Here is a 72,089-nt window from a genome sequence, read left to right on the forward strand (position 1 = left end):
GCAGACATCCTGCTGTGTGAACAGACTCAAGACTGCTGACGCTGCCTCCTTCAACTGAACATCTTTTCAAACTGGTTTGAGGGTGTCTCATGCACCAAATTTGGTTACCAATATGCTGTAGAAGAGTCAATGTTGGTGTGCCACCTTTAGTAAAAATTTCCCCCAATACACGTAAACAAGTAAGCATGTAAACAATGTCGCTAGACTGTTTGCAGGCTTTCGATTTTAAGATATCTTACTTAAATCTGACTGGCCAGAGTCTGGAGTTTGTGTCTGTGGTCTTTCTTCAACCCAGGTGTTTTAGTCACCTAACCCTGACCATATCCTAACTGTTGTTTGCTTGCCAATGCCACTGAATGCCAAGGAACACACACACTTGCAAGCTTCTTGATCTGGCTTGGATGCTATTAAACAAACACGCCTGAAGTTACAGCATACAAGTATTTTCTGGCAGCACAGTATCTGAAACAAAGCTTGCAGAAAAGAAAGTCAGCTTGTACCTCTATCTCAACTGAACATCCTATTATTTTGGCGGACTAGTTATTTGCTCTGAACTGCCCTTATCAGACAAGATCAGACCAGCCCTGTTATTTGACTCAACTCAGCAGTCAAAACAATTGAGCAATAACTCCCATGTGGTTTTGCAGCCAGTTATAGTGTCTATTTAACGAAGAGTTCTTCATTTGTTTTCTTCCAGTAACACAGCAGTCCTGAAATTCCTCAGATGCTTCGAATTTAATTCATTTGAGGGCACAATGCACCAAAGATGTAATCAACCCATTCTGAGGCCTCTCAGGAACTCTGCAGCATGTAAACATGTAAACCAAATGTTTTTTTAAATATGCAAAACAAATGCCGTAAAGGAAAATGTTTCGAAACCTGTAATAGGAAACAATTGAAAAACGACATTTTGCTGGAACAATACAAATACTTTTCAAAATAATATTCATTTCAGAACCTTCTAGTAGATTTATCACACCCACATATTAGCTTTGAATTACAAAATAACGGTGAAGTTAACAGAGAAAGAAAAAGAAGCTTTTGAGGGACTCAAGCAATCAGCTCTTGTGAGAAAGGTAAAATTATTCTTCAACAGCTGTAGTCAAAACAGTAGTAATGGTGTTTTCCCCTGTATTGATTTAATAATGATATCAGGATGTTATGCATGCATCTCTTCTGGGATGAGAAGTTCTCTCCATGTGAGAGACATCTATTTGTCAGTTTCCAACACAGTGTGACTGCACACACTGAGCATAATTTCAAGCCTCCCGTATGTAGCTCTCTATAAGACTGAGCTGTGGTGCCTTAAACAATAAATACAGTAGTTTGTCACACTGTGAAGTTTTGTATTAAGGCTCAAAGGCTAAGATGACTGTGGTGAGTAAAGTAATTACCTGGCAGAGATGAGTATGCGTAGCCTGACAGAGTAATTGTAACTCCTGGTGCTTGTGTGTGTGTGTGTGTGTGTGTGTGTGTGTGTGTGTGTGTGTGTGTGTGTGCATTGTGCTTTGTTATCTCTGTGTGCTTTCATGCATGCATTTCTACTTTATTGCGCATGCCTGTGTTTTTTCCCCCTCCTCACCAGCGATGCGGTTAGCACACACAGTGGATGCTGCAGAAAGTAAGCAAACACCAGTGTGTCAGTGAACAGCTGTGCAGAAGCAAACATCAGTACTGATTTGTAGACACTGAAAAATACTGAAAGTCGGCAATGACAAAGCTGTCAGTATCTTTTTTATTCTATGCAAGCCAGTGGTGCTGCAGCATGGATACTGTCAGTGTCTGATCTTAACCAGATGATAGCGATGATGACTGGGGTGGACAACACTTGGCATTGTAATGCAGCATCCCTCCTACACACGCGATACGATCCTCTGTACACTCATTTTATCTGTCTTTAAGAACAGTTAATGCACTCATTGATTTCCCCAGGGAATCTCCTCTAATGGTGAATCAAAAAAAGTTGTCTGACAGCATCTGCTAGCTACTAATGTGACTGGTGTGTTGTGGTTAAATGTAGAGATACTGAAGTAAACACTGAGCCACAGTGAGTGAGGCCACACTGCAGTCACTGGCTTTTAGACACATTTTGCAACACAAGCTGTTTGGCGTCATTTTTGGTATTTTTAGCCACATCTTTTGCTGACATGATACTGTAGTTCATAGCAGAGAGAGCAGCTATTCTTCCTGTCCACTGCTGTTGTTCTACCTAAAGATTTGAGCTGATGACAGTAATCAGTATTATGTTCAAGACGAAGCGGTTACTGGCTCATAAGTAATTAGATTATCCAACAGTGGCAGGTGGTGTGCTGTCGACTCGTCAGGTGGATCTGCCAAAAGCCGAGTTGTTGAAGCAGGGAAAGCACAGGTGTAACTCATATTAATGATGGCTCAGCGATACCTAGGGGTTTAACCAAACCCACGCCACTGGAACAACATAGGGCCCTAAAGTGAATGCAGCAGTTACTAACATTATTAGTAATAACTGTGTTTTGCTGTGCGATACGTATATTGAGACCAGCGTTTGTCGATTCTAAGAGGCTTTCCAGAATCTTTCCCTTTGTCTTGAGAGGCTTGGTGCACAACCTAGTGAGCCGTTGACATAAAACCTGGGGATATTGGGGGAGTTTCTCCTCTGATCTCTTAATCTCAAATAGGAGAGCCTAATTGGAGCTAAACCAGACAAAGCTCTCATATTGCCTACCCTCTGAGCTAAACAAGGATAATCTGCTGGAGGTATTTCAAGGTAGTTTTATTTTTGTTCTGCTTCCACAGAATTGTCCTTACTTACCATAATTTAAATGGGGCCAAATTCATGTCATTGTTTTATATCATTAAAATGTAAAGGGCCCAGTCGCATAGACGTGGTTAACATTTTGTAAGTTAAGATATTAATTATGTAAGATATTAAAACAGCATATAAAACAAATACAACAAAAAACAAACTGACATTCAAAAATGCAGGTGAAAACTATTCAAACAAGAAACAAAACATTATTTAATTCAGCCACTTATACATTTGTACATGCTCTGAGCAACTCTGGGGCGTAATCAACAGCTCATTTGCATTTCCTCCCCATTTTCCTCTTCACTTTCTGTAACTGGAGGCATTTTCTGAGCTGTGCTGGTCACAAGAGTACCTTATACTGTGTAAACTGTTGTGGCCATTGTGTTTTTTTACAAAGACATGAAATGAAGATGAAAATAAAATTAAACCACCCTGCTCTCTTTTACAAAAACCTCGGTGTAATCCAGATTTCCTGGGTGTGAAACCACCTGGACTTAAACATAAACATACTTATTTCCTTGGGATTTTTTCCCATAAAGAAGTGTTTTTGTTATTCAGTAGATATACCGTTTTGGACTCCTCCTTTCTTGAAACTCCATCATAAGAATCCATCAAATCTTGGCTGAGTAGACCGTCAAATATATAGTGTATAGTGTACTGTGAGCCAAGCCATAATTGTCTGCTGAAGGGTTGCATATTTAACTTGCTTACTGGCCCTCCATCATTTGCTGCCAGCATTTAAATGTGGTATTGGGCCTTGCTGGAGGACTGATAGATGTTTAAACATCCTAAACTAAATAGCCAAATGTTCTTTTTTTTATATACATAATGCATAGGAGGACTTTGTACATTTGGTGCTTCAAGAAAATAGGATTGTAGGATTCACATTAGTAAAGGCAATACAATCTACTGTCTAAATAATGTAAGTATGACAGAACAGAAACTCAACAGAAAAAGAATGCAATAATGGAGGACTGAATGAATAAACATCAACTTAATTTTAAAATTGAACTTAAATTTGGATTCCTCTCACTTTTTAATGATACTGTGTCTTTTGTGCATATTATTGTGATGTTAAGGGACTCGTTGCTAGGAGATGCACCGTAAACTGGTGTGCTACTGACTGGATATAGCCCTGTGTCATAGCCATCTATCCCTTTACAACATCCAACATTTGGGAGGATCCATGATGCTGTTAAGTTTGTCATTCTCTGACAGTGGAAGCTAGTTAGTTTAGCTTGCTAATGTTAGCCCTGATTCCTACTCAATGTTACTTTTTGTTCATAATACGAGTCGGCAGTTCCCGCACACTCTGCATTACGCAAAGGAGGGGGGCTAGCTAGTGAAAGCTCTGAAAATGTCAACATCCAAACAGAGGCAGGGCATAAGTAGAGTGTCATCAGCATAACTTTGGTCATAAATGAGTGTATATTACCCGTCAAGATGAACTTGTAAGTTTGTAGTGTATAATCAATGAAATGCCATGCCAGTAGATCTTTATATTGCATTTGACCGTGATTCTTTTAGTCACCGCCCAACATGCCCTGTCTCCCCGATGTGCTGACCTGCATTTCAGCCTCGTCCCTGGAGGAGGAGGAAAGAGAAAAGACCTTTGAAGTGAAGTGGATCCCCCGTCAGCCCCTGTGCTTTAACAAAGTAGCAGCTCAAAGCTCTGAGATGGAAAGAGACAGCAGGTAAAGAATGACCACTTTTTATCGCACTAAAGGCTGATGGGCGGTGTGTGTGGGTATGTGTGTGTTGACCTTGAGACATGAAAACTAAGCTGAGTTGAACGTGTATCAGAGAGACGTATGCGTGAGTGTGTGTGTGTGTGCCTTTTGGATTTGGGGTGACGGTCCTTTGCTTCACTGCACACAGACGCACATACATCCACATGCACATGGGAATGGTGATGTGGAGATCCTTCATTGAGCACGTCTCAAGCTCAGCCAAGCATTCAGTTCTCCCAGTGACCTAGAAATGAATGACAAGGCAAACAAAAGCTACAATAGCCCACTCCTTTCCCTAAGGTTCATGAATTCTGTCATCGAGCAAAGAGTGTGCATTTGTAAGAAACAGGTCTTTGCGAAATATATTGAGCAATATATTCACACTGACACTTTTTGGAATATTTAAAAAGGCTCTGAGCAACGTGGAACCCATTGAATAACAGTGCAGCTATCTGTGTTTTCAGCCAGTTCAATTCAACCCTGCACACAGTCTTGCTGTGTGCTGGCTTGTTTCATATTAATTTATTTTATTTATTCAGTGTTTTGGTCTAAACTACCTTCATTGGGTATACACTGGTGGTCATCAAGTATGCTGTATACCTGAAATAAATGTGGAATAAACAAACAGTAAACAAGGCAGTATGCAGGAGTTTTTTTTAAGTTCTGCAGCACTCTGACATCGGACACCTGTCACACATTCAGGTGTGCCTGGAATAGGTAGGGGACTGACAACCTCTTACTGAATTTCAGCATGGATGCTGGGAGGGAGCAGCAGAGGAACTACACACATCACCAAGAATCTGGCATGGTCTACACACACAGGCATCTTGGCAAGGAAGGTGAGGGAATGGCTTTACTACCTCAGACAGTTTAAGAAAGAGTCTCTCTGGGGGTCCTAAAGACCTTTTACTCTGGTGCTGTGGATGACATCCTAAGAGGGGCCATCACCAACTACTATACTGCTCTGGACCGTAGAGCCCCACAGAGAGTGGTTTACTTCTGTACGCTCACAGGGAGACTAAGAAAAAGTACGTTTTAGCATACATTGCATTTTACTACACATATCACTTGTGTATGTGACAAATAGATCTTTGGATCCTTGAAAAATGTAGATTAAATGGACTTTTGTTGCCTGTCTTCTGTACTTACATCAAACATAGAGGAGGAAATAGTCAAACCTGTGCAGCTATTTGTTTGATTTTATACCTGTGCCTCATGAGAGCCACTGAAAGCACCATGCTCTGGCACTGTAGACACTGAATAGCGATGTAGCCGGCTTTGAGTCAAGGTAACTGGAATATATTCTTAATTGTCGTGAGATGTGGTGGTTATAGTGTTGAATGGTATCCATAGCAACAAGAGTAATCGGGTGCCCCAGTAAAGTAGGTGGCTGTTCATACACAAGGGTATGGTGATTATGGCCCATCTATAATATTTTATATTGATGACTGTAGCGCAGACTTCTGTCATACATTTTCTCTTTAGGCTTTTCAGCTGATGCTCTTCTGACATGACACACAGAGTCTATTCATTGCCAAAGCAGCTGGTAGACAAAGTGCATTAATGGAACGAGGTTAAAGCCGCCCTCCACTCAAATGTTTCTTCTTGTTCCTACAGTTGAATGTTTGAGCTTCACTTTTTCACATTCATCTGCTGAAAGTAGAAAGTTTCTCTGCGCTCATTCAAAATCAGATTTTAAGGCAGGCCTACAAGCTTGATTTGTGATATCATAAATAGTTTGGAAGCAAATCCTGGTCCAATTTGCAACTTATAGGTAGAAAACTTGAAGTCGCCAGTGCACATACACTGAGAACGGACTTTACAGTGAAGTAGGAGACACTTTAGAAATGAACACAATTAGCATATTCATAGATTCTGGGATTTTTAATGAAGGAAGGAGGAAGAAGGATTAGATGCCTTTATAAGGATTTTAATGTGAAAATTATACTTTTCTTTGCTGAAAAAATATATCAGACACATCATTGTTCCAAGCACACTATTTGTGTTTTAATACATGTCTGGAGGGGATCTTTAAAATTCAAATTTTCATAGAAATGAATTATGACCATCCTCTCTAAAAAACATCCGTCCGAAAAATGCAGTGATAAAAAAAGTTTCATGACCTCACAAGGACATTACAACCTCAGTAAGTTTAACAAATGACTAATACAACAAAAGTAAAGCTGAGGGTCTAGTATTGCTCTTTGAAGTGCATTTTTTCAGTTCAGGACCAGATTGAAGGGACAGGAAGATTGTCTTTAGCTGAACAATAGAGACAATCAGAAGACACTTTGCACACAGTGACACAGCTTGGCCTCGCTCTCAACCCGTCTTAACTTACATCCAACAGACATGTCGACTCGCAGAGACTGGAAATGAGCAGGAGATGAGGTTTCGACCCACTGACTCACATCTAGCCTGGTTCTGTCTTATACATAAACATGCAGCAGCAAGTGTGTGTGACCTAATCCGTCTTTGTGCATGTGCTCATCTGTGTAAGGGCGTTGCTGCACTGCACACTAAAGAATGAAGGTTTTCAAGGTGTCTTAAATGCTTGTTTAGCATGAAATGTTTTATTGATCGAGAATTAATGTGCGAATGTGGAAATGAATGTTTTCACTATTTTGCAATGTGAGATGTTATGCATTTTAGGACAAAGGGCAATTATGCAGTATACATATGGAAAATGTAGTGTTTAATAGACCTGACAAGCTTACATCATGTCTACATAAAACTAATCAACTCAAGTGTGAACACACACACACACACACACACACACAACAGTGCTTTCTACTGAGCAGAGTTATAATAACCTGACATGTGGAGAGTTTAGAAAAAGTATGTCAAAACAACATGATGGAGTTCTCTGCACTGGGTAATTAATGTTTTTTTGTTTTAACTGTTTCCTTCAGTTAGTTATATTACATCGTCACTCTAAACAAAGTGGAGTTAAGGAGGTCAGATGTCTTTGGGTCTTATTCTAGAGTCTACAGCAGTGCTAGCAGATCTGTGAGGCTGTACTTACACTTGGTTTGCTTTGAGCTAAATGCTAAAGTCAGCATGCTGACATGCTCACAATAACAATGTTATCATGCTGCTGTTTAGAAAGGTTTACCACGCTTAGCGTCTTAGCAAAGCATGTTAGCATGCTAACTTTTGCTAATTAGCTCTTGATACGAGTACAAATTCTGACCTGATGATGGCAGAAGGGAAAAGTTGTTACCAAAGTTATTACAACTCATGAGGGGGAACCTTTGTAACACATTTCATAGTAATCCATTCAATAGTTGTGGAGACATTTCAGTCTTGGCCAGAGTGATAGACAGAGTGACTGATGGATGGACAGATGGACAGAACGGCTGACCGACTTTGCCATCCCCTGAGCCACACAGCTAGCATGGCTAAAAATCACAGTATACAAACAGCTGAGATAAGCTTCCTCCACAGGTGTCTGGGCCCAGCTTCAGGTAAAGGTGAGGAGTTTAAATATCTTGAAGGAATTTAGAAGAAAGTAGAAGAACTGCTGCTTTGAAAAGAGCCTTTTGAGGTGGTTCGGGTATCTGATCAGGAAGCCTCCCTCGTGGAGGTATTCCACACACATACAACTTGAGGAGACCTCAGGGCAGAATTAAATGTCCTCTCTGGCCTGGGAATGCCTTGGGATTCCCCAGGAGGAGCTTGAGGACGTGACTGGGGGAAAGACGAAGGGCAGGGGCTACCTCGCTTAGCTTGACCCTGATAAGCAGTGAGAAAATGGATGGATGGATGGAACTCTAACAAAATGTATTGCGGTTTGTTTGGAACATTATTTTAATGTAGTGCTGTTCCTCAGTTTGATACGTGCATTTTCAGACATCTTGGTGGTGCAGTCTCTAACTGAATACTATCATTTTCATCTACCATATGCTTGGTGTTATATTTTTTTTCAAAACATTTTTTTTGCGCCTGCTAGGTGAAATTGTATGCATGAGACCTGTGATGAACAGTCATGCATCAGTGGTTCACCTAGAAAGATTCTAATAGAAGCACTTCTTAGAATTGGCGGCCACACACCACTCAGCATCTCATCTCTGACTAAATCCCATTCTACCCAGTATTCAGAAAGTGAAATATTTATCTCGTCTTTTCCACAACGCTGAACAGTAGTTGACTTGTGTTGCTAAATTATGGATTTATTCAACATGAGCGGACGCATCTGAATGTTGTTTTTTTGACCAGGCGGATCAAACCGCTGCCATTAAAATGTATGAGAAGGCAGGATAGAGCTCAGAGAAGAGGAGAAATGAATGGATGGAGAAGCAGGAGACTGAGAGGTATAGAAAGAGAGCGAGAGGGAGGATGAGAGAGAAATAGAGAGTGAGGGGTATTATTGAGCAGCTCCCAATGGACAATCTCAATATATCTTTGCAATATAACACAATCTTCAAAATGAAAAGTCTCACTTAGTAAATACTAAAATGTAATATTGGTTGTGTGTGTGTGTGTGACTGCTACTGCTTGGCTGTCTACTTGATTGCATTGTTCTATCTGCTTGTGCTGTCTTTGTTGAGTGTGTGTGTGTGTGTGTGTGTGTATGTGTGTGTGTGTGTGTGTGTGTGTGTATGGTTGACATGAAAGGAAGAGGTTACCATGCTGTAACATTGCTACACGGCAAAATTGGCTTCCTTTCTAACTGCTCTGCATTGCCAGTAGTATTTCTTCAAACAGATCAATAGGATGAGCAGCAAGATCAAATTCAAAGTTTTTGAATTTCTGTTATCAGCATTATGTTAACAAAGGACATATAAATCTACAGGTCAAGTTAAAATGCACAGAAGACATGAAAAACCTCAAAATGTAGTAATTTCCTTGTTTCATTATTAATCAACAGGTTGCATGCTAAATCCCCAAACTCTAAAACCTAATTTCACACATTTATTTGTTTGTAAAAAGTTGTCTGTGACAGTTTATTACTGTGTTTAAATAATTATTGCTTTTGGGGGGCTATTTGGGGGCAGTGGAGCAAACTGAAAACATAACACTGACACATTGTCACCTTAAAAAGGTGTTATACATGTTACATATACAAGTTAACAGTTGCCAATTTATGCATCCAGCAGACACAGAGCAACATTAGCATTCATCTGAAGTAATATTTCTGGTCCCCTGACGAATGTAAATCCAATATTTTAGCTCTGTTTTGGTCTCAACCAACTCCAGAGGGAGCTGCTAAATGTTCCACTGTGTTTACCAGCTAGCTTTGTCTGATGATGCGAACCAAAACAGTTAAGTTGTGGGCTGTAAAACCAAAACAATGGGCTGAAAGAAGCTAAAACACTATGTAGAGCTGAGGGGAACTGCAGAACTTGGAGATAATTATCTGTGGATTCGACCCTATTAACATAACACACATTTGTTCATTCTGTTGTTAATATAAAAGTATTGATTAGTGCTTTAGCTTTAATACTATAAACAGTGAAACAATTGCTAGCATGACCTCCATACATTGGTTACATTGGTTAATGCAAGATACACAGAATAGAAAAGAGAAAACAGGAGAAAGTTAGAAAGATGGTAACTTAACTCCCTGGTTACCTAGCAACCATTCATAAAGCACAGCCAGAAAAAAACCTTAGCCCAGCCAGATTGCTTGGCTGGAACCTCCTGTTTTTAATGAATGCCCAGTTACACTTGGAAAAACAGAAAGGTGGGAGTGTGTCTGAACAAACACTATAACCTGCAGCGAGAAGAGGGATCTCTGAACAGCCGTCTCAAAATAGTCTTTATGTGCTTTCCCCTTTATGGACTGGATGTCCAACAACAAATAAATACCAGATTACACAAACTATACAGGGATGTTCAGCGGGACTGTGTTTTCATGTCGTGTACAGCCAAAAATACTATATGTACTCAGACACCTGGGTAGATAAATACATGTTGTCAGCACCAGTGTAGCCATCTTAACTCTATCTACAGTCTATCCTCTTCTGATACACTACAAAGCAGAAAATACCGTAACATAGTTACTTACTTTCTTCTACTTAGTACTGGACTTCTGACTTGTGCATCTGCAGCAAAAAAAAATCTTGATGGGTTGAATACACAGATCAGATGGTTTCTGACACAGTGTGTTTCTCCTTACTGGAAAAAAAGTGGTCAGTTCCAGATTAAATACATGTGGTCACCAGCCACATCATTCATGTAACCCTATCTGCTCTTTAGCTCGGCAGCAGCTGATGCTGACAATACTTCAATTCTGTCATCTTACTGAAACCTTACTGACTCATTTCATTCCTTGATCTAATATGAAAGTGGGGAAGAAACAATGATTTTTATATATTTACTGGCAAAAAAGACAGAAATCGGCAAACAAAAAGAGTATACTTTCTTTTCTTTTCTGTTTCCTGGAAGACTTTTGTCTGTCATAGAAACCAGGTGTCCATCAAACAATTATATGTGTATGTAACCATACTGCTGTGCATTGTTGTATAACTATAATCAAGGCCTAGAATTGGTCCGTCACAGCCCAAAAATAGACGCACAGCGAAAGAGATTTAAAAGTGACAGAAAGAAGTGGATCAGAACTTCTTCGTGTTTGATCATGAAAAGACTTAGCTACAATAGGAAGCTGGATTGTGGGAAAAAAAGGCTTTTGAAGACAATCACATAATGAAACAACAGAAAGACAGATAAACAGCCACACACACTGCCACTCACACACACACACACACACACACACACAGTCTGGGCTGCAGACACTTTAGCAAGTATGTCCCTGATTGAGGCTGATTGAGCGTGAGCAAGTGCACTGGCAGGAGGCCAATTGTTTTGGGGAAATTACGAAGATGAGTGGCACATCGCCTGTCAGCTTTTTTTGGGACGAGATGCCCCATGACACACACACACACACACACACACACACACACACACACACACACACACACACACACATGCAGTGCTTTTTCTGTGGCTGGAGGGAGGAGATGGGGAAGAGAACAGATAAAAGCCTGAATTGTGGTGCATTTCAAAGTGAACAATTCCTCATTTTTCATCAGACGTTTTGTATTTGGGCTTTCTCATTTTCTGTCCGAGAGATAAATGACAGATAGCTGGTGGATTTGATTCAAAGTGCAAAATGAACAGTTGATTTGACAGTAATGGACTAGAAATAAGGCCTCCCAAATCCATTTCAGACACTTAAAATAATGCTACAAGTGCTTAATGTGTCATTTAAAGCATTTGTGTGCCTATTGTGGCGTTAAAGAAGATAAGCCAAGTTCACCTCAAGCAGAACATGTTTAACTCAGAGCTGTAAAGGTGAATCATGCTTTTCTCTGCTGTTTTTCTACTGAATGTCATTTAAAGTCACAACACTATACTATTCTAAGACATCTCCTTTTTTTCTTCTGGCCTGTTTTCTTCTCACTTTTTCCTCATGTCTCTACAACCCTCGCTTTCCGTCTTGACATGAGACATGACATGAGAGACGAGTAAGAAAACAGAGAGAAAATGAAAGAGAGACCACCTCCTCACAACAGTGGGAGTGAGCGGCGTCCTCTGGGGGACCGAGCGAGACGTCTTTGGCGGTTGCGGAAGCTTCCTGGCATCTGCTCAGTGTTCCAACACGACAGCTAATTCTGTTACAGGAGGTATAAACAGTTCTGCTCTGCGTCCTTATCACAAACACAGACCCAGGACATCGCCCGCTATCGTCATCGTTGTATAACACTTTGGATGCAACAGACAAAGAAAAGAGGGGAGAGAGAGGGAGAGGCTGTGTAGGATGTGTTGGGAGAACAGAGCACAGTGATACATCGCTGATGAATATTTTAAAGGGTCCTCTGTTATGTGAAGAGGAAGAAAAATGGAGACACAGGAGGATCTTAAGGAAATCAGGACCCAAGGACAATCTGAGACTTATTCCCAGCGAGGTACAGAGTTTAGAGTGTTTTTGTGCACGTATTGCACTGTGAAACTGCATACCTCTTTCATACATTATAGAATCATCACATTCTGTTTTGCATACTTGACCCTGCACTTAATGACATTAAGTCCATTGTGTCTAGTCTCTGTCATGACAGATGCAGCTGCAGACTAGTTTCTACACTGATGCACAATGTAGCTCTTTCATCACCTGTTTCCAGGTCAGACCACGAGAGATAAATAAAGCTTTTGAGCACAACATTATTTACCGTCAGTCTCTTGATAGTTTGGAATTCCTCCCGTTAGGTTTTTGCAGAGGTGACATGACACAAGTTGACAGGTCACCAGAACTGTCCCATGACTGCATCACCCGTCAGTCCATGTGACTTCATGTCAGTTTATGTTTAATACTGCAGATTGAGTCCTGAATACACGAGACCTAAGAAGCAACAATGCATCATTTTGCAGCTTTGGTCTGGAACAAGTAATCCCACAGGTGTGAACACGCATCGTAATGTTCTGAATGAAGTTCATGAGAAGGAGTTGTGCAGTATTTTGTTGATAAGTCAAAAGATATACTCAAAGGGGCACGCTACTCATTTGGAGGCAAGAGGTTGGATTATTTCTTTGAGTGTGCAGTAGGAGATTGTTGGATTATAAAGAATTCTGTTTTAGTCAAGTGAAACAATAAAAGATTAAAGATGATGGCACTCTAACACACCTTTTGTGTACTTGCAGAGCTTTCACAAAGACAACCAATGACTTAATACATATAATAAATCAACCAAACAGTAATAGTACATTTAGGATTTTAATATACAGTTTTCAAGATAAAGTTCTTTGATAAACAAAGGGACAGTTTTTTGGCTATATAAAAAGCTATTTAGAAACCAGTGACTAGACTTAGAGACAATAGTGGTTGTGTGCTTACATTTTCAGGTATCAAATACAGACACAATTTGCTCAGAGTGAAGAGGATACTCACAAAACTCAGAATAAACGTCTCACTGACTGATTTACAAGAATCACTTCATCAATAGTTTGAACCACGTTACTACACACGGAGCCATTTAGAATGAGCTATACTCCCAGAAATATGCAGAAAAAGATAATCAGATTCAGGAGGTCAGTTTACACTTCGCATCACAAAACAGGCGGGAAATCCAGACTTAAGCTCACTGAACTAAATACAAAAAACCCTTCCAAAGGTCTGGATAAGATTTAATGGTAGAAACTGGGCTGGTGTACGGGCATATAAACTCCCTGGACAGGTTTACACATTGGCCCACGATACCCTGATAGTGATGGTAATAAAAAGAGTGGTCAAACAGGCTGCAGGGCATTGTGTTGCAGTGCTGCTAAGTTCCTTCCCATTTCCTCTATTAACTTGAAGAACTGCAGACAGCGCCAACCAGAAGCTACATCCACCTGGATCTCTTGGAGCTCGTAAACTGGAGTTCATTACAGCCAAAGGCTTGCTGCCTCCAACCGTGGCAGGAAAAAAACCACCCTTTATCCACAGTTTCTCACGGTAGTGAATGCGTATATTGTTACATTAGAGTGTGCTGCCAACCTTTTCTGTGATTTATGTTCTGCAGTAATATTCCTCTTCTTGTTTTGATGGAGCTGAGGGCAAACTGACCTCCATGCTAAGAGAGACACCCAGAGATAGTGTGCTACTACCACAAGAGCACAAGAGACAGACAGAGAGAAGGTGTTTGGCAGTGCAGAATCGTATGCAAAAGATTCATCGCAATATATAGTATACCAATGAACATCACACCTGGGTCAACACAGAGTTCACCACCATTAATGTTTAAATAAGTTGAATTTTTTTTAAGTTTAACAAACAAAATGAAGGCATTTAAGAGCCTTTTTGATCGCCTTTTTGCCAATCGCTTGGGCTGTTGAGTTTTCAGTATAACTTCAATTACCTGCATTGTAATGAGTTGTTAACAGTGGTTTGAGCCTTGTTTTGACCCAGGTCTGATTGGTAGGATTAAGAAAACAGATTTACAGTACAATACACTTGTAAATTTATACACTGTGAAAAACATTTCATAGGTTCTCCTTAAAAACTCAAGTAATGAAACTGCAAAGGGTTTTAGAGGTCAAGAAGCAGGCTTTTTGTTTCACGGTCTAAAATTGACTGTTTATAAAGCCCCACCCCCTTTAGTTACTGTTGCTATGGCTGTAAAGCTTTCTATTCTCGCACAGCATATGTGGAGTTTACAATGATAACAGTGGCAGATTTACCACTCATCACTGTTCGGGGGAGGGGTTTGGCAAATGGTCAGTTGTGGTCTTGCCGAGTAAATTTACACACATGTGGCAGCACTTTGTTTTAAAGTTCAGAAAATTGTAAATAAATAACTTGAAACATGAAACAGCTACTTTGCATTTTCTCTAAACGTTGCAGTGATTATTGGTACAAATATATAATTCCCCTTATATTTACAGTCCAGCAGTTGTATTTACAATGTAAGTATGCAGTATTGGCACTTTTTTGTAATAATAATTTAATGATTGATAATTATTATCCTTGGTAATATGTTACATAACAGGACTAACTACCATTAATTATATTTCTGTACCAATGTAATAATAAAAATAGGTAGATAGGCTTACTAGTTAGTTATTGCATCTGTTGAAGTCTCTACAATGTTATGTTTCATTTATCAGTACCGGTGACCTAGTAAACACTGAGTAATTACTGTACTGTAAAATAAAGTGCTACCATACTTGTAGTTTAGGTGTCAAACAACCATCAGTCTTAATAACTATAATCAAAGATTCAGGCGAGCCCTCTGAACTGTGGCTATGGCAGCTCTGTGACACTCTACATTGATTTTTTTCTTCTTTCACCCCGTTATTGTTCATGTATTCCAGAGTCACAGATAACTGTGATCTGTCTTCTTGACCAAAAACATAGTACACAGCTCAATTGCTTGTAATTCCAAGTCGAACAGATGGATTTGTTGTTTGCAGCGCATTCATCATAAGAGCACCAAAGAAAGTGTACAGTATATATATATATATACAGCCCAAAGTGTAAGGCGGAACATGATACAACAGTGTAGTGCAGATATTTATTTTCAGTCCAGTCCACGCTGAGTCCATCCCTATTCAATTATATTCCACGGTGTTATGTTCCATTACTTTCAACTCAATTCATATTCACTCCGTTCAATTTAATCTGTAGTGTTCGACTCCATTCCACTCCATTCAACTCTAATATGATTTCAATTAGTCCATTCCAGACCTTTTAATTCCGCTCACGTCCGTGTTTGTGTATCTCTGAGACCAGCCCAGTTATGTTTTGAGTCAACTGGATATTTTTTCAATGTACACTGTCGGTGTTGTTGTGTACATTTGGATTCTCCAATGCACTCTCCTCTCTGTGTTTTCCTCTTGCAATCTGTCATTACTGCAGAGACGCCCTGCGCTAGTTTAATTATCATAAGCCTTGTTCCCATGTGTGCAGCATTATATGAACTGTACATTTACAGCTGATGCAGGCTGTAAACTGAATCCTGTATTTCTATAGGCAGTGTCAGCCCACATGTTTAGTTGGATGCTCTATTTGAGTTATCATACAAGGTTGCACTCTATGATTAATTATTCCCCATAATTTCAACAGTGACACATTTGGAAGGTGGCATTGGCATTGATTATTTCTCCCTTAAGATATACAGTACAGAGTTTCCCACACATAAATATTATTTATGCTGGCCAAATACAATTATAATCACAAGCTGTTTTAGTCATTTTAACAGAACATATTCTGCACAATCACTTCTCTATGTACATTGTACAGTTATAAATATGACCTTTCCCTGTCACTAATAGCATGAGGCCTGTGGGAAACACAGCAGTTTTTTCAGAATAAGGTAATTTAAAGACATTAACCTGATTCAAACCTCTTGTGAGGAACCAGACATCAGACAGGTTTAGCTGTCCAAAGATATTTAGGCATACAAGGTCTACAGCAGGGAGGTTCGTAAGTTTCAAAGGTGTCAGGCAGGATTGCTAAAAATGTGTACTGACCCTGTTTTAAGAGCACCCCAGGGCGTGAGTGAAACGATGATTTTGCTTTTTGTTAGCTTTCCTGGAAAATAAGTGTTAAATAGTTACTGTAAATGTACAGTTTTGTTATAAGAAATGAGAGTTGAGGATTCAGGACACTGGCAGAAAGTGATTATTCAGTGTCTAACTTTATTCATGCACCCATTTAAAAATGTGACTAGACTAGGTAAGGCAAATCTCTCCTAGCCGAGTCTGAGAAATATACTAGCCAAAGGCAGGCTAGTGAAATCTCCATCCCTGATGAGGAATGTCAGTTTAGCAGTTGGAGCCGGCAGGTGTGTAGTTACTCAGCTCCCTGCGGATGGTGCTGAACGGCGACAGCTCCAGCTCAGTGGTACACTCATGTTCGTTATCGTCACTGGCCGTGGCCGAGGAGGGCGCGTGGTTACAGCAGCAGCAACAGCAGCAGTCAAGGAAGGCCCTGCCCAGCGGGCGACACAGGAGAAGCAGCAGCGCCGGCGTCACGGCGGCTCGACAGAAGAGCAGCAGCTGGGAGAGAAGGTGGAGGACAGACATGGTGTGCTCAGGAACACCGGCCGCCATGTACGCAGAAACTATGTTGCAGATGTTCTCAGGCACCACGCATGCGCCGTAGACGATCGCCAGCGCCACAACGGTGCAGTTCATCTGGCTCTCCAGTCGGATCTGCTTCTTGTTGCTGCGCACGCTGGCCTGCTCCGCGCGCCGGATCTTGCGCGCCGTCACCAATGAACACCCAATGGTGAAGAGGGTAGGGAGGCAAAAGTAGCAGCCGAAGCACCACCACAGCCGAGCACCCTCATAGGTCAAGCCCAGCACGTAGAGCATGTCGGGGAGCGAGGTGGATATCCTGATAATGCAGCGTTCAACGGGAGGCTCGTCAGGGATTCCTGTGTCCTCCGTCACCAGCTGTCTGATGAGGAGCTCTGGGAGGGCCAACAGGAGAGCACCTATCCAGATGACGGCTAGCTTAGCAGTAGTGGAGGTGCAGTTCTCGATCATCTCGTAGTACATCTGGACATTGGTGGCCGCACGGAAGCGGTCGATGCACAGTGCGCACAGGGTGAAGGTGGTCACACCAAGAGAGGCCACCTGAGGAAACAGACAAAGAGACACTCTTACAACATCATTCATCAAAGTCTTTTTACTCATTGTTTGCAATTAATGGGCGAAAATGTGTCTTGGTGGCTTTCAGAGGCTTTATTCCATTGAATCATGGTGCCTCAAGAACGCTGTTTATATCCTAAAACTCTACGCACACAAGAATATCAAGGAACTGACAAAATGATCTCCATTGTAGAAAATGTCTTACATTATCTTGCAGAATCTTAAAGAAGGGCTGCCGGTAAAGTAAACAAGTGTATCCCCTTTGCCTCACCCGCCTTTCTAATGGTATTGGCCTTTAGGTGCACCCGACACTGGTGTAATTACAAGCAGTGGAGCAACAGAAGCACAATGGAAGGCTGTAAGCTGCCATTAACACTGTGTAGCATCCCTGAATGTGTGTGTGTGTGTGTGAGAGAGAAAACAGCGCAGACAGACAGAAATAGAGTGAGACCACATCCACCCGGCTAGCAAGTGACATGTTGGATTAAAGGCTGTCATCACTGCATTCATTCATTCTTTCAAATGTATTTTCCACACCTCCTGTTCAATGACGGTCGTACTAATTCACCAACTTCCTAAACATTCCACTGTTTTCCCATTAATGTGCCACTCAAAACCGTCATGTAACTAAGGCTAATTAGCTGGCACGGCCTGCGCGTTCTCCATGTGAAAAAGTCTGCAAATTGTCAGAGAGCTCACACATTTCCTCAGCATGCGAAAGCATCTGCTGGATTAACAGTCATTTGGCAGAGTGGGCACCCTGCAAAACATTCCTCTGCAGCTGGAGTGTGTTTGTGTGTATGTGTGTGTGCACTTCTGTCCTTACATGAACCAGTTCCTTCCATGGTTTTGCCTCCAGCTCCAAATCTGCCAGAACAGCCACTGATCCTCCCCCATCCTCCGTCCTATCTCACCTTGCTTACCTTTTCTCTCCCCCTGACACTCACCTATCTCTCCTCTTTTTCACTCTCCTTTCTCTCTCCTCACCCTCTGTCCCCCTTTATATACCCCCCCCCCTTTCCTCCCTCCTTTCCTCAAATTTAATTACAACAGCCAGCTTCCCAGATGGCCCCAGTGAGCCACGGCTTTAGTGCTCTAAACACATACTTCCTGGACAGATATAGATGTACGCTCACTGCAAGATGTTCTGTGTATCTTGCCCTGACACACACACACACACACACACACACACACACTGACCCTCTGACACACATGGATGTTCTAACCAGACTAATGAAGGGCGACCATACAAAACAGCGCGGGGTAAGTGGGGCAGACAAACCACCAACAGGCTCCAGCGCCCTGAACGTAAGTGTGATCAGTGTGACTGCGTTTTGGACCAGGAAGATTTATTACCTGTCGTCACGCTACAATATGTAAGTCTAATTGTAGTGAATTGTTTTGAAATTTAGCCAAAGGAGAACAATCATTTTTCATTTGGTATTTAAGTGATGCATTTAGAGAGCAACTTGGAGTAGATTCACGCCAAACATGCGTCTATGTGAGTTGTTTATTCACACTCTGGACAGATTAATCCTTCAGGTGATTTGGGCAGGTGTCAAAACCTGAGTGCACTTGGCAGATGTTGTCATCTTACAAGTTAGTTGCAGGGACAGGATTTGCATTTGTTTTGATTGCACTTGCTACAAAAATCCGGCATCGCAGGAGGACAGGTTGTTAAAACTGTCCACAAAACAGCCTAATTCTGAGTTACAGCGTCTATTGGATCACTGCAAATCATTCATTAACACAGACATTAATGCATGAAGGCATTACAGTAAACACACTCATTTTACCACAATCTGACACGTCACTTGTTCATAATATATAGAAATATTCGTGTTTTTGTGTAATATCCATGAAGAGATGTCTGGAACTGTTATGGCACTAAAGTTTAAATAGCCTCCTCTCATCTCCACTATGAACGAAATACTGAAGAACATTTCACCTGCAACATTATTGCTGATACAGACACACAGCAACTCTCCTCACTTCATTCTCTGATTCAGCCGTCAGTGTGGATTCCATTCACTGAAATTGCTCTCTGCTATTTACTTCTCCATCCCACTCCACAGTTTACACGCAATAACGTGTTAGGAGTAGATTTTAGTGTTTTAATAGAGGACAAAGAGGTGCTTTTGACAGCTGCTGGTTCAGACATACATCCAGCTTCTTATTGACAAGATTAACAGTTAAAAATGCCTTGATTGGCCCTACGTCCCTAGAAAATAAAGTTGTTTTTCTTTATTCTAATCGTTAAAGAAGCATCATATCAGGCTCTACTTGTGACCCACTTCTCGCTCTGTAAACATGCACACCAAGCACACCTATATTCCCACATGTGGTAGCTTTTAGTTAACACACACATACACATACACAACTACCCATCCAGTACACATGGACAGGTGCTTGCACATAGTGAATATTTCATGGCTTGAACAACAGGGCTGGAACGGCTTTAAAGGCTGTCATGGAGGACCAGGAAACCCAGCTTTGATCAGTGTGTTGGGGCGGAGAGCAAGGGCAGGATGAACAAGCATAGCTTTGTACTAGAGGGGAGATGAGAGAGAGAGCGAGAGTCCAAGAGTCAGGCCTGGTGGGGTGATGAAGCTGTGTGTGTGTGTGTGTGTGTGTGTGTGTGTGTGTGTGTGTGTGTGTGTGTTTGTGGAAAAGGGGTTATGCAAATGAGGTACTGAGAAACAGGGACAGAAGAATGGAAAAGGAAAAAAAGAGTGGGAGAAACTAAAAATGAGAGAAAAAAAGAAAGAAATGAGAGAGTGAATAGGAGACAATAGCAGGGGCACACATCAGTGAGTTAGAGTCAGGCCAAAGTGACAGGGAGAAATAAGCCGCGACATCTTCAGAATGATTCATAATGTTAATGTGGCATTCCTTGACCCTGTTATGTTCATTTTACCTGCTGGCAAGATGACAGGCCTGCTCGCCTCCGGGCTGGAAACGGTGCTTCTAAAATATTATCATTTAAATCTTGTGATGCATATTCTCAGAGAGAGCAAGATATAGATATATAGATATTGTTTTTTGATTTGCTTTTTTTTCTATGCCCCCAAGAATAGTTGAACATTTTAGGAAATACACCTATTTGCTTTCTAGCAGGGAGTTAGATGAGAAGATTGATACCACACATGCTCCAGCACAGCAGCCGGTTAGCTTAGCTTAGCAGTAGCTCACTTATTAACATGTCGAGTTTTGGATTTATAGGGAGTTATGAGAAATAGCCTGCCACGTATAGCTCCTCGTAAAACCATGAAGTGTTTGATCGAATTGAATGTACTGATTTTGTTACTTAAGGACAGAGTCAGGCTAACTGTTTCCCCCTGTTTCCAGTCTACATGCTAAGCTAAACTAACGAGCTACTTGCTGTAGCCGTATATTTACTGTACAGACATGAGAGTGATACTTTTTCAGCATGAAAGTGAATATGTGGATTTCCCAAAATGTCACAGTATTCCTTTAATATACAGTTGTGTGAATTATCTGTAAATTGTGTTGTTATTACAACTATTTGCTTTTACGTCCTTAATTCACCAACTACATTTTGAACTGATGATATACAACATGTAAAGTAGCTCAGTACAGTTTTTCCACTTCACATCATCTATTTCTTCTCAACCTAGGACTTCAAGGGCTCAGAAAAAAAAAAAAGAACATAAAAAGGCCTTTCATCTGCAACACATGTTCTTCAGGTTCTGGCCGTCTATTTGCACAGCAGGTGAGAAAGACATTTTCCCCTGCTGCTGTTTTTAATAACGGCCCATTAACTTCCTGATTAAAGGTCCTGTGAGCTGGTGGCACAAAAGCCTTGTGTTATTAATTGGGTTTTAACAAGGACTGGTGGAGCCTGCGCGGCCACACTGTGACTACAACCCCTGTCAGGGGTAATGGGTGTTATCAGGTGATGAATGGGCTAATGTGGAGACACAACAACACACATACAGTCTTAAAGTAATGAGCCTGGGAGACAAAGGGTTATTCCAGCTGCAGTCCCGTTTCTAGGTTGAGTGTGTGACCCAGTGCTGGCTGCAGCAGACCATAACTCTAACCAGAGAGACCCCACCACTGACAGCCACCATCCATCTAACAGCTGGGCTGCGTGTCTGGGAGAGACAGAAAACTGATCTATGTGAGCATGCATGCCCATTTATGAGAATGTGTGTGTCTGTGCACGTCCACATTTATGCAGAATTATTAGAATTTGTATGGTGCGTACATGAGTGTGTGTGTGTGTGTGTGTGTGTGTGTGTGGGATTATGGCAGACACACAGGGCTAAATCCATCCTCGTGGGCTGAGAAAGATTCCTCTCTGATGATGTTAGAGCATAGAACTTTAAAAAGCTATAGCGTCCTATCTCATTGTTACTGTATGCATTGTATTGTATTCTGTTCTATTTTATTCTAGCTTGACATAATCATACTCAGCACTTGATGCTTTAACCATATCTTGTGACCTTCCTCAGTGGATGGAGGTGCTCAGTTGTCATGGAGATGGTTTAAATGACTAGATGTGTTAAAGTGGAGTAAGGGGACCTTGTGTTGAGAATTGTTTTGTAAAGCTACTGTACCAAGGTCAAGAACGAACCTCCAGGCTCAACTATTCTATTCTATTCTTGTTCCCCACAAGGTCCATTTGGTAGCTGTCTCGGAGCTTTCAATCATATCACATGCTCTTCCTCGGCAGATGGAGTTGCCCAGATATCATGGAATGCTTACGCTCATTCGCTTTGTTGAGTTAGATGAGAATATCGATATCACTCTCATGTCTGTATGGTAAATACAAAGCTGGAGACGGTTAGCTTAGCTTAGCATAAAGACTGAAAAGGGGGAAATGTCCAAAAGGTAACAAAATCCACCTACCAGCACCTCTCATAATTAACACGTTATGGGGAGGGGGGGTCTTGTCGTCACTGTGGGGTTGCCAGGCAACCAGCTGAGGAAGATTGCGTGATGTGATTTAAAGCTCCAGAATGGACCTTGTGCTAAGATTGTCTGCTGTTTCCAAGGTAAAGAATGAATTTTCAGTCTTTCCTATTCGATTCTATGAACAAAAGGAAAGTCTTTACCAGTCTGCCTTTTACAGTCTTTTACAGTGTGTCTGAGACAGTTTCTTTCGCGCAATACATTTACTTACATTAAATTATATCCTTAGCTGTGGCAGCGTACAGAAGCTGCTGGAAAAGTCCAGCCACCGATCATTGATCCCTGTGTACAAGTGTTATGTTGGAGGCAACACAAAACACAATATTCTCTTCACTTCTATGGTGGCTGGCTACAGGTCGGCCTGTTCAGTGTCGATCTGAAACTGATATGCTGCTCTCTTTTTCATTCCACCGACATGTCTAATTCATAATGTTAATCATCCAATGAATATTTCATACTTACATGGATAATTATCAATTTGGTTAATTGCATCCAACCGCAAGCCTAATCTTTACTTCATGCTGTTGTGTGGTCAACATACAAAACACAATATCTACTCATCCGTGGACAAAGAGCTGACTGAATTGACTCACCATCATGCATTATGTAGAGCCACTAATTATATACCCTGAATAATTTACATATCTTCCAATTAACGATCATTCGCGTGCCTAATAGACTGAGCTGAGAAACGCAGAGGGCACGAGATCCAGTGTGTGTTTGTGTACTTAATTTGTGTTTATGTACTCTAACTGTATGTGTGCATTCAGTATATGCACAAATGTGTGTGTGTGTGTGTGTGTGTGCCCAAATGGTTTCATACTGTATGGAAGTGTGTGTGTGTGCGTGAGTGTGTCTTCCCCTGAGGCTTGCGTCTAATCACAGATAGCTGATGCAGAGAGAGGGAGAGAGAGAGAGAGGGAGAACAGCCGTGGGCAGTGATCAGTGGAGAGAAGGCCATCCCACCCATCTGGAGGATCAGCACACCCTACTGACTTTGTGCATTTGTGTGTGTGTGTGTGTGTGTGTGTGTGTGTGACTACAGGCTAGATAGTTAGACAGATAGACAAACAGACTGACAGACATGGGGATGGATGTACATAACTAAGAGACTGGAGCATATTTTCATCGATTTTCTTTATATAAGAAGGAGGTGGAAATCTCCAGAGCTACCCATAAAGGTTCAGTGATAGTACAGCAGTTATACTAGGTGATTGGGGACGTCTTTTTGGAATATAGGAACACCAGAGAGAAAACAGCGTTGGACGTGGGCTCTCCTGGTCCTGTGAAATGGCCACATCCAACCATGCAGAGAAACTGAATTTGTAATTCTGTTTTAGTTACTTGAAAGTGTGTTTTCACGTGTGTGTGCATGCGTGTGTGTGTGTGTGTGTGTGTGTGTGTGTGTGCATGTGTGAGTTGCAACAGTGAATGTGTCAAGCTGATGTATGTCCTGCCATTACCACCAATTTCAGCACAATACATGGGTATACCTCTGGTCCTCTCTCTCTCTCTCTCTCTCTCACTCTCCTCAGCCTCTTTCTTGCTCTGCTTCAATAGTCTGTTTGTCTCTCTCTGCCTGCTGAAGCCCGCTATACCATAACGAAGACAGTCTACGGTTTCTGACTACAGGGTGTTGCACGGCACAGTAGAAGCCATGTGCATTAACGAGGCACACAAACTAAATGATTCACCACACAGTTGTGTGTAATATGGTAAAATATTACAGAGAAGAAGAGTGCAAAACTGGGAATTTGAGTGAAATGCTACTTTGAGCTTCAGTCCTTTCAGTTCACACTTGTAGCTCAATAACATTTTCAAATAGTGACACTTAAAGATGTATGTGACAACACTTTCTACAGTCAGGGACATATATTATCTCCAAAGTTGTACTATATTTTGAAAGAAAACATATTTTTGCACATCCATCGATACAACCCATTATGGCTCAAACTATACAGCACATGGTAACAGTGATGTGGCAGGACTGTTAGTGGAAATGCCAATGTACCACAAAAGGAGAGAATGAGTCTTTAGGGAGTCGCCAGATTTATGTCCCATGATGAACGTGGCAATTAGGTTTAAAAGGAAGGTGTGAACACGGCCATTTCTGTCTACTAATGTGATTGATCATTAGGCTGTTGCACGTGTTCAACAATAACTGAGAGATGTGCATGATAACCATATAAACAAGTTTACAAATCAATACAACCAATTTAAATCTATATATTGCATTATATATTACATATGCATTCTTTTAGACTTACATCTACACATCTACACATTCTATACATATTTTATATTTAGATGTTTTTGGGTACCACATTATTCAACAGCCAGATGTGCAGTGTCTATCTCAGTTACCAGCATCGTCATGATAATCTTGTGCTTTTATGCTGCTAAACAATAAACTTAGCCAGTAGGCATGTTGCATGACAAAGATAAACAATTTTTATTCCTATTAGAGTTCACCATTATATCATTGTCAGAGGGTGATTCATAAGGATCTCTTTATTTAGGGCTAATGAGACAAAAAGTTTCTAAAATCACTGCGTTACAGCAGCACAGTTCTGAATGAACCTTGACAAATGACTCATTTCCCCCTCTGGCTTATAAAATGCTTACTGCACTGGTTATTTGTTATTTTAGCCTACATTCAAGTCTTATCCTAATCAACTGCCAGGTGCAAAAACCCAATTATTGCCCATTAGTTTTGCCTGGATTTGCTGCTCTGCGCATCACGACCCAGAGGGGTCATCTGCAGTGACAGCAGCATGAAACAGGAGCGTATCTGAAATAATGCAGGCTGGCTGTAACCCACATCTTTATTTTGTGCTGCATTCTTACAATTTCCCTGCTGTGTTTTCTCACATCTCACACCTACAATTGCTTTCTCTTTGAGGTTTGGAAAATTCCACGCTCTACTAAACACTGAATAAAACAAGGTTTACTGAAGGCAGCACCATGGGAAGCCTCCTCGCTCTGGGGACGAGTGATACATTATCCATACCTTCTGATTATGCATGCATGCACACGTGAAGTTGGGCTTCATGTTCGCGTGGAAGTGCCTGTGTGTGAGAGTGTTGTGTGTAGATTCAAGCATGTGTGACTAAGTATGTCTGTTTTTATTTCAGGCCAAATGTTGATGTCCTCTGTCACTGAATTTGGGTTAAGTGAAGAATAAAGTCACTCCATAGGGTGAGTGTGTGTGTGTGTGTGTGTGTGTGTGTTTCCCTGAATGTTCCACAGGGAGAGAGTGAGCCCCCGGCTGCATTACTCACGGCCTGTTTTGACACACACACACACACACACACACACACACACACACACTGAAGACACTATGAACACAGACACCCCAGTGCACATGTCCTGATAGATATGCACTATAAAATGCATATTCACATCCAATAATAAATGCACAGAGACAAGTGAATACCACTCCTCCACACACACACACACACACACACACACACACACACACTCACTCTGCATTCAGAATAGCCATTTGGTCTAAGCACTGTAAGAACGTTATTAAAGTTATTAAATAATATCCTGTGGTGGTCCTTGGGTAGCTCATATGCAATAACACAGGGAGGGGCTCTGTCTCACTCTGATCCCCCAATAATTAAAACATACTGTATGCACTCACATTGTGAAAATGAGATACTGTACATGTAACCCAGTGTGTGGTCAGTGAGGACAAAGACTGACAAGCAGGACTGCAGAAAAGAAGAGAAGATGGTGCAAATACAAGCAGTCTTTAGCTGAATGTGAGCAGACTTGTAGGCTGAGACTCCAAAGCATATCCACATTTCTCTTGTTGTGATCTGTTTTCTTGCAGAACTATTAGTGGCATCATTCTGTAACTTAGAGGCAATACGCCTGCATTTCAGAAGGCCAGAGAGAAGCAATAGTTGGTCTTGGATTTATGAAAGTCTCATTAACTAACGTGATGCAGCTTCAGAAGCTGGTCTTCACATCTGTCTGTAATTGGATGACTAAAAATGTCTTTACGGTATGGAAATTCCTACGTCAAAGTTGATCTACCTATCTTCTATCATGAAGACCAACTGAGGATGATAAAATACCGTTCACCTGCTCATATCACCACTTCATGATGTGACAGCCCTCCCTGTCTGCAGGCTCTGTAGCCTCTGGAGGGCGGATTCTGGTCACCTGTTCTGGCTCACAGCCAGAGAGGAAGTCAGACTCCCTCGCTCTCTCTGTCTCTCTCTGTCTCTCTGTCCTGACTTCTAGTCTTTTCTGGGTTTGGTTACATTTGCTTTCCTCTTTTTGCTGCACAGCACATCTCTCACTTACTCACGCACCTCAGGCATCGCCTATATGTTCGTTTGGTAAGATGTTTGATTTATGATGTATTTGGGTTAAAGGAAAACCTTTCAAAATCATGTGTGCCGCCTCCCCTCTTTGTCCTCCCTTAAGCCAGGTGCTGACAATGGCCATTCCAAACAAGCTTAAGACCATCTGAGCTGGAAATCACTGTTTCATACAAAAGACAGTCCGCTTGCGGATGAATGTGACACGGGTGTAATTGCAAGGGAGCACACAAAGGGGAGGCATCAGCATGGCGTAAACAACCTGTGTAGCACCCACTACACATGAACATAGATGTGTGAGCAGAAAATCAAGGACAAGGAGGGAGACTTCTATCAACTGTATGTGTTGTGACAGCAACAGGAGAAAGTCAGAGTGAATGGGAGATAGTGAGCTATTACCTTACATCCTGGTGTGTATTCATGTGTGTGTGTGTGTGTGTGTGTGTCTCATCTACATGCCCTGAGGGCCAGGTGAGGCTCTCTCTCCAGTAGCAGGTGTTCAAGTGACAAGCAGAGCCTCCTTGTTATTGGCTGAGGCGACATCCTATAGTCCAGTCAGGGCTTAAAGACTGAAACTCAACTGTTTACATCCATTAATCTGGCAACAAGAGTGTGAAACTTCAGTTTCATGCCCCAACAGATTATGTCTATTGTCACTCTAGAGGTGCGATCCCATTCAGACAAGGTGGATGATATGTAAATGACACTGGATGAGCCCCATTTACCATCTGTCGTCCCTGCAGCCTGTAGGCATCTCTTCAAAACTCCACTGCAACATGAAATAACTGTCCCTGACACATTCAGAGCAGAATGAAGACACAAGAAGGAAATAGAATAAATGTACCTCAACATAGGGCACCACTTTGCAGGTGAATTCCCCCAGCAGCCAGGACTTTGTCAACTCATGAAAGACCACCATGGGCAGGCAGAAGAAGATGAGCACAAAATCCCAGACGGCCAAGTTGGCCAACAATGAGTTGGAGATGCTCTTCATGTAGTAGTTCTGGCACACGATGCACAGGATGGCGATGTTGCCTGCTATCCCCACCAGGAAGATGACCCCGGAGACGCACGTGATCGCGTAGGCGCCGTAAGTCTCGCTCGTCACTGGGTAAAAGGGGTTCTTGATCTCGTCCCCGAAATCCGGCGAGCTGGGAGGGGTGATCGGCGTGGCGTCCCAGGGGTTCTCCTCCCTGAACGTGAAGAACTCGGTCCTCCTAGTGAAGAGGTCAAAGGGCAGGTCGGTGGAGGTGAGGGCCACCGGCTTGGGGATGGGTTCCCACGGCGACGCGTGAGGCTGAGCCAAAACCCCTGAGCTTTTGTTCGGCCGGCTTCTCCCCCTCTTCCAGGCTTTCTTCTGCTCGTCTTTTGTGCCTCTCTTGTGCCTGTCGCCCTCCTCGGGTCCCCCTCCTCCGTCTCCCCGGCCCATTGAAGAGGGCTTAGGAGCATTGTAGTGTCCACCTGCTGGCGTCCCCGTACTACTAAAACCGCCATTCAACTTTATCCTCCTATTATGGTGGCGCGTCGGGCCCCAATGGGAGACCGCGTTGGGATCCTCCACGGGTGTCACAGTCCTGCTGAAGTCGCGTTTGTTGTGTCCAATTCGCCACGTTTCTTCGGCAATTACCCTTTTCCAGGGGTGCGTGGAGTTAAGGGTCCCTCGGATAATTGCCCGCTGCGCCTGCAGTTCCGCCGAGGACGCACCTGTGGCGTACCCCGGCGAGAGCGCACGGTCCCGGGCTTTATTTTGATGACTCTCCCGGAGTGACCCATGGAAAGTCCTGGCAGAGTATGCGCTGGTGTCGCTGTCCTCTTTAGTTCGTACTTCTCCGTTATTTCTTAGAGATAATAAGACGTGCGCGTGGGCTAATAACACAAATAACGTCCTCGGCGGCAGAACCTGCATGGTCCAGGAATTATTGAGCGCAGTTTTAATCCTCACAAGTGCATCCTCATACCTCTGTGGCAGCGCGGGGATCCTCTCCCATTCAGTCAACACCCATGCTGGACACACGGCACAGGGGGCGAGCTCACGGCTTCAAGTAAACTGCTACATTCATGGTGCGAGCTCTGCAAACTTGCAAGTTAGAGCCCAATGTCTTGCACTATGCAGTAATCTCCCGATCAGCGCCTCCTCCCCCGAGTCACTCCCGCGTCCAAAGTCTTGGCATTACCGAGCAGGACAGCGAATCAGTGTCCGGATCCAGAGAGAAAGCAGCAAAGAGAGTGAGAGAGAGAGAGAAATGCTGCATGTCCACGCACACAATCTGCACAGCATCCACTTTCCTGCTGCGGTAACAGCATCTAATGAAGACCGATCCTCTCTCTCTCTGTATGTCAGTGCGTTAGTTTAGTGGGTTGGGTCGGCCGCCAGCAACAGCAGCAGCAGCAGCAGCAGCGCCAATGCGGTGCAGTCCGGGTAAAGCTCACTAGGTTGAGATGCACAGGAGTAGAGAGAGAGAGAGAGAGAGTGACAGAGAGGGAAAGAGGAGGGGTGGAAATCGGTCTGGTTCTCGTCCCCTTCCTCCTCTGCGTCCAGTATCTCACCTCCTCTTCTTTTCTCCGTGCGCTGGAAGAAAATGGACTCCCCTGGCGGCTAACCCCGATCTGTCACTCCCCATCCATCACGGAGCATCCAGCAGCCCCGGAGCAGACTACGGCTAGATCCCCCCCCCCCCCCCCCCCCCTCAGGCAGACAAGCCAGCCACGCCCGACAGACGTGCTAATAAATACATTACCCAGCTCTTTATTTTTACGCACAGGCGGCGCTGTGATATCGACGCACTTAAACAGCATTTAAGCAGATGCCTTTAATCCTCTTCTCTAATTTGTTTAAAAGGAAATAATAAAGCTGTCAGTAGGTAGCGACAGTTGCACTTAAATTCTTCAAAGAAAACTGTCATCTCAGGTAATTATCTTGATATGATCTGCCCATATAAACTGACAGTGTGCTACACTGCATGAATGCACCGAGGCTGCTATTTTTATTTGTGTTAGGAAAACTAACATTTGCAGACAGAAGCATTGGACCCAAGATACTTCATGTAGATTCATTATTCATGGTAGTTATGATTTGACTTTTTTTAAAAAACTTTTTTAAATTTTAACCCTCATCATCCTCACCACCATTTCTGACAGTGATCTTCATCTGGCTTGTGGATTGATATAGACGATGTGGACATTGACTGCGGCTTGTTACACAGCTGCATGCATAGCTGCACCATGTCTCCCTAAAGCCTGCTCTTTGATAAAAATGGTCTATCAAACAGACATAACCTAGCTGTTGTAGGCTTTATTGAGAGGCTGCATGAAGTACACCTGCAGACATGCAGTGTTTTTTTTGAAAGAGGTTGAACTTGTATAACTGAGAGGAAACATTTGTAGGTGGGTTGAAGTATTTGTAAATTGTATTTTGACCCCTTGCTGTGATGATGCACATTGACTGAACTTTGGCTTGGCTGTACCTACATCTGTCTGCCTGTCTCAGCGTCCTCAGATAACAACATGCTCTCATACCAGTATAGCTATCTAAAACAAGTTATTCCCAATCATGGGTAGGCCTGCTGCACTACCAACGCACTGCTACTTTTGCTTGAGGGGAATGCAAAAAGATTGTGGAGTAAATTAGCTCAACTAATTTGAAAACAATAAAATACAAAAAGGAATTATAATTTGAACAATACAAATAATAATAATATATGATATGAAATATATACCTAAAAGTAATGGATAAACAGTAAAAATAGCTCATAAAAAGGGAAATCAAAATTGCTAAAAAATTAAATGGTTTCAAATTGATAGCTAAAAGTAATGTGGTTAAATATTTCTTTTAGAAAAATGAAATACATGTAGATAAACAGTGTCAGTGTCGATGATGGGGTCTGTGAGTCATCTGACAGGGCTGTGGGGGTGCTTCTGACTAAAAAGATGTGCTACAGAGTATTCAAGCATATGTGGCTACAGCGATTAAATACACACACACACACTAACACAACCCACAACCTGGGTGACTAAGTACTGTATGTCCAGTAGCTCAGTCAATAATTCAAGAGACTCTCAGGTCTAAATGAAATGAGCACATTATGTCTCAAGTGCTCTAAGTACTGTAAGTGGACTTTTCACACTGCTGGAGTCTCAAACCACAGACTGCAGTCTGAACCACGTGAGGGAAAAAGGAAACGTACAGAACACATTCAACATGAATGTGCACAGACAGACAGACACGTCTGAGCACATAAATGAGACATATAGATATTTTAGAAATGTAAGTGTGTGCACATGTACCGTACAAACACAGGTGTGTGGTTATAAACACATACAAATACTTACATATTTGCAGTCGTGTGTTTGTGTGTATGTTTTCCAAAAAAAACGTGTGCAGGTAGTGAGAGAAACAGAGAGTGGGAGGGAGAGAGAATTGGCAGACACGGCGGACATCTAGCTGGTGACCTTCTACATCAAATAGGTGAGTGGAGCCAATTCCAACCAGGGGAGTACACACACACACACTCACACACACACACACACACACACACACACACAAACACCACACTTTCCCACACAGCCAAGTTTCACCAGGGGGGAGACCACGGAAGATAGATAACTCGCGTTGCTCCTGCCAATATCTTCATCTGACCTGGATTCGACTTAAAAGAAAGAAGTTTCTGCACGTAAAGTTGCACCCAGACAACTCGCAGAGTGCCTGGGGTGTATCTGATTCAATGTAAGTTTAATGGTCCCTGTGGCAAAAGTGAGTAAAATAACATACAGTGTTATAGCAGCTGGGAGTCATGTGGTTTGCTCAGATGTTGAAGACGGGGAGAGGATTTTTAACGAACTTTTTGTGTCCAGTGAGTCATGCATGGTTGTATGTGAATTAATGCTAACATTATATTATTTCCCTTTGATATCAAAGAGAGTCCTTTAAACGTGAGCCAATCCTGGCAAAGCTAATCCCTCAATACATGTTCAGCATCCATTGGGCTTCACAGGTCAAATCCTTCAAGTTACACCGTCGATCTGACCTTGAAAATACCACCACAGCAACTTACGGAGCCATTTCTAATCAGCTGGAAGGCACAGGGCAACACTTCACATGTAATTATTATGTATATTGTGTGTGTGGTCCATGGAGACTCTGCTAGTTGGCGTGTGTGAGTGGAGATAAAGAAGAGAGGTCCTTTCACAGATGTACTCATGCATGGAAACACTCAACGGTTCAGACGCAGAGGGACATCAAGGGCACACACCATGCGTGTACACAAACACAAGTGCACGCACACACAGTGAAGAAGTAGTGCCACATGCGGCAAGAAGAAAACAAATACACAAAAAACTAAACCTATATGAACACACAGAGGCACCTCAAGACTAAACAAAACAAGACAACAGACCCACACACACACACAAACATAAGCTTAGAGAGACTTCAATGTATTATAGAAGCTTTTGAGTTAGATTCAGTTTGATTACAGTGTGGGAGGCTTCAGCAGGGAAACAGTTTTCATACTTTTGCTCATCTAAATTATTCCCCTCCACCTCCCTGTGGTCTTGTCTGTAAAAGTTATTGTTCTAAATAAATCAAAAGAAGGGCGGAAAGTTTTATTAATCAACTAGCCTGTAGCTGCAATTTGTAAAAGCACTGTGAAGTTGTCTTCATGAACTACAGATATGAGCGGGAGTGTCGAGTCTTTCACTGAAATTGCAGTGATTTGATTGATGATTGATGATTTCATATCCATTAAGCTGTTTTTCAGAAATCTGACATTGCAGGCATATCAAGGAGACTTCTTTCTGTCCAATATTCATCTCACTTGCTATGGGGCACGGTGAGGCTTTCATCAGACTGCTTTCAATCTGACACAATGGGCTGTTGTTCTGAGGGCTTGTCATTGTTATCCTCTAAGCTCCATCCCTTTATGATGAATACCATTATCTTCCAATAGTGTCAGCACATCTTCAGGAGGCTCTCAGTAATGGTTGTGTGCCAGGCTGTAGGCATGATAAACACATGACTCAGAGTGGCTCAGCACGTGCCAACATATAGCTCAATGCTGCCACCTGGTGCTAGCTGAAGAACACAAGCAACATCTGAAAAGTTCTCTGAAATATTATCATTATTATTAGTATCATCACCTGATTGTTATCCACTAATATGTTAGAAAACACACAAGTTAATGCAACCAAGTTTAAATTTAAGAGCATATACAAATGGAGACTTAGAGGTTGACTCATTTTTAACACATTTTGTTGGACACTCACTTTTTCTGTCTCTTCTTCGTTGCCTCCCTTGTATCTAAATGTATTTCCTCTCTGTTATTGGCTGTCACATCATGCTGTCTTTTACCCTGTTTGGATTACTCTACTGTTGCCCCTCTATCTCATCCCACCTGTGAATTAAAGCATACATCATCCATCTTATTTATTTAGCGTTCAAAGTGATATTTTACACAAAAAGAAAGGACGTGGGGCAGAGGAAGAGGTGACTTTGAATATCTCCAAATGAAACATGTCACTCTTAAAAAAACAGAGCAGAGAAAACTTAGTTAAAGCACTATGATAAACCCAAAAGCTCACACGCCCACCCAGCAGAACTGAGCTCTATTATGGAAAAAATAGATCCCATAAGATGTTGAGAGTGAGAGAGAGCCAGGTGAAGTAGCAGGTAACTGCAGGATATCCATTGTTTGCAAAGATCGCTAGCTAAAGACTCTGCTATATGATTGCAGTAAATGACCCTCATAGAGACACAATTACAGCAAATTGTCTCGTCTCACTGCTGCTGATCCTGACATGCTTTAAGTGGATGAATGAGTCTCTTGGAGAGTGGAGACACAGACACACTCGACCCCTTGACCCTGATATCTCATTAACTGACAATACATTTATAGCAGCATCCTAAAAGAGGAATACATATGACATGATTATAGTGCAATGTTGATCCAGCAGAGGTCATCTTTTATTGACTGGAGTTAAAGGAACTGTATGATGTCTTGTGTACTTTCACATCCAGGAAAAGATTAGAAGACCAATTTCAGTTTCATCTCTGTGTGATGCTGTACGGCCAAAATGTGTTTAGCTTAACTTAGCTCATTATGCTGTTGATTACTCTTTCATCTGGTGGGTATTTTGTGTGTCCTCTTATGTTGTATGTTCAACTCTGTGTGTGTTGTTTTTCATCGACTGTTGACAAATGTACACCTGGGGACACTGAAGTTAAAATTTAAGGTGAAGCTTAAAGTTGATGGAAGAATGAAAGGTGTGTTTTTTCTCACTTTTGACAGAGATCAGCTTTCAGCTGCTCCCTGCCACCAGTCACAGATCCTGGACCAATAATTGGACATATCCTCATCTGACTCTGGATAAGACCACGAAAAGCATATGTTTCCAAATGTTCTTTGATGCCCCATTATTCATTATGACACTTTGTTACATCTGACTGGATTAATAAGGAGAATGCTGTTTAGCGACTGGTTCCCAGCTGGATCAGAGTGAGCAGTGATAGTTTTACACTTGTTGTCCCTTGAATTTCAAACATAATAGGGAGAAGAGTGAAGGAGCAGTAAAGTAGTCTGAGATTGAACCTCTGCCGAGCTTTGTATGGTTAAGAATGGAAGATCTATACCATACAGATGGAGGAGACGATTTGGAGACACTACCTCGAAAAAGAAAAGTACACCTTTGGTGAAGAAAGATATTGACTGTTGCTAGGCATTACTGGAGGAGTGTTAGGTGTAACAGGTGATGGGGTTGTGACAGCCTTTTGTATAGGGAGTAAAAAGAAATGGGCTGAGCACACAGTCCGGGATAATGACAGTGGCTTTGGTGGTTGACAGCGTGTTATCAACCTTTACTGCTTGAGGTGCGCTAAAGGAAACTGCTGAGAACTTTAAAGTGCTTTAAGGAGCTTCTTAATCATCCGATGTCACTGAAAGCAGAGCAGAAATCAATGAAAAGTGGTCTGTTATAGAGAGTGTGTGAGTGTTGTATAAGCGAATGCAGAAGACAGGCTACTTCATCATCCAGGCCTCTTTTGTTCTCTTGTGAGTAAACTGGAGGGTTTCCTGGGGTTTAGCGACAGGTGGTCGAATTATGTTGAAAACTACTTTCAATTAGATGATAAGTTGTTATTGCAGAAATGTTCTCTTTATAATTCCTCTTACCTCTCTATTCCTATTTATATTTATTATGTTGTATCTAAACATTAACTTAAACCTTTCTACGTATCCTTTGTGCACACCTGGAAGCTACCCAGAACACCTACTGGCATGTGTTTTGTCATTTGAGCAGCTTCTCTGGAGCAGGTTGGGGTGCGGTGCATGGAGTGTTTAAATGGTATTCAGCAAGCTTATATGATCATGATTTAATCTTAATTGCTTTTTTCCCCTTCCGGCTGAGCGTTTTTCATTTAGCAATGACCGAAAATCAAAACAGACAGACTGAAATGGATTTTCTTGGACAGCTGCGTATACACACATACACAGAAACAGACCTATATCCAGGGAGTGTGAAAAGGCTTGGACTGAGACAGGAGACATATCCTGCGTGCGTTGACTGCTTTGTCAGGGGCACACTGACTTGCATGCATGAAGGCAAGCTACAGACACACACACACACGTAGAGAGTCCACCCCATACGTGCATGGGGTGGATCTCAGAGGTGAGGTGAAATACGATTACAAAATATAATTCATTGCTGTATTAAATTAATAGGAGTCACAAGACAGATAAAGAGAAACAGACAGGTACAGTATAGTTTACAGCAGCATTTAAGAGCAGCAGCATCCTCTATTGGTTACATCACGGTCATGATTGCTTTTTCTGTGTGTGTGTGTGTGTGTGTGTGTGTGTGTGTGTGTGTGTGTTTCATACCTTCAAATATGTATTGTTCAAATCAAAACAATATTACAGCTCTTTCCCCTCTCTCTTATTTATTCTCAGACTTTATTAACTTGGTGATAATGATGATGCCCCTGTTATGTCATGTTGTGTAGATCCCAGCGGAATGATATGACTGAACGACTGATCCTTACTTTGTGTTGGTGTGTGTTTCTGTATGGCCACTATATTGATGAATATGTGGGTAAACACACAATACAGTAAGTGTGTATCTAATATATGTCTGTGCTTCTCCACTGCCATTACCGTGCAGTCCTCTGGTGCCATTCCTTTATGAATTCCAATATTTTTCTCGGCATTGAAGTTTTCAGAGGTGACATTTCATGCACCTCAGGTCACCATGGCACCGTGCCACCCACCTGATGCTCTGCCTTTGTCTTTTCATCCTCCCCGCTCTGTCACCCACAGGTCTGCCTGACACTGACTGAGCACAGCACAGTCTCTGCTATAATTCAATAAAGCGCAGATGGTGGAGGTTTCATACACTGCCTATTTAAACACAGAGGGATTACCATTTCCTGCTCATGCGGAGAAGGTAAACAGAAGCACCAAACGCGACCCAATGTTTTTTTCTTCAGCATTTCTTTTTTTTTCATGGAAGTCTCAGAAAAGATACATTTGTTTTTGTCTTTTTAAGGAAGTGTAAAGTTTCTGTGCATTGTATGTGTATATATGCAAATATGTGTGTGCTCGAGTGTGTAAGTGGGAAATGGCTGGAATATTGCCTGCCATATGATTATTGTTTCTTTAAACTAGCTGTATGTAGTTCCTCAGTTGGTCAGCAGGTGTCACTGTGCCACAGAAAGAGAGAGAGAGCAGGCGGAGGACAGAGGAACATTTAACTCAGTGCTTATTTTTAACAGCTTGGTCATCTGTTTTCGGCATAATCATTGCTAAATGTAGCTGATCAGGATGTGCACACTGATATGTATTTTAATGATATTGTTGCTGTCTCCATTTACTGCCCTCCCCATATGGAGACAGAAAATGCAGTCCTGACTGCAGAGGAAAGTAGATCAGTTAGGTGTTATTGTTAAAGTGATACGACTTCTCTGGGTTTTGCTGTTTTGCTATCTATCTATTCATCTAGGGATGTAAAATGACACTTCAGGAAAGCATTCTTCTTCTCTGTTACTGTTACTATCACCAGAGGACAAACACAAATCCAAACTACTGTAAGTTCTGAGATACTTTTGTTTTGTACGATAAGCTTGTAACAATCCCTCGTGTGTGGGGACAAAAGCTAAGTACAGCGGAGAAAAAAAGAGAAGCCAGTGGCACAGAAGTTAGATATGTGGAGTCAAATAGCAAATGGAGAGAAAAAAGAAAGGATAGAGAAAGAAGAGCTTGAGGAGACTGTGGCTCAGTGTGGCCCTGTTTGCTGCTTCATTAATCCGGCCTCCAAAGGGCTGCTCTTCATCACGAGTGCGTTCACAAACATGTGTATACACAATGTGCCAGCATGTTGTTTTTTAGGTAAGGGCATCTACGTGTGTGTGTGTGTGTGTGTGTGTCTGTTTTGATAATGCTTACACTTTGTATTTGTGTGTTTGTTCACACTGTAGCTTCTGTACTGTATGCCTGTCCTTAGACATGGGTGCATGTCAATGTGTGTACGCATTTCTCTTTGTGTGTTTGTGTGTAGTAGGTGCTGACTCCGCAGCTCATTACAGACCACCAGGGAGTCCTGTGGCCTCCAACTAGCGAGGAAGAGGAGGAGAAGTCCGTGACCCAGACATAAAGTAAGACGCTGGGATGGAGAAGCTAACTCTGCCAGGGTCCCGCTGGGCAGACTGTCTACTGCCTGACAGCTTCAAACAGCTAACCCTGCATTTCTACCACACTTTGCGCTCATGTAGGAACGGCTTTAAGGGGTAGCTATCATACATTTTGAGTATTGCTGGCATACTGTGGCTTTAGTGAATGACAATACATCTTTTAGAAATGACTTTCCTTCCAGTAATGGGTTGTCAGTGTGTTTAACTAACAGCAGCAATAGCTTTTGTGATGTTAATAGTCAGTTGCTTCATGCAAATAATAAATAGTATATACTATACAGTATATTATGACCCTATGACCTGGGGCAGATTTAGTTATTTGGGGGCCATTGGCAAATTCAGCCACAGAGCCTCCGTTGTGCCTTATTTTCACCCTTTCAGATCTTTAATTTAAGTAAAACTATTACTATATTTAGAGTCTCTTCACAGTGGAACAAATCTGAACTATACTTCATATACTGCGGGGGTAGTTTAGTCCCTAATAATGCATCACATTCTACTGTGTTTGTTGATCGTGTATTTTGTGTGTGAAATCAGAATCTACAAAGTAACTAGTGACAATATTTCCCGCTGAAAGTGACGTGAGTACAAGTATACAGTTACATAAAATGTACATGTAACTCATAACTTGGGTGGGGCATTGACAATCATAAAAGAAGTGCTTGGAGGTCATTTTGTAAGTTATTTCATGATATATAGTTGTGAGCGGCCCCTTTAGGTTTGTGGGCCCCAAGCAGTTGCTTATCTTGCCTAATGTTAAAGTCTGCCCCCTGCCTATGACAATGGCGAATGCAATTTGCTGTGAGTGTGACATAAGTGTGGCTGGTGAAAGAATATAATTAGAGTTTTTGTATTTCACATGAGACATGATGATTTCCTGACTCTTTAACATCTGCGATGTCTGCGAGGATTACTGTCACCTCAGGCCAGATGTCATTTCAAAGTAGATGATTGTCAAGATGACAAGCGACAAGTGTTGGAATGGGAACCTGACCAGCTGTGAGAGAGGGGAATGTGACCACAGGCAGACATCTGATACTGTACTTTCCGAGAGTTTGTTTAAACTGAGACGTGAGTCGGATAGGAAAACAGATATAAGAATACTTGTTTTCCTTTTTAGAAGATGTTGCTGATTTCTACCATCTTGGAGTATCAAAGACCTTATTTTCATCTGTTGTGAGGAGGAAGTGCTTGGGGTTGTGTTGTTGGTAATGATTAGTCTACAAAGATGGAAGATGTCTCTTCCACAAAGCATCCTTTTAGTCAAGTATCATTTGCTTTTTTTAAGTGCATCTATTTTGTGTATCTCCCAGAAATCAAACATTTTACTTCAATCAGGTATCTGCTTAAAGCAAATTGCTACCTATTGGAGGACTTTTTAAGCATATGCTGTGCATGCCTCGTAGCATAATCAAGCATAACGCAAAATTCAAACACATTATTGGGCTTCAGCTTGACCTGAGGGAGATGACGGTGATCAAGGAGACGGGTTGAAGAAGGAGGTGAAACGTAATATTACCAAAGTGCAGATGCAGACACATTAGAGAGGGATTTTTTTTATGCTTTGAGCCAATTGGGATGTGGACTGTGCAAGCAGGGCCGCAACTCAATCTGAGGCAGATGTTGCACATTCAGTGTAGTTACCATTTATTTGTACTTTAGCATATTCCCTCTTAGCCTAGGTCTGAATGGCAGAAATACAATTACAGTTTTACTAGGTTTGAAGGAGTAAGAGCGGGGTTTAAAAGGTCACCAAAGCCTTATTACATCTGTTGGACGGAAGTGGAAAAAAATCCCCACAGGACAACTAAACTATCATATAAATTACATTATTAGAAAGTATTAGTTTGCAGCTGCCAACACTGCTCACTAAAAGAGACTCATATAGTATGTGGTGATGTTCATGTCTGCAGCAGAGTATTGGAGTATTTGTATGATTTGTGCGTGTGAAAGTAGTTTCTTTTTGTAATGGAAAATAGTGTGTGTGATTCAGAGATGGACGATGTACAGCAGTTGTGTTTCATCTGTGTTTCAGCCTTCGTCACATTGTCAAATTGAGTGTTAGTGTAGAGAAATGCAGATATTAAATTCTGAATGAAACAACATTATGGCTGAACGCTCAGGGATGATATGACACAGAGAAATAGAGAGCAGAAACTCGGAAATGAGGGTGGATTCATATTGGCAGCGCAGCAACAAACCCATCCCTGACCCCTCCACTACTGCTTGGTAGATTTGAGAACTATAATCGAATATATGCAGCAGGGTCGGAAAACTTCATTCATATTGAGCCGAAAGACCCCAAAGTGCTCATCATCTCTCCAACCAGAGAGCACGCGGGGAGAAAAAAACCCTACAACTTAATAACACTCTAAAATCCTCCATTATTCCAACTGAGACATCTGCTTCTGTAATGAAACCAACAAACAAACATGCATAATTCAGCCAGCCAGCCGGTTCCGCATTGAGTGGAAATGGGCAAAAAAACAAGAGTCCAATAATTATTGCCGCAGAAAAATGATGAAGTACTGCACTTACACCTAAACGGCCTTATTTACACTCATTTGTTAGAAGTAATTCAGGAGGTGAAACATTTAGTTGTGTACTCTGTGTGTGTGTGTGTGTGTGTGTGTAAAGTGTGTAGTGTACTGTACAGCTACAGGAGACAGTTTCTTCTGCAGATGGGAAAGTGCTAGTGTCATTTTTTATGACAAAACCAAACATTAGGTTGCAATAAACACAGTCTAGCTCAAAATTAGGACGCTAACAGTGGAGGAGAGTAATGATGATGTTGCCACAGGGAATAAATCTGGAGACATGCCACACACACACACACACACACACACACACACACACACACACACACACACACACACACACATAAGAAAACACAAGTTTACAGCCTCTCTAGTGGCTCTGTGAACCTGTACCATCGATATATCATGGCTGTCAGGGCCATCGGGGCAGATTGCCAGCAAGGGTGACCTCTGGCAAATTTGTGATTTGTGATATTGGCACTATGATTTTATGGATAAAATTGATAAAAGTGCAGTGAAGCTGATGGAAATGTCATTAGTTTTGCAGGTATTGAGTCATAAACCAAATATTGGACAGATTAAAATTGTAACCTGATGATGGCGCTATATGAAAAATTAGGAGATCACCAGTCATTAGGATTTATCCAAAGTGGTGGGCTGACCGACCGACTGCACACATCCTCATGCAAACACACATTCACAAGGACTTGGTGCAGACACAGGCATGAATACAAATACGCACTCTATGCAGGCAGGCATTGACATTAAGGGAGAGATTCCAACTTACATGGACACACACGTTTTAACTTTCATACGCCATCTCTTTCCAACAGCTTTGCATACTCCCCTCTCAGCCTCCCTTGTTATCTGCAACTGAACAACTTGACATGGGGATCAAGAAAAACAGAACATGAAAAATGGAAGAAAGCAAGTCGAGAGAGACAGAAAGAGATGGGAGAGCAAAAACACGAAAAGAAAGAAAAGAAGACAAAGAGGGAGGACAGTGATGGAGAGAGACAACAAGCAGATAGTGGGAAGAAAAAGAAGCAGAGACAGCCGAAAAAGAGGGATGAAAGTATGGAGAAAGAGGGCAACAAAAATCGACAATTAAAGATTACGAGCGAGGGAGAGATGAATTATGCATCGGTGTGACTAGAGGGCAGGAGGAAACCGATCCGGAGGGGAGGAGATGCCAGACTGATACAAGCTCCATTCATCTCTACAGTGACCTTCTCTACCTCTCCCACTTCTCCACTAAAACCAACAGTCTGACTGAGGAGCAGAGGAGGAGAGTGAAAGAAAAGGAAGAAGATGGCTGCCCCCCAAAAAATGAGCGTGTGAATGGAAGAGAGGAGGAAAGATAAAAAAAGAGAGAAAGAGCAAGGACTGAATAAAAGATACAATGGGCTAAAAGAAGGCAGAGTGTAGACAAAAATAAATAAGGGATAGCGAGAGGGAATACTGTAAAGAGGGTCAGGAAGAAGGGGCTTTTAAGGATAGAAGGAGGGGAGAATGAGAGCAGATGTGGGGAGGGAGGGGTAAAGAGATGAGACGCTGGGGGAGCACCTTGACTTTGACTGCAGAGGTGAGAGAAGATGATGAAGTTGATTGCTATCTTTCTTTGGCTTAAGTGAAAGTATCATCGCCTCCGCTCTGACCTGGGCGAACACACATACCACAAACAACACACGCAGTCCTAACACACATTTAAAGGCCCTTTTTCTTTGATGGGACACATGAACACACTATTTTCTGCCAAGTCTCACATAAGAGAATTCTGTACTTCTGTTTTTCTCTGTGCTCTTCAAGATTCAGCAACATTTAATTCACATCTGATCAAACTACACCAACACAGTGTCATACTCTTAATAAATAATACCTAAAGATGATTACTTTGATTGTTGCTTATTTAGTCATGAACATTTAAAGCTGCTATGATTAATATTTCTTAATATAATCAATGGATCACATGAGTACTTGTATGTTAAAGGGGTCGCTCGATGTGATAAACCCACAAAGAGGTATCACCCAACTCTTCTCTTTTAGCTTCTTTCAGCCCATTGGCTCAGCATAAACTTTGGCTGTAACATGCGTACATTTATAATGATTTCATTATAAATATATATATAAATATAAGTTTCGAAATTGGACGGAAATTATGAAACAGTTTTGCCGGCTGCTGGTTTGTCAAATCTGAACTGCAGTTGACCCAGACAGAAATTACTAATGCCCTTAAAATTTTATGAAGCTCTGGTTGAGGAGTCACAGTCGAGGAATAACCAGAGAAGGGCAGTTATTACTGGGACAAGAAGACAGACAATCCTGCTACTGTCTGGATGACATCAAACACCTCACCTCCTGAATGCAACGTGACTCAAACACGACCTCTGTGAGCTTTAACAGCTCGGCAGCAGTCTGTCACTGTCTTCACAAGTCAGTCAATGTGTGATCTGACTAACTGAACTGACAAATACATAGTAAGTCAGCAACCTAATCACATGGCCACAGCGTCCATCTCCAATCAAACCATTTGGGTCACAGACAGTAAGATTTACATCCAGTCAATAAATCTGTCAACAAAGCAGACAGTCAATCAGTCTGTCACCCAGTCTGGAAACTAGCCAGTCATTCAGCTGTCCACAAATCAGTCAGTCACCTAGTCAAATGACAGGAAAATAGTCAGCAAAGCACTCAGCTGTTCAGTCAGACTGTCAGATTTGTCATAACAGAACCCTTCTGAGCGACACAGTAAGAAAGCAATTTTTGCCCAACGCCAAACACGTCAAACACACGGCTCTGAAGAATGGGTTGAATTTGCCGACGTGTGTGAATGGAACGAGGGAGGAAGAAGGAAAAAACAGCCGCATGATAGACACAAATCACCAACTCTGTTTGACATGAAACAGACAAAAGAGGACGTGGCATAATGTAGGAGTCCAGACAGACATGAACACATTAGAATTGGACAGGCAAGTAATTGAAAGTGCATTTACACAAATGAACAAGAACGCACACTTCCAAAGTGACACGAAAACAAGGCCACACATGCTAACATTACGTATGTATGTAAGTATGCACTAACACACGTCAGCATAGAGAAGAAGATGTGATGGGTGAACAAAAGCCATTAAGAGGCCTTCAGAATCAAGTGCCTTCATATTCACAACAGAAAGGGGATTATATGCTTCATACAAATGTTACGTGTATTTGAAGATGACAGGTGAGTACACACACATACTCTTAATGTGCAAATGCACAGATATACACATGTATTTGCATATGCTGAGAAAGGCATGCTTTTAAAAACATGAAAGAAAACAAGGCTATGACAAGAATTCAAAAGATATAATGACATCCAAATTCCCAGGGTGGAAGCCCAATTATTTACTACAAAATGCTCATTTCAGGCTGTTAACTCGCACAAACACATCTCTAACCTGTCAACGTCTCTCCAGATGATTTTATGCTCTTTTGGCAGTTTTCATAGTTGGAGAAACGGGAGAGATGTTGCCTCGTGAGACTCGCAGACAAAATAGTGTTTTTTTTCCCACCCATATCCAAACAGATCCCAGCACTGCTGTGGTTGCTTTATCTTCTACCATTTCACACACTGTCTGCCAAGAAATGTCTGCTACATGTCTTTTACATCTTTTGTTGCCTATTCAGTCACAAGATGTTGTCTCTCTTGAAAAGTGAAATTATTCAAAAATCAAACCATTGGTGTGTCCAATATCCTAAAAGAAAAACAACAGACAGTAGAACTTAGAAATAAGTCTTGTTTAAACAGAAAAGCTTGTATATAAATACCAAAAATTGTTCCCGACTTTTACTTCTTGAAGCTTATAAATCTTACTATTTTGTAAAAATGGGCTGTTTTTCATGGCTGCCAACGTCTCATGCTCTCCTTCTTCACCCTCTATTTCCAGCTCCAGCCATTTTCCTGTCATTCCCCACCTGTCCAGCAGCCGTCACTAGAGAGCTTTCCTGCCTCAGCTGTCACCTGATCAGTCACTTGATCTCACAGCTGTTCCACATTACCCTCAGGTTGCACTCTTCTTTGCCAGTTTGTTTTTGGTGCCTTCCAGGTTTATTGGTTTAACCATTACACTTTAGTTTAGTCTACTTCTATGTGCACATTTGACCTTCACCCACTGTGCCTCAGCCCCTTTGTTATTGTTGCTTGCTTGGACTGATCTCCTGTTGCCAACCCTCTGCATTCCCATTGATCAAGTAAAGACTGTTTTACTATCCACACCTGCCTGCGTGTGGGTTCAACCTACACTCCCACTGCAAACAAAAACAAGCCAGAGAATGACATGGAGCCCTCAGAGATGTCCCCAGCGTGCCTTCTTGACTTGGTAAGAACCATATTTGCTACGTATGCATAAAATCTCCATGAGACAAATTGTGCCGGATGACCTGAAGATGGAATTGGCCGTGTTGGTCCATTGATTTCTACTGAGTGCTCTAGTCTGTAATGTTTTGAAAACCTTTTTGGAAACATTTGTGGAAGAACCAAATAGGGAATGGTTGTTGAGGAGGTTTAGTCTAGTCTTTGACATTTCTGAATACTTTTATTTTGGGAAATTATCAGTGAAGAACCAAAGAGCATCTAGAGGAAATAGTTGTTGAAGAGGTTTACAGTGTGACTGGTTATTATTATTATTATTATATATACATCTTGTACCAGACTTGACCACTGTCAACAGTAATCATGATTAGTCCCAAGCTGTACATCATATTTATATTTCAACCCTATCATCAAACAAATCAATGATATTGGATAATTCTGCATTCATTGCCAATGTTTTGAAATGATTTATTACTACAATATCTGTGCATGGCAGTAAGGTTAAGAAAAGATTGTGATTAGGGCGTGTAAACTTTGTTTAATGTATGCTTATAGTATTGTTAAAGGCCCCGTACACCTTCACAGGTGTTTCCGCTCTGCTCGGGTTGAAGTTGGGTGGGGTAATGTTGAAATGACATGAGATAAAGGTGTAACTTTTCAGCGCAACAAAACTAACAGGAGGGTCAGACACATCAACAGTCAATCATGCAAAGTCTGTACATGCCCACAAAGTCAAAATAAGTGAGAACACCTGTAAGGATGGACCATGGGTGTGTAGGGCCCTAGCGGAGGTTGGATGATGTGAGATTTTGGAGCATATAAATAAAATTAACTCGGCTTTCTATGCAGTAAAATAAACTGGAAAGAACACGTTTTGAACTGATCAATGACAATAGGCCTCAGCTAGCAGGAAACTCTTCTTTCAATGTAAGCATCAGGGTGTTTGCTGGTGTCAGCATGTTTGCAGCCTTGTTAAGTAGACAGTAAACAGTCTCTGATTAAACAGATAAGATTAAAAGCAAAGCACACATGAGCCTGATGATAATGTCTTGGAACAGTTTAACGAGCTAAGCTCTCTTCTCTTTGTTTCTGTCTCTTTTGCTCATCTGACTCCCTCCTCTCTTTCCTGCTCCATTTGTTGTTGCTCCCCCTTTGTTCTTCTGTATTGTTATCTATGCTTCCCTCTCTCCCCTTTTCTTTTCATCTTTTTTTCCAGCATCTATGGGCTTTCTCCAACTTCTCTCATTATCTCCCTCTATCTCTCTCGATCCATCTCCCTTTGCTTTGGCTGCAGTCCTGTTTCTCTCTCTCTCTCTCTCTCAGATCACTGATCACTGATCTCTCTGTGCTGAAGCCAGAGGAAATCGGCATCCGGTGAAGCTGCTTCCTTCCAGAGCTTGACATCGATTTTAAAAACAAAACAAAAAACTGCTCCTACCAAAGTCACAAATAATTTCTGGTTGAACTTGAATCCCAGCTGGAGGACGCGGAAGCTTTAACTGTTTGGATTACTTCAATGATGAATTGTAAAAGACAAAACCATATTTTTGTGTTGTATTTTGGAAGTGAAGCCCTTACGTAAGCATTCCAGTGAACTTGTGGAGTGTGTGTGTGCTAGAGAGAGATAGAGATATTCAGATAGATATGAGGATTGGTTCGCTGTTATGTGGATGTGTGTGTGGTTAAGTATTGTAGTGGACTGACAGGAACCATTGGAGTGATGAATGAGTGGTCAACTTGCTTCTGACACACACCCACACACTACTGCCCTATTCCGTTTCTGCATACCTGAACACACTCTTCTACGTGTGAATATGTAATATGAGTTTGTGCACACATATAGAAAACAATGAATGCTTGCTGCATGGATCCGCATGGCATAAATTCTGTCATCTGCCTACTGCAACTGAGCATGTGCTAGAACATAGAAAAGCTGGCGAGCTGAATGCTTCTCATCTCTTGCACCAGTGTACTGTATTCCCCATCCTTGGACCTTGGCTTTGACTTTTTCTTGCTGTTCAGCCAAATACAACAAACAAAGTAGCTCTTCTTCTAGCTGTGGTGAGGTCACCATCTTGTTTTCTAGTGAGCTGTTGCGTATTGAAGTATGAACAAACCTTAACAGTCTATAGCCATGCTAGCAGCTTTGGCTGTACTTTGGCACAGTGGTGGTCAGTAATAATAATAATAATAATAATATGTTAAAGATTATAAGTCTTAGAAAGCATGAGAAACAAAAGAGAAGATTGTGGGAAAAAGAAGTCACATCCTTAAAATGAAGAAAAAGAAAAGCTCTGCTGCTGTTCAAATATTTAACAAGACAAGACACCGGGCACTTAGACACTTTGTTAATCTCCACTCCAACCAGCCAATACACACACACACACACACACACACACACACACACACACACACACACACACACACACACACACTCAGTCACAGAATAGTCTGAATAAATGAATGTGTTCAGCTGTAGGTAACCTTCACTCCTCTGTGAAACATCTGTTACTGCATTGCAGAGGCTGTTGGAAAAAGAAACTTTTTTTTTGTCTCTCCGCAGAGAGAGATGTTATTTTGTAGAGATGAATAGTGTGGAGACAGAGATGCAGAGGTGGGGAGCCTTGACAGACAGAAAATACCTGGGTCAGATTCTGAGGCCAGGAAATATAAAGAGTACACTGAAAAAAGGCAGAGGGGGAGAAGTATACGTGAAGAAACGCAGCGTGAGCCAGCAAAAAACTGAGAGTAGGTGGTAGGGAGTGAAATGATGAGAGAGAGGAAAGGGAAGTCAGAAATGTAGTGCTTTCATTATGAGAAATGCAATATATGTTTAAAACGGAGTAGAGGTCAGGTTTGCAGGTGTGAACATGAAACGAGCATCTTCACAAGAGAGAAGATGAGACAGAGAGGAGGAAGGATGGAGGAGTGAAGAGCTTTCATGGCCACAGAATGTTAACATGTATTTCATACATCGCAGAGGTCGGGCTTGAGGGTCAGGAGATGAAAAAAAACTAAAAAGCTTTGTAGCTTTAATGGCGCAAACGTCTGAAATGGATCAAAGGTCAGGTTTAGGTGTCAAGCAAACGAAAGAGCAACATGGACACGGCAATGAAAGGAAGACAAAGAGGGCATGTGCCATGAAGTGTGAGCATGCATTCACAAAGAGATTAAAAAAAGAAAAGAATGAGGAACGGGAGAGAGCAACAGAGGAAGGAGTGTAAAATACATTTAGTGTAGAGTCTTCCTGTGTGGGCACAAGGTCAAAGATATCAAAAGGCTTTTGTTGAAACCAAAGCATTACTACAAAAGCAGTATCTGTTGGGCAGTGGCCACAGAACAATGAGCTTTGATTATTCCACACATTACAGGTGTGAGGGTTATATTGCCAGTCAATCAGCAATAACTCACTAATCGTCATCATTTTCAGTTGTCGCAGAGGAAGTGGTTAGCTTAACATTAGAACTTTGCCAGTTAGTTATTTCTGTAATTCAATTTATAGCAACTTGTATAGCTGCGTCAAACTCATCCACCCTTGTTGCTATTTTCCTGTCACAATTTTGGCACAGAGATATTATGTCCCCATTGCTAACACTTTCCAACTGTGCAAACTGCCACCAGGGAGCAACACAATTGAATTACTACTGGTAGCGTAAAACCAATAGTTTCAGATATTGGCTTACATTTATTTTAATTCAAAACCCTTGCACAGCATGCATTTAGAAAATTCCATACTTTTGCATTTGAATTTTCATATAAATCTTACACTGGATCCTGGAGCAGAATTCTGCAAAGATTTGTATTGATATGTCGTTTTTATACCCCATCTGCATGGTGGAGTGTCATGAAATGCCACGATTGGCGCTCAAATCCATGCTGTACTAATGGAGGATGCTGATACATTGTTGGTGTCATAGCCTACCTGTTTCGGTACAGATTTCTGCTTTGCACATGAGGTGTATTGACAGGGTAATTCATACCTTTGCCCTATAAAATGACTAAGACTACACAGAGATACGGGAGACTTGGAGAAGTTAGAATAACAAGGGACAGCAAAAGAGAGGAGTAACAGAGTAAGCGATTTTCTCCTCATACCAAAATGAGGTCAAATTGGGCCGTTTTGAACAAGTCCTCGAGAAAGGGGGTATACCGCAAAGAATAAGAGGAAGGCAACGAAAGAGTAAAAGAATGAGGTGAAGCGGAAACAACACAAGAAGAATAAAAGGAAGGGGAGAAGAAGTGAATAAAAAATCACAGTCGGAAACAACAAACGGGACACAGGCAGATGATAAAGACACAAATGGGAGGGGAATTAGAGTGAGAAACAAGATGATAGTGACAAGACATTGAGAAAATGTGAGAGCGGCTCGTAACATCTGGTACCGGTTGTGAAATGGTTTTCCGAAAGGTCATATTCGTGGTAGGGCATTTAGGGATAAGTGGGGTAGTGCTAGTTCAGGTCTTTGCTGCCTTTAGGCGCATTGGAGGCGTCTGTCTTCCAACATTTAACCCAGCCTGCCACAGAGACAATGAAACAATGCCACTGAAACGAGCATGTGACTTTTATCACACAGTATCATTTGTCATTCTTCACAAAGGCTCCACAATAGATGTTGCCAACGGTGTGGCTGGCTCAGATCCTCCTCAGAGTATATCTGCATGCGAGTTTGATGTATGCAAATTCATCTCGCTGAACGCTCATCCTCTCTGTAGCTCTGCCTCTTACCTGAAAAAGGAGGAGTCGTTATTGAAATGACACGCAGTGGTCTTTGTGTGTGGCATTTGCGTCCTTTTTCTGCTAATGGCTCATCAAGAGGACATCGCAAGTGCTGATGCTGATATCATTGACCAAATTAAACACATTCACATTGTGGCGGCGTGCGTGCAGCAGCAGCTGCATGATAATTAAGTACAAGTGATCATCGTGTTGAGTGCAGCCTCTCTTTCATCCAGTCTACCTGTCCGTCTTCCTGCTATTAAGCTTGGTTGCGGCGTCTCACAGGCGTCATACATACAAATCTGAACCTGTGAAACATTTGCTTTGCTTGTTCTCTCCGTCATGCACACAAGTAATTCCTGTTGAGTAACAGCTTATGGCATTATTTCCATTAAACTGTACTTACAGGGTTTACAGAATACCCATACAGTACGGGGGTGTCGTAATTGCAATGGCAGGCTATGACTTGTAGGTGTCACACACTTTAGCAATCAATGCCATTTGTGTCAGCAGCTCCATGAGATGATGTTAGGCCCAATGTGATTGGCTGTATTAACCTCACTCCCAGCGTGGTTGTGTGCCTGCCAAAGGCTATTTGATTCTAAGTGGTAATTATGCTGTGTTAAATGGATGTGCCATTTTGTACACGTCAGCGGGTGTGTGTGTGTATCGGACAGCACACGTTTCCATTACAGTGATTCCCATAACATTCAACGACAAAAGTTTGACCTGTTTCTGTATATCTCTGCTGGATATGGCTGGCGCACATTAAAGGCTATTTAAACCGCTTTAAATTTGACTTGTTGATCTAATGCAGCTGGAGGAGAAATTGTGGTCGTGGGGAGGAGTGATGGGCAGCATATTGTCCTCTGGTAATTACTGCTTATGGCTATTTGTCTCCCCTGTGGTGAGGCCACGCATGCCAGCAGCACGACTCCTGAATGCTGAAAAGTACACTGTGTGTTTGTATTAGTCATTTCTTTCTAGCACTAGTTAAGTAGTTGTATGTAGAATTTATATTTATCAGGCCTGATCATATTTTTCCTACTTGTCTCGGCTAAATTGACCTTGTTTTCACATGAAGCCTGTTTGCCTCCAGCTCCTCAGAGAGTACACAGGCCACATTTTCATTTACCATTTCTTGGTGCACATTAATGCATGTCAGATTACATCCTTTTTGAGATTGGAGGTGTTGACATTAGTATCACGAGGGAGATGTTGGTTATATGATATCATGTGATTACCTCCAACAGAAAACTGAAATCTGTGTGACGCAGTGTGTATTCAAATTTTGTGTGTGTGTGTGTGTGCCTGCCTGTGAGACAAGGACGAAGGGAAGGTGTTGCCCTATCACGTTGCTGTGTCTCGTGACATATGACATTTGGGACAAGAAAGATTATTAGTGGCTGCGGGCCATGCATACACACACACACACACACACACACACACACACACACACACACACACACACACACACACACACACACACACACACACAGGCCTACTTGTTTGGATTCAATATCTGGGACCATTTGAACATGTTTCCTTAAACATTGCTGCTGTAACTCAGCTTAAAAAAGCTGTCACAAAGTGACTCTCTGCATAGCCTCAGTATTTTGTTGAATGAAGCACCTTCAGAGATTTACCTCTGCCTCAAGTGGCAAAACCTTGAGTAAGGTAAAAAAAGTAATACCGTTTCTCCTCCAGTTCCCATCTCAGCCTTGGTCCTCAGACCTCCTCCCCTCTCTCCAGAAGGAGAAAAATCATTTAAAGTAAAAAGAGGGTAGTAAAGCTCCCATTAAGTGGCAGAGACAATCAGTGAGTCTGTGTCAGCCTTGATATCTGAGCTGGTTTCAATCCCCTGTCTTAATAAGGGAAGGAGAGAAATTCAATACACGCCCAGATAAAATAAGTCCATCGAAACCTGTCGCCAATTATCAGGCTGCATCCATCCCATGACTGTTTCTGTGTGTGTGTGTGTGTGTGCGTGTGTGTGTGTGTGTGTGTGTGTGTGTGTGTGTGTGTGTGTGTGTGTATGTTTCTGTGTGTGTGTGTGTGTGTGTGTGTGGTGGGAGATTTCACAGTACAATGCATGTACGTGCAGACAATTTTGACACTGTGTTTGCACGTCTGCATTGTCACATTCATGATATTGATAAAAGAGAGGCTTTGGAAAATACAAAAATAAGACCGCGAGAAAAACTAAGCGGACTGATATACTGTAGGTCTATTAAAGATAACGCACTCATTCCCTGGTGTGCTGGAAGTGCACAAAACAAAATGCAATAACGGAAGAACGGCGGATGGAAAAAGGCAAATTGAATTGATTGTTAAAACTCAAGGAGTGATTAACTTCTTATCTGTGTTTACTATTGTGAGGAGTAACAAAATAAAGAGAGACACTTTGGTTTTGATTTGATTCAGAACACACATGAAGCAATTCAGTTAAAACTGGAAAGGCGAAAACAAACTTTTCAAAAGTGTAACTGCAGAGGACGAGGAGGAGAAGGATGGGAGGGTGGACTAAGTGAGCTGAGCTGGAGAAAAGCTTTTATAGGCCAAATGATTAATTGAATAATCTCCTAAATCCTCTAAAATAGTTTTGTGTGTGTCTTGAGACCCCAAAGATGACTTAAATATTAATTGTGAAGTACGGATGGCAGATTTTCTCTTTCTAAAACACATTGTGAGGGATGAATATAAACATTTCTATCATTTTGAGCATCTCTACCTGCTGTAACAGTGCGTTCATCGGGTAGAACATGTGTGCATGTGTGTGCAAAGCGCAGCAGGTGGGAAAAGGTTCTGTATTGTTAATGTGAAAAACGTGGGTGTCTGTATGAGTGCCTTTGAGCGTGGTCCAGTGGGTAAAATAACCATTGATTTTCTTTTTTGTTTCAGACCAGCTGGGGCGGTCAGGTCCTTTTGTCAGATCAATAATTCCAGCACATTACCGAGCTCATACAGTGTGTGTGTGTGTGTGTGTGTGTGTGTGTGTGTGTGTGTGTGTGTGTGTGTGTGTGTGTGTGTGTGTGTGTGTGTGTGTGTGTGTGTGTGTGTGTGTGTGTGTGTGTGTGTGTGTGTGTGTGTGTGTGTGTGTGTGTGTGTGTGTGTGTGTGTACCTCGCAGGAGACTCATCTACAAAATGTGCAATTTCACCACTCTTTGATCAATCAATGCTATTAATCAAAACGTCAAAATGGCAATTCTGAGGGAAGAATGTGTGTGTGTGTGTGCGTGTCTCCAAGTCCGTAAGTGGGAGAAGCGGAGACAAAAGATTGAAAACTGAAAATAAAACTTGAACCGAAAATTGAATTTGTGCATCCAACTGTGAGCACAAGAGCAGTAGGGGGAGAGAGAGGGGGGGGGGTTCTCAAATTCTTTACTTGAGTAAAAGCAGCAAATCCCTGATGCAGAATTAATATAGGAACTGACATAGTTCAAACCACTATGCTGTTTTGTGTCTATTTTAGTCAGATTTTGTTGTGGACTGCAGCAGAGAGGGACGTCAAACAGCTGAGAGGCTGCAGGTGACGCTCAGGGACTTTGGAAGAAGTACAAGCCAGAATGAACTTTTCCCTAATTTTACTTTACTTTGTCCATGTTTTCCTGCTTCCTCCTTTTTTGTTCTCCTCACCCTTACACACATGCACACTCATACACCAACACATGTAAATGAACCCCTACATAACCTCTTGTGTTACTGTACTCAGCAGTGTTGGGCGAGTTCCTTCAAAACTGCATTACTCGTTACTATACATTTGTCCAGCCTCGTCAAAGGTGCCTTTTAAACAAGTCCTAATCCTCCACACCCTCACATCACATCTCCTGTATTTGACACGTGTAGAAATAGAAAACAAGACGGTGTACTTTTAACAAGCAGCCAGCCACTGACAGTCCAGCAGCCTCAGCAGCGCGGTTCACACACCTCCAACTCTAACTCTAAGTGTATCAGTGGCTAACATTAGCACACACAGCATGTGAATAAGACAACTTTTTGTAGAGGCTAGCTGCAGACACTCACCTCAAGCGCCTGTGACAAGCTAGCACGATCAAACTGACATTAACCACCGAACTCAGACAGCAAACCATCTGATCAAATGTCAAAGTCACGGAGCACCGACAAAAATACAGTGCTTTCCTAAATGTTTTTGTTTCTCTCCGCCTCACCTTGGTATCATTAGCTGTGTTCACGGCTGTGTTTGTTGTTGTGTGTGTGTGTGTGAGACAGTTTCTGTTGATGGTCGTGCACATCCTCACAGACAGCCTGTTGTGTCCCCTGATAAATCCTTCATGCTGTCAGCGCCTCTGGGAGCAGGGAATGAGACGGAGATATAAATGATGTCAGGATGAAGATTAGAGGGAGAAAATGGGGGATCAACAAAACAGGAAATGAGACAACAGGAGTGGAGTTGGGGGTTTTTGGAGATAGGAGTTGGGAGAGAGAGCGAGATGGACGGGAGATGTGGATGCAAGCAACATTGTCGTAAAAATGGGAGAGGTTTTTTGTGTTGGTGCTGTAGTGTATAAGGTTAGTGGCAACTTTCAGCTTTAACTTGAGGGTGTAAACACAAGTTTACAGAAACAAAGAAAATGGATTAAAACTTAGTGACACTTGGCCTCAAGTATCTCAATTGGCCACACCTCCTCAAGTGTAGCTCCAGTACATGCCTGACAAAATAGCAAGTGTCTGTTGATGTCTATAGCTCTCGAATTCTATCCAGTAATTGAGTGAATGAAAGAAATGTCCCCTTGAACAATGAGCTGTGTAGTGGGGGAGGCCCACAGCTGGTGATGCACTGCACCCCTGGAACTGAAGGGGCAAATTATGGAGCAGGTGGAGACCTTTACTTTGGCAGTGAAATAGACAGAGTCCCGTCCCTTTTCTCAGCACAGTGATTCTGTGCACCAGGAGGTCCACCTGCACCTCTCTTTGCTGACAAAACTCATCCATTTTAATGTTAGGAAAGACATTTTAAACAGCTGAGTCTGTCCTCGCTTTCAGCATTAAATCCTGGTACAACTTTGTCTGTCCCTACTATTAGATTACAAGTCAGTTGGACGTAAAACAACCCTCATCACTCTTCATAACTCATTTCATTCCCTCCCATCTGGCTGGACAATTCAACATCTAATTTATTCCAAATGCCTTTTATCATGATAAACAAGCAGTGAAGGACTTTGCCACTTCCTGTACTGCCATAACCTTTGTATGTTTTTTAAACGTGTGCTTTTGGTGTGAAATATAATGACTAAATTTGTGTTCATTACTTCATGTTAAATGTATTTCCTACAGTTCATCTGATGTTGTTTGTTAACACCCTCACATTAAAGCTGCAAATGAGCACCTCAGGGTCATTGTTTCATTTTAAAGTAAGTGTGCATGTAAAAAAAAAACAAAAAACAAGGAAAAGAAAGAAGATAATTTATGGATTCCACTGTGTGTGTGTATGTGTGTGTGTGTGTGTCTTTCTACAGTTAAAGACAGCGTGCTGTACAGGCTGTAGAATATTAATTTCACCAGTATATACTCCACAGTGCACAGGCTCATAATGTATATAAACCTATTTAGCCAATCTAGAGGGATTATGCAAAAGAGTGGGAGGAGACAGGATAAGAGTGGGTTTAGTGCCACTCCACAGAGAGGGGCTTCTTACATTTTGTGCTCTTGGTGCACAGATCCGCACTGCTGCTTCTGCAGCCAGCTGTTGTCGCCTGTTACAGCCAACAGATGGCGCTGTGGTACTTCAGTTGCCGTTCACGTCTCCAGCATTTAAAATCAGCAGACGTGACCGGTGAGCTGGAGTACCATCAGATGATCGAATTTACAGACAAAAGCACACTTACACCGAAAAGCAGTGTGTTTATGCAACTGAGACATTGGATTACACAACTAAGACATCCCCTGCCCGCCTTTTGCTGTCATGTCAAGATGGGAGCACTGTTTGTAAAAGTGTGTGAGTGAGTGTGTGAGAGAAAGGGAAAGATATGTGCTGTTGTTGGATTTCTCCTCTTTTACACTCTCTAACTCCCTGCATCAGTGTGTCTTTGCAGCTTCTCCCTCCTCATTTTACTCTTCCTGTATTTGAGAAAAGCCAAGTTTGATATTTTAGCGGCTGATTCTCTCTCTCTCTCCATATTTCCCACTTTCTATGATATCCATTTTCAGCCTGTCTCCCTCTCTTTCACTCTCGCTGTCTCGAGCTCCCTGTTTCTGTGTTTTTGGCTCATTTTACTCTTTTCTTAGAATAATCAGTAATATAATTTATCAGTTGCAGACTCTATTCCAATGCTCCCATCCTCCCTCTGCTAAAATAACACTAATGTGGTATGCACACAAATACGCAAAAACACAAATGCACGCCATGCAGTATTTGCACTTGGACAAACAAACACTCTCTCTCTCTCTCTCTCTCTCTCACACACACACACACACACACACACACACACACACACACACACACACACACACACACACACACACACACACACACACACACACACACGTAACAATTAATTTCTCTATTAATTTCCATCTGGTTCATTTAATTTTCAAAGAATAATAGGATAATATAATATCCAGCAATATCTGATAATCAAATCACCAAGTCCAGTGTTTTGTTATAGGTGGGGTTTTTTTCTCATCTCCTGCAAATTGCATTAAAACATAGTTAAATTAAAAAGACTCTCCGCCTCATCACCCCACATGCACACATCACACCACCATATCACACACACACAAACATACCAGTGTTTCCCATGCATGTAATTTATGTCGGCAGCCCAAAGAGAGAGTCTCAGAGGAATCTCTCTCTCTGCCACTATGACGGTCTCACAGGTGCTCCATGATAAAGGCACTCTGCTGTGGGGCTGATATGAGCTGCACACACTCCAAGTACGGGAAGTGAGGTCGGGTAACAAGGAAACGGCCAGCGCTGTCTAACGTTTTCTTCTTTCTGGCATCCAATTATTACAGCTTTAGCAATAGTTTTAGTCGCCTAACCTTAACCATACTGTGGTTTACAGACATGGATATTGTAATTGAATAATTAAAAAATACTGACATTTTACAGAATCTGGGGTTTACAGTATTGTCAACATTCTACGTTCTGTTTGGCTTGCGGTTATTTCGCCTCCACCGCTGCAAGTTCACCATACGAACTTAAAAGGTGATGATATTGTATGTAGCTTGTTGCTGCCTCCCCAAGTGGCCAAACTATCAACTGATGCATGTTAACTTTCGTTAGCTCAGCTGCTATTTTGTATTTTAAAACAGCAGTGTTTGCAGGTGGTGCCGACTTACAATTCATGATTTGTAGCGCCACGCTGCATTTTTTTTTCCTTCGATCCACCCACTACCTCAGTCTTTGAATGCCTAAACACAAATGCCACATTATCTTCATGCATAATTTTGGTCCTTTGCCTTCACAATGTCCTCCTCACTCCAGCACGCATTCTCATCCATGCATTCTTTACGTCTTGATGTTGATTCTCTGGTTGCCTTGATCTCCCTTAATTCCCCTTCTCTTATTTTATACCTCTTTTTTTTTTTTTTTTTACACTCCTTGTGTTCTCTATAACTGAGATTTTAACATCATTTAGGTGGAGGCCTTAAATAAGCCTACTGGGTTTTCTGCACTGTATATTATTTGGTATCTGGTCAGTTTTGTGTATTTTTTTTCAAATTGTGGAAAAACAAAAACTAAACTAAAACAATTCAAGAGAAAATGGAGAGAACAAATTACAATATCTAGCAAGTCTGGTCTTCCTCCATTCATTTCATCACATTCCTCCAGTCTTAAACTAATGATCCATGACATATTCATGAAATAAATGCCTGCTGTCCTGCGTAACACAACCAGGATTATACCTTCTCAGCTCACACTGACGTAAATGACAAAAAAGAATAAATGAACATCCATAATTAACCTTTTCTTTCATATGGAAAAAATGTAGGGGGAGAATTACACTAAACAAACTCACACAGCGTTCACACAACAGATACGATAAGCAGCTATGCCTCACATCCATATACATCCACAGAGAGGAAAGCAATACAACAACACAGAAACACACATAATGTACACAGGTAGAGAAAGAAGACATGCATACACACACACACACACACACACACACACACACACACACACAGATGACTCCACTCAGCCTCACATAAACACTCACTCGTACACTACAGGGACAAGAGCAACTCCATGTAATTACAAGGGAAGGCACATTGCACGGGAACACGGATTGTGACGCGTGAAGCAAAACAGGAGTCTTTTAAGAAGCTGAGTGCTGGAGCTCAGGGAACACGATAACATGAGATCCAAACCCCCAGGGGAATACATGTGTCCTTGTTCGCTGTGCACAGAAGGCAAGCCGTAGATGAACAGACAGATGTCGTGTGCATGATAGTGTGTATATGAGATGTGTGTGTTTACAGTGTGTTTTATGAGCATATGTGGGCAGGCATTTTTGCAAATATGTGAGTTTTCTTTTTCTGATGAACCCGCCGCTTGTGTGGTTGAGTTTGCACATAAGCCGCCCTGCGTTTTGTATTTACATGCGCTGGCTTGTGGAGAGAAGAGGAATTGATGGGAGACTAAATGATGGTGATGGATGAGCGTGGCATCTGTAACTCACTTTGGGTTCGTTTTTTTGTTCCCGGGAGACAAAGAGAATCACAATATGAAAAACTTGTTTGCTCAGTCAAACCCTTTGTCGAATGAGTGAGTCACCGGCGTCTGGTAGCCTCTAGGAAGCCACTAAGATACTCATTTCTACTCTGGAACTATTAGCAGAAAGCAAAGCAGTGACATGGCAGAAGTCCTTAGAATTCATATTATTGCAACGAACAAAAATTAACTCAATTCTGGCTTGACTGCAGTGCAATCAACAGAGCTAAATGCTTGCTCTGAGGCAGAATGTAAATTATGCACAAATCTGGCTTCACACTGTTAATAATAGATTTAACTCCTAAATTCCCTTTTTGTTGAACAAAGTCTGGATGCGTCTAAGGTTCAGTGCACAGTAATGCAGTGCAAAAAAAAAAGCCATCTGTCCACAAAATGGTTAGTTTTCTTCTAAATGTGCAGCTATTATTACCAGACGGGCATGTTTTAAATACAAAGAGCATTCATATTTTTAAATGATAGTAATTTTATGTTGCTGCCAACCCGAATCAGCGTTTATCAGATGGAGATGATGTGGGCTTGGAAGTCATAAAGCATTTTCCATTTTTGACTGACAGAGCATCTGTTTGGCTCTGTGGAGCACACAGAGGCACGATTTTGACATGTGTATTCTCCCAATAAAGGAATGGAAAATCACTATTTTACATAACCCCCACTTCGTCAAACCATAGTACAGTAAATCATGTTTTCATATTCTATGCCTGTCTCCATTAATCTTCCCGGTCCAGTCAGGAGCTTGAAAATCTGTGCAGCTTTTATAGCGGAGAGTCTGTGCTTGTGAAAAATTGCGGTAGGCACTGCATGAATACCTATTGTGTTCATCACAGTACACAACACCAAACAATGGCTGTTTTGTGTGGCTGGGAAGGGTCAGGGGAAATAATCAGTATCCCTATTAGTTGTGCTTCCACTAAACACCAAGCCTAGTTAACAACGATCTCCTACATATTACAGGCCTGAGCCGAGTCGATAATCTGTACCTATGCACCTCTACCTATGTGGAGACTTTGCCACAGTAGGTGATTGTGTCTGGTCTTATAAAAACTCACCAATAGGTGGCAGCCTTGCAGAAACACAGCATGACCAATGTCTGTAACTCACATTTGACCTTTGACTGTTGTCCTCCCACTCCTGCAAACTCTCACCTGCACCAGATCATCACTCCAACGTCTTGAAGATCTGTTCATTGTGGATTTAACCCTTCGGCAAAGTTCTGGAGACTCTGTTCAATGTGGATTTACAAGGCTGGTGAAGTTTTGAAGATGTGAACTTGCTTTTTGTCATCTATTCAAGGGACACTGGTGAGTAAAAAAATAAATATATAATAAGCAGCTGCGTACTGTTACTTATTGTTATGATTGTTGAGCGTGTGTTTTATCAGTGTTTGTGAGAGTGTAACATTGGCCTACCAGTGCTTTGTCAGAGCTAACTACTTCGAGGGATGCCAAAAGCCAATCAGAAGGGTCGGGATCAAGCCCGATCCAGGCATTTGTAATTAATATTGGTTGTATAGATCCTGACCCGTCTCTGATCCTTTGTTCGCTCTGGTACGCAGCTGTTACCACATTCTGCTCCATTAAAACACGGAGCACGCTGCCAGCCAGAAGTTTACACTGCTACTCTTTGTTAAATACTACATTTGAAATTATGTATTCTGTTCATGCTGGATGTCTGGATGTCATGCTGGGTCACTAGTTCCAGTTACTTAGCCCTGATCCAGGACAATAATACTGATCTTGTTGCCTCACCATGATGGATAGGCTGTTATACTCTAGCAGCAGAATGTACCTTGTCTTTAATGCGCTGGATACACTTTCAAATTGGCTGGTTTACGCTGCGTTTGTGTGTACGTGTACTCTGCTTCAGACTGAAAGAGAGTGAGGTTTGAGTTTTTTGGCTGAGAGAGCTCTTTGACATCAAAACATGGCATCAGGCTTCATTATCCTGCATAATGTGTTCTCCTGAATCCAGACGTAATGCTTATTAAACAGAGAACTTGGTGGAATCCACTACAGATTTGATGATATTACCTGGCTGGACCATATACCAAACACGGTGTTTCTTGGTAGTCAACAGCATCCTAACAATGACCCTTCCCTCATTGCTAGCCACAGTCAAACTCATCACAACGTTTCTGTTTGCACTCAAGCGGCTCTGATGACATGTTATAAAACGTAATATACAATAATCTATACTGTTGTCTGTGTCTATACTGGGAATTGGTTTTGTAAATGGTGTGCTCATCTCCGATAGCAGACCGAGCTGTAGGGCATCCATCAGAGGTGGAGAGAATAAAGCGGAACTTACCTGACTGTCATTGAATTGTCTATTGTGTAGGACGCTATTCAAATGATGTCACCTCTAGAGGTGTACATGGAAATAAGGCTGAACAGTATCGGTGTATCTTTTATCCTTTTATTCAATAGCGAGGGCACACTGTTGCAATTTCCCTTTAGCACTAACAGCACGGTATTCAAACTTTTAACAAAGGAGTGACATAGTGAGCAACGGGAGCAACTCTCACTAATTGCTCGACAGCAATACAGGAAGCCACAACTAGCACTTTCCCCAAGCGTCAGTTTAATGTTGATTGCAAATGAAAAAGGTGCACTGTGGATAGAGCTACAATATGTGTACAATAAAGCTAATGCAGTTCGGTTAATTATTCCTGCACCTACTGTATATAAGTTCACCATTATTCCAAGAACTCTGCAGAACTGTGAAATTCTGCCGGATTTTCTTTTAAAGTGAGCAATTATTCAGGTACTATGAAGACATTTCTCACTGGAAGGAAAATATGTTTTATTAGATGTAGCAATGAAATTTAACAGTCCACATTTATATTACGCCACCAAATAAGCTATATATTTTCTCTCTCTTTTGAAACTTGATCTCTCTCTTTCTTTTACTCACTCTCTTACACACACACACACACACACACACACACACACACACACACACACACACACACACACACTGTGTATAGGTCAGTGGAGAGTAATTTGTCATGATTAGCAGATGGCTACCGACTGACCATTAAAACTCCTTTATTCACTTCTACAAGGTGTAGACTAATGAAGTCAGATAGAGAGAGAGAGAGACTGGTGGGATCTGGTAACTGTGTGTTTTCATTCAGATTATACTACTTCCATTATATTCCATTATAACATAATTCGATCCAAACTTTACCTTGTGGCTGTGAATAAAGGTGCTTCATACATATATGCTGTAGCCCTTTCAGTACACTGATATGCCCCACATTTAACAACAATGCAAAAGCTGTAGATTCTTTATTCCTCCAAATGACCCCTATATTCAAACAATCCCACCACTGATAGAGACAAAAGAGGTGTGCACAGAGTCTTTAAAGATGTAAGAGCCACCGGGCAAACATAGTCCCGCACACCTCATGGGGTAATTGGGCTGTCAGAGTGCAACTGTGGCTCCTTATAACCCATAATGGCCGTGCTTACCAATACTTTGACCTTGCGCACTTGCGATGATGAAAGAGGCTAATTTCTATGGTGTGGGAGGCCACTGTGATGCATGGCATCATTTTGAGCCCGCTCTGAGATGCTCTTGGGACGCTCTGTGTGTCGCTAAAGGTCAATTCAAAAAGGTCACACGCTGACAGAATACACAAATATCCATAAATATCGAGTGTGGGAGGGATTTTACTACCATTTGATCACATATATGCATTTTCAAACATACAAAAATATATGATGAAAGCCATAGTGGACGTGTTTTGTTTGATTTGGTGAAACCTCCATAAAAGTAGCACTTATGTACTCTAAAATAGTCTTTCTTCCTCTCCCTTTCTTTCACAAAACCACCGACACACATAAATGCAAGCTTTGTGCATTCTGACCACATGTTGTTGTTGACCTAATGACATCTGAGTTCTGTATGTCAAACTTCTGTACAGTCATCTGCATTTCCCTAAAGCTTGATATGACGTAACATGTTTTCAGCCAAGAAACTTTCTGGACATGGATCAGATTTTGAAGATGTTTGCAGGATTAAAGGCGTATCTGAGATAACTTATTTTATTTCTACATAATTCACCACGGAGGGAGAATGCGTGTGTAATCTGTGGCATAATTAGACGGCATTAGCAGGGACTCCCCTGGAGGGGAGATGGAGAGATGGAAGTAGAAATGGAGGCAGAGATAGAAAGAGAGGAGATAGGGGAGAGAAGAAATAAGACAAAAGGGAGGGTGAAGGTAAAAGAGGCAGATAAGAGAGTGAAAGAGTCAATTGAGACATGAGGATATAAACATGAGATAAATTAAAGAGAGACGTAATTGTAGGGCCAATCAAACACTGCAGTTTGTGCTTCATTGTTTTGTTGTGAGACAATAGAAGCAGCCTCTCTGCTGTGTTGTGTCTGTGCATGGGACCATTTCCGTCAACTGGATGTTAGCTTCTTTGACTGTAGATGAACGTATGTATAAATGTATGCATTCACATGTCTCAGTGCGTGTGTGTGTGTGACCGTGTGTGTGAGAGATAAGAGCAGCTCTGTTTTGGGATCTGGAGCCATGTCCGTGTGTCAGTGTGGGGAGAGAGAGGAAAGAGAGAGGCTAGTTTTTAATAATATACATTTCAGATGCTACTTTTCAGGCTTGGTTTTGGGCTGGGAGAGACAGGTATTAATAGAAAGTGAGGTATAGAGAGACAGAAGGAAATAGAAGCAGCAGGAGACTAGAGCCTATCTGATACATCGGCATGGAAGATATTATTGACTGACAGTATCTTTGTATATGCACGCCAATAATAAACAAGAATTTGCAGTACAGAAATGCCAAATATATGTTTGTCACCTTAGTGTCCACTGTTTATGTTTATCTCTTATGTTTTAAAAAGCTAACTTTAGGAACACACACACACAGCGTTATGTAGAAAAGTGTGAGCCAGTACACCATGCTTTGTTCACCAAATGTTTTTCGGCTATCTAAGGGTGGAGTCTGGACTGTATAAGGAAAGTGGAGGCAACCTCATTGATCATTCATGCGACTTATAAATCACCATGGATACGAACATTACCATCATCTTCTTACCATCACCTCATTTTTCAAACTCATTCTTCAAAACCCAGTATAGTCAAACTTCCATCTCTGAATCCTTATCAACCCCAACTAGCCCCAAGTCAATGTTCAACTTAACAGAGGGTCCCATCCTTTGGCTAAACAAATATAAACCAATATATGGTTATCAGATATTTTATCTCTTAAATATGTTGTTATTGGTGTACAGGATTGGCCAGGCTCTGATAAATACTTAGAGAAAGTTAGAAAATGAAACAAGGTGGGAGAGGAGAGACAGTTATGAATAGAAAGAAAGGAATAGAGAAACAAAATATGGGCTGAGAAAAACAGAGATAGAAGGGAAGTAAGATGATTCCACATAAGGGAGAACAGGGACAGAACACAGTAAAAAAAAAGAAAAGTGAATAAACAAATATACTCACTGCTTCTCAGTTTAACACCCTCTGAAGGAGCTCCACGGGGATTCATACAGTAGAGTAGCTTCTTTGCATTTCTTCATCTGGAACAATAGATGCAAACAGGAAAGTAAAAATCAAACAAAAGTTTGTGAAACAAGGTGAGTGGGAGGGAGAGGGGGCGGGAGGAACCGTCCCGGAGAGGATGTAGAGAGCAAGAGAGATGACAACGAGAGACTATGAGTTCGAGAGATTGAGTTCTACTTTGGTAGGATGTTATTACACCTGCTGTCTCACACATGTACTGTCACATCTAAGCCTGCACTGTTGCGATCCGGTAAGACAGAATAAATTACCCTGTCTCACTGCATTTCATGCATGACTGCGCACACACACACACACACACACACACACACACACACACACACACACACACACACACACACGTACACACACACACATCCACTACCAGCATTCATACAAAATTAAAGCATTCTCTACAAAAATAGAGATACACATTAAATAAAAATATAGGCTACCACACCGATGGAAAAACATATAGAAAATATAGAATAAAAAGAGACCAGGACACAAGATCAGATCGAACCCGGGTTCAGCACATGCCGAGCCGTGTGATGGGAAAATGACTGAATGTTTGGTTTTCATTCAAATAAAGAGAGAAAAGAGCCAACGCCTCCAGTGTGCCAAGCCAAGGCTGCTTTCCTCCGTCCATCACTTATTAACACAAAGTTATAGTCATGTTTTATTCTCTCACCTCCACAAATATGCTCTTTCAAATCAACCCTTTCTGCTGCTTTCAAGGATGTATAATCAGAAAAACATTCTTCGCTTCATTTGAGGGCGTCCTTTTCTATCTTTGGCTTTTGTCAAGTGACCCCAGAGGGAAGAAAGCACATCATTTTGGCAGAGGGAGCATGCCCAATGGCTCCATAATGGTTTGACAATCACAGCCAGGAGGTGTGTAGGTTGGGTGACCGACCTCCAGGTGTGAACTCAGAGATGATGATCTGTTGCTGTGTTGATGCTCTACTCTGAGAGAAAGTCCCTTGTTGAACTGGAACCTTTGACTCACAGTTACCCAAGCTTACCACAATTTTACTGACAGAAGAATCCGTCAGCTATTAATTTGAACAATAGTCTAGTCTATTAACTGTCAGAAAAAGTGAATTTGTCCCATTACATTTTCCAGGAACCCAAGATGACATACTTTTACTTATTTTTTGATTATTTTGTTCAACCAACAGTCAAAGCCCAAAAATATTCAATTGACAGTCATGTAAAACAGAGAAAACCAGGGAATCCTCACATTTGAGAAGCTGGAACCAGTGAATTTTCCGCTTTTTTGCTTGATAAATGACTTAAAAGATTAATCGTTAAACCTGTCGTTGATTCATTTTCTTTTATTATTATTGTTTCAGCATTTTTTGGGAGGTTTATGGTGTGATTCTCAGTAAGAGAGGAGAGTAGAAAAGACAAATGTATTCATGTATTTATTTACCAGTCTGATGTAAAGTAGGATAACCTGAATAGTTCCAAACTCCGTCCCTTATTGGCAGGAACACAAAGCTACATCACAAATGGAAAGTATCTGCTTATAGAAATACTTTCCATTTTTCTTGTGGTGTACAGCTATTTAAATACTCCTTAAGACATGTCAGAGCATAAACATCAAATGATTAAAAAAGCAATAAGCGGCTTCAGTCTGCCTTATGCGTCTTAGCTGTTCTTAAATCACTGTAAAGCACTGTGTGCACTGGCTAATTGTTTAAATACCAGGAGTGCTTAGAGAGAAATCATCCGTGGATGTTGAAAGGAAAGAGGAGTAGAGCACAGTAATGGAGGTGGTGTAATCCAGACGGGCACATCCCATCCCAGATTTTTAGTTGAATACAGCTCATGATGATTTGTGAGGCCAAAGCCTACGCAAGGCCAGAATGTTGATAACTCTCCATCGCTGTCAGGAACCTCAGCAGTTATTGTGCCAAGTGTGCTGACCTTGGAGGACTTGAAAGGGAGGGAAAGAGATTAATTTTTTTAGGTCCACACATGCAGCACTAATAAGAGGGTGCAGGTTTGGAGCTGCTCTGAAACTTGAAACGATGACTACCTCACAGAGGAGAATTTGGTTGTGAGGAATATGAGAATCTGTACTCCCAAAATTTTATTATGAACAGTAAATCCTTTATCTAAGGAACATAAAACTAGCGTTGTGTGCAGTGTTCAATATTTCCTCAGTGATAGATTCATCAGTCGTTTTGATCAAAGGACCCCACGTTTTCCTGTGCTCAACAGCATAAAAGCTCATTCAGCACTTAATTTCACTGTATCATACCAACTGACATGGTGTTAAAATGGACACTTTTAAACTGTTAATTAATAATAACATGTAAATCAACACCATCATCAACGATCCATAATAATTGAGAGATGAATTGATTGTTTGTGAATGAATTGTTGCAGTTATTTGTATAAGCCATGTTAGTGACGCGCCTCTAGGGATGGCAATGTTGGTTGGTCAGTCGGTCCATAACTTTGGTCCAGACTAAACTAAAAACTTTTGGATGGATTGCCATGAATGTTTTGCACAGACCTTTATGGTCTCCAGAGGATGAAGCCAACTGAATTTATGACCTCTGACTTTACCTCTAGTGCTACCAGCAGGTTGACATTTGTGGTTCAAGAGAGTGACATTTCTCAACAACTGTTTGATAGATTACCCGACTTTTCATCCAGCGCCACCATCAGGTCACAATTTCCATTTGGCTGTAAACTGCAAAAACACAAAATATTTTGTGTTACCAGCTCTTTTTTAATGACCGATGATTTTCTTGTCATTGTGAATTGAATATTGAACAAAATCATTTGAATATGTCACCTTGGGCTCTTGGAAATTAAAATGGACATATTGTTTTTCTCTTTTTTTAACATTTGATTGGAAAAACATGATAAACCAATGAATTGAGAAGATAATCTTTGCGTCTGGGTTTGGGGCTAGATACACAATTTGAAGATGGCACCTTGGGCTCTGGGAACTTGAGATTATAGATTATGAGATGATATTTTTCAGTATTTGATAACATTTCTATACAATTAAACAGTTGATTGAAGCAATAGTTGATTAGTTGCAAAATATTTTTCTTCTTGTGATGATTCAACTTCAGCGGCTACACTCGCATAGAAAAGTGGAGCCAGTGGCATTCACAATCTGCTGAATGTTTTCTATAGTTTGCATACTTTCGCAGTCAAACTTCATTGGTTCTGGCTGGGTTTTCTGTGTGAGTGTAACAACAGTATCTTGGCAGTCAGCTCGCTGGCACTACTACTGCTCGCAGCAGTAGTGAGTCTCAATCGGCTAATAATGACAAACAGACTCAATGGATACAATGCAGCAGTAACAATAAGTGGGCATTTCAGCAAACATATTTCCTTCAGTAGGTCCAACACAGCAGTCTCTGCCACTCATAAATGATTCCTATGTGATATACGTACGGCACTGCATGGCTGCCAAATTGTATTTTCATTGCAGGAGAGGGAGAGGAGATTTACCAAAGAGGGAGAGGTTCAGAAAACAGGATGGAAGATAGAAACAAACACTTGTCAGCCATTGTCACTTGATTGGGATGTATCATTCTTCCTATCTTGTGTGTGTGTGTCTATAGGTGGATGCTGACAGTTAGAGGCCTTCTACCATCTATTCTCATTATCTTACTGTCTGCCTGTGCCAAGCTGATTCTGTCTTTCTGTCTTCTGCTACACCCTCCCTTGATACAGGTCCTGAGTGTGCTCACTGTTGCATTTTTCTCTTGTCAGAAAGTGAGATGTAGCAGAAAGAGAATGAGGAGAAAGAAAAGGGAGAAAGAAAAGATTTTCACTCCAGTTGCTCTCTGTCATTGACATGGGCTTAGAGAAGGACAGTGAAGCTGAATCTCAATACATTTCAGTCTCATTCCAGTTGAGACAGAACTGTTGAGGAGACAGACAGGGAGAGAGAGACAGGTTGTGTGTCGATTCAACTAAAAGAGAAAAGGATTGAGAAAGAGGGCAAAGGGAGAGGTGATGGTGGGGGGAGTGGGGGGGGGGGGGGTATCTTTGATGACACAGGCTGCTACCCTGTCGATCCCAGTGCTGTTACATTGCAGAGACATGGCGTGATGACACACACACACACGCACACACACACACTGTGGATGCTGCCACTGCTGCCTACGCGACACGGCTCTGCCTATCAGTGCCGACAAGGACATCCATCCTCTGTCCTGGAGAGACACACACACACACACACACACACACACACACACACACACGAAGACCGATGCAGATACACCAACTTAGACACACCACGTGCACATGAAAACACACTCACATGCCAAAATATGGTCATGCAGCAACAAACCCCCTACCTGTCATCTCCTACAAACACACACCTGGCCTGCAAACACTGAGCTTTCATCACTGTCCAACAAAACCTCCAGCATCACAGCAGGCCAGAGCAGCCTGACGCAGCTGAGTGGGGGTAAAGCTGTTTTCTGAGGCCCGGTTTACTGAACTCTATAGATAGATAGGCTTTGTTATCCGTCTCAGGGGACTGAACCGTGGTGCTGCCTCACACTGCTCACAATGGGACCAGAAGTCAGTGAACTGAGGGTAAGGTAGGTGAACAAAAAAAATCTATTTGTTTGAGCTGGTCTTTTTACAGTTCACTGCCTGAAATGATTGATCACACGGTGCAAGGCCACAGTTGGTATGAGTGTGAAGCTGGCTCATCTGGCAAAACAAGAAACACTCTGTTATTTTTGAAGTTTAAATACCCCATCTGTCGTCCATAATGAGATTATAATTGGAAGAATTTTGAACAACTGACTATTTCAATTCCTCAACGGATCACCTTCTAAGACTGTTTCTCTTAATTCCCAAGTTACCCTGCTGCTTTGCCTTTGTAATATTTAACATACATGAAATTATAGAGCTCCTAGGGATAAGCGGTTAAAGCATATTTAACATATGGAAATTTATATTTCCATGGAAATGTGGAACGGCAGCATGTTATCACCAGAGAAAACCTCTTGTGATCATGATTGTATTTGCGCTCAAGGGAGAACTAGCACCTGTGAGCTGGCATCGGATGTGTGCAAGTGTGTTTTGTCGGTCGTATATTCACCCTGACCTGCGCTCATCTTGACGAGCCTTGTTTATGCTTCATCAGCCGTGTTAAGTTTGCAGTTGAACTCCGGTCACGCCTTCAGAAAGCATTACCACAGACACACATGCAAGGGCAAACTCAAATTGTTGAGGACACACAGACAGCAGTACACCCCCACACACACAATATATCTATAAGAATAACAGAATTATGACTGACGGGGCAGAGAATAGACTATGAGTGTCAGAAAGGAGGACAGTGACGGCTCCAGGATCTAATGGCCATGACTTGGAGACTGGTGGTAGAGAGGGAGAGAGATGCTGATTGACTGACTGAGGACAGAGATAATGAGATAACATGAGCTAATGAACAGGACGACGAAGTGGGAAAGAAAAGCGCCAACGACAGAAATGCAAAGAGACATTCACAAACTGTGTGTGTGTGTGTGTAAATTGCCTTGATCAGATGAAACATGCATTGAATTATAATGACATAGGCGGTTTCACTTGTTACACTAGATTACACCATGAAATGCTCCCCATGTTATGCAAATGACAAACATGTTGCCAGAGTACAGAGACATTTAACTGAATCCATTGCTGTGTGTAACTAACATGATGATTCTGGCACTTCCTTATGGCTCTTTGGACGCAGTATTCATATCAAATACACACACACACACACACACAAACATGACTGTACTGGACTGTAGTTAATCACTGAAAAATCCTTTTTGTTTTGTGGAAACACACAGTAGAAGTACAAGGAAGAAAGAGATCCAGCAGGATTTTCTCAGGACAAAGCAGGATTTGTGCGACAACTCCATGTCCTTACAGTTGCACAACATAAGCAGAACTGAGCCTGCAAAAGACTGCACAGAAGGAACTGCTCATGAAATATAACTCCATTTCTGAGCGTTTATGAGAGTGTAGTGCAAAAAGGGTCAAGCCAAGTGCCACATCGATAATTCTGACTAAAGAGGACTGTGCTCTAGTCTGGACTCCATACATACTGCATGTTTTATATACAGGTATACAATACCGACAAAGTTACAAGGGAATGCATACAGTAGATTCAAAAATGAAAGGGACAGGTGCATGCAGGTTTTCTAAAAACAAAGGGCGGTTAGTTATTGTAGTCTGGTCATTTGGCCCACTTACCAGCACGGTCAGCAGTTGCAGCAGCAGCTGTGATACACAGTTCATGGAGGCAATACAAATACTTTGAAACCCTTACTGTGACTGCCACAATTTGTGTCAAAAATCTCACTCCTTCGTGGAGTGTCTCAGTCAAATCTGAACACACATACAGGATACACATATTTTTTGATTGACGCACACTCTCTGAGGATATCATTTTTTCCATGTCCGTCATGAATGAATGTCCATAAATCTGCTTAGAAACCACAGAAAAAACGGCTAACAGCTAACAGCTAATTAGGTGTACTTTTAATGGTGCCAATTTAAACAAATATCAAGTTTTAGCCCACAGCTAACTCGAACCAAAAGCCTCCTAATGCTGCCTTTATGTCAATTGGGATGGATGGGAAGGATGGTAAAGAGTCCATGTTAACAACTTGCAAGTACTCACGTCATCAAGATGTTTGTATGATTACTGAGTTGATCATTTTACACTTTGGCTGGTGTGAGGCATCCATATTTGTTTTGTAGGCACCAAGTCTCCACAGTGTCAGACTTTGAAAACCCTGTTGTGGAGAAAGCATTGCACATGATATTACAGCACATAGTTGGAAGTCTCATTTGTGCTCTCTGAAGTGCTGGCATCTACAGCATATTCCTATTTGCCCATGTATAATGTACTTCATCTTGAGGATTTCTGAAGGGTACCTAAGCATTAAATCCTATTTACTGTATGGTAATATACAGTGCATTTACAAAATGGGAGAAACTCAACTCTTCCTGTATATTGAATACTATTTTTATTTTTCAGAGAACGAAAGAGAGGCAATAATTCTTTTTGAATTTTCATACAATTTGTAAATCCTGTTAGTACATTTTTTCTTCTGAATCAGAACCTGCCAGCTTGGCAAACATAAATGCATTTATATTTACAGTGAGATCACCGGGAATGTGCTTGCAGAAGGAAAAGAGCATTACACGGAAAAGCTCACACCTGCAGATGCCCAGTACCACTCTGTACTAGTATCCACTAAGCAGGAGGTTAAGTAAATATGTTTCATGCTTCGGGAAAACTGAGAGTTGAACAGACAGCATACTGTACATGTATATAAAAGTTGCATAAACCCACTGAGGATGGGAGTCAGGAGGGACCTCCCAATGCGATACTATTGTATTTCTTAAAAAATGAATTTTCCCGTAGCTGCGCATATGTATGTCTGCATGAGGGAGAGAGAATGTGTTTTGTGTACGTACAGGTAGTAATTTATCCTGGCAAGGACGAGCTGTGTTAATGTCTTTGTGCACAAGCGCTCTGCATCCAGCTGAGACTGTGATACAGTGCAGATGTGTGGTGCTTTCTCCTCAACCATTCATCCATCAGAGATTACTCTCTGGAAGACTGGAGATGTATGAAAAGGTGTGACTCTGTGTGTGTGAGTGTGTGTGTGTGTGTGTGAGCGAGCATCTGTGAAAAACGGTCAAAACAGACACATTTAATGGCTGAAACTGAGTAAAATCTGAGTAAAAGGGGATTTAGGGGAAGATGTGGTGAGAAAGTACGAGTAGAAAAAAAATGGAAAGAGAGAGAAAGAGAAGGAGAGACGAATATGAAGAAACTATACTCTGGTAATGCATGCATATTATGAGAGAGACACAAATATAGGCAGAGCGGGAGAGAAAGTGAGTTAAGAGAGTAGAAACAGCCTTGATGTTGGTTCTGATATTTAATCTTGGCAATACATCATTAATCATACTTGGAGCAGACCGCTATGAATGTTCCAAGCTCAGATAATGAAGAAAAGTAAAGAAAGTAAAGAAAGTTCATAATGTGTGTGTGTGTGTGTGTGTGGTCATACCTTGGTATTCATATTATTACATGAACACGCATGAATATGATCTGCATAGAACCAAACAACGTGCATGTTCATATACACTTATAGGGTAACGATCAGGCCCTCAACCCTTAATTTACTGAAGCCCATAGAATACATATATTTTCATTTCAGACACAGTACCTTCTCCTTGGTACCACACTTCCATTTTTTTTAAATACAAGGGCAGTATATAAGCGTTTTCCAAGGTTTTGCCTCCCGTGTGTTTACCTGCTTTGTTTTGTGTTGTCTTGAGGTATTGAGGAACTATACTGTTTTCGCACACATAGCATAATGAATAATTAGAATAAACAGTAGGACATTGGAAATGAGATCTAACACTGGTCATATTTCCTGGTGTCACCATCGTCACATGCCATTGGTCAAACCAGTAGACAGTCCAAAACAAACACATAAACCTGAGTTTTAACCAAAACAAAAATAAGACAATTTAGTTTTCTGCTGCTGCAGAAAGCTGTGAATGAAAGTGAAAATATCTGAATGCTGGAGCTGATAGCAGTTCTCCAGATCTGCAACTGTAGGAGTTTGAATGCTTCTGAACTCCTACAGAGATGTGAGCAGCATCAGAAGAATATGCGCTACCAAAATGAAATATCCCAGTAATTATT

At 41.7% G+C, this 72,089-nt stretch overlaps 1 protein-coding gene across 1 annotated transcript; it reads right to left on the reverse strand.

Annotated features, from left to right (window-relative positions):
• Window positions 1-16,761: 16,761 nt before the first annotated feature.
• On the reverse strand, window positions 16,762-28,773 carry gpr37b (G protein-coupled receptor 37b). The gene is made up of 2 exons (XM_070929233.1): window positions 27,712-28,773; window positions 16,762-17,577 (listed from the first exon to the last, which is right to left on the reverse strand). Exons 1-2 carry the CDS (start codon window positions 28,771-28,773, stop codon window positions 16,762-16,764), a joined length of 1,878 nt encoding a protein of 625 aa, XP_070785334.1.
• Between the last annotated feature and the right edge of the window lie 43,316 nt (window positions 28,774-72,089).

Source organism: Enoplosus armatus, chromosome 22 (assembly GCF_043641665.1).
Source record: "Enoplosus armatus isolate fEnoArm2 chromosome 22, fEnoArm2.hap1, whole genome shotgun sequence".
Lineage (NCBI taxonomy): Eukaryota > Metazoa > Chordata > Actinopteri > Centrarchiformes > Enoplosidae > Enoplosus > Enoplosus armatus.

Bases quoted from the DNA above. Each gene is read 5' to 3' on its own strand.
- gpr37b (XM_070929233.1), bottom strand. From the start codon at position 28,773: ATGCAGGTTCTGCCGCCGAGGACGTTATTTGTGTTATTAGCCCACGCG. The intron at 17,578-27,711 runs GTACATTTATTC...CTGTTTCCTCAG, and splicing joins AAGTGGTGCCCTATGTTGAG to GTGGCCTCTCTTGGTGTGAC.